The sequence below is a fragment of the Prunus dulcis genome, chromosome 8 (genome assembly GCF_902201215.1).
Source record: "Prunus dulcis chromosome 8, ALMONDv2, whole genome shotgun sequence".
Lineage (NCBI taxonomy): Eukaryota > Viridiplantae > Streptophyta > Magnoliopsida > Rosales > Rosaceae > Prunus > Prunus dulcis.
Window position 1 is genome coordinate 4620296 of NC_047657.1, and position 69304 is coordinate 4689599.

Consider the following 69304-nt stretch of genomic DNA (forward strand, 5'->3'; position numbering starts at 1 on the left):
TAGCGCCGGGGTCGGGGTTACTGGGGCGGCATTGGAGTAGGAGTTACTGTGGCGGTGATGGAAGGAAGAACCTTGATTTTTTCTGCCTTGAACATGTTGTTTGAGTGAAGTGTTATTATTTCTTTTTTAACTTTTAGTTTTTGGCTAAGTTAAATTAATATCTTATGTAGTAAAAGTAAACGTAAAATTTATTTTTAAAAAGATTTTTGTGAACCTTTAGATCTAATCTAAGAGTGGGTGACCACAAGTTCCTTGGACCATAGGGTCCAAGAAAACGGAACTCTAGATTGTATATACTTCATTGAGGTTAATTTTATCATTTGCATAAGTTTTTTTTCTTCAATGAAATCATTAATTTTTGGACAAACAATCAATGAAAAGGGATTTTGTGAAAACAAACTAAAACCTCAGGGAGTGTTCGTGTAATTTTTGAGACTTGAAGGGGTTTTGTGAAAACAGAAGAAACCACATGAGGCGGTGTTAGTGCAAATAACTCTTCAAATTTTTCATTGTCTTTATCATCTTGATATTATCGATATTTTGGCCAAATGTTGTTAAAGTGAAGAGAAATTATCAACGTCGATATTTTCCAATATTATTGTCGATATTATCGATACTTATATGATATGTGTATAATATGTTCCAAAATATCCTAGACCCAAAAAAATGATAATATCCTCGATATTTTGTCGATATTATTGATAATTTAGTCCTTGCATGTCACAACTTCTCATAGACAGCATTACAAAAACACTATAATAGGCTATAATAGCGTTATAGAAAGCGCCGTGTCAGCCGACACTAAGATAGCATTTGGTAGTGCTTAAATTTAAAAAAAAAAGCTGCTTTAATAAAAATTTTGCCAAACCATGGTGTTTGGTAAACATCAGAAATGAGCTTTAAAAAAAAATTGCAGTCAATCACCGCTGTTTTTTCAAAGCAGGCAAAACCCAGCTTTTAAAAGCTGCTTTAAAAAAAAATTAACCGGTGGTTTAATGAATGTTTTACTTTCCCATAATGCCCTCACTTATTTTTCAAATAGACAGTCCTTGTCCCTCCAATACAAATCGAGCGACGCAAACTCCTCGTCTTCTCCATTCTGGAAACTCCCATTTTCTTCTTCGTTCTGTTCATTCACAACCATCCCTTTTCCTATTCGTTCTACCTCACATCCCTTTTTCTATTCGTCGTCTGCAACAAACCCCACCCAAGCTCCAACCACAACCACAACCTCCGACCATGGGCTGTAGATGAGGACGATGACAGCGATGACAGAGGACTAAGACTCCACAGCTTGGACTGTAGACGACGATGATGACTGTGCAAGGAGGACGACTTCTCTGGGCAGAGGGAGAAAAATAGAACAAGGAGAAGGAGTAGAAGAGAACATTTTTTAAAAGAAAAAAAATTTGCAGAGAGAAAGGAGAAGAAGCAGGTGACAGGAGGAAGGAGAAGAAGAAGATGAAAAAGGAGCAGCAGAAAGGGATGTAGAGATCTGGACAAAAAAAAAAAGATTCAAAGAGACGAAAATGTTCTGACTCAAAAAAATTGTAAATTAAAAAAAGAAAAAAAATGTAGCGTAAAGGTTTTTTTTATTTTATATTTTAAATTTAAGTAGAAAAAGAAATAAGAAAACAACAAATAATTTCATCACGATTCATGTCCTTTTTTGTCATTATACACACTAAAAGCAATTTTGATAAAATTTTACCAAACACTTTGATTACTCACAACACTTTTTCAAATATAGTTTACCAAACGCCTAATTGAATTTTTTCACAGCTAATTATTCTCGCAGCACAGCAGAAGCAGTTTTTTTTAAAGCACAACAATGACAAACTAATCCTAAGAAAACTCAAGCTATATAATAGTGTTTTGGACGTACTTCCATAGCGGTTTCTAAACGCTACCATTTTCTATTTAATGGCTTTTCAAAAGTGCTGTCAAAGTTTTCATAGCTATGCATCAAAACGCTGTTATAGGGGACCGCAACATTTTTGGATTGCCACGAAACACTACTTTTTTTTTAATCGCACTTTTACCCCTGGGTTATCAGAATGATGAAAATGAAGGGGAGAGGAGATTGCATATTATATTGATGGCATCGTCTCCTCATTAACCGTTTTCTTTCCATCAGATTTGGAAGAACCGGTGGATATTGTGTCATGCATGATTGGAAAAAGGGTATTTCATATATGTTCATGTCGTTCAATTTCATATGACCAAAAGATATAATAAAATCTGTGTAATTATAATGTCAATTCAATCAAATTAGTCTTTCCTAATATAGCAACCAACGTACATTATTTAACATCAGCTAAGCCAATTCTATTTGCTTTTCTTAATCTATAATAAATGACAAAAACAAAGTATTTTTTTTTTTTTTCACTATCGTATTGTATATTAACACAATATAATTATGGGTCAAATTCTTAGCATGGTGGCATTTCTTGTGGTGCGGGCAGCAACTTTTCCTTCTTGTGTTTTCCGTTCTTTACAATGAAAACGGCGTTCATTCCCCATGTTAGGTGACGCTCCAAATGGCAGTGCAAGAACCATACTCCTGTACAATATTGGAAATTTTTTTTTTTTATCACAGTGCGTACCAATTAATAAAAACGAAATAATAACGATAGCTTGTATACACCAACTATTAAATTAATTAACTAGCTCTTATCATTTTCATCCTTTGATATAAATATATGCTGTACTTATCTAATATAAAAATTATGGAGCAAGGGGCTGGTAACTCATGATCAATCTTATATAATTTATTTAACAAATATTAATATTAATATAAATAGTCAATTACTAGTTGAAAGGAGCTTATAACTCAGCTGGTTAAGAGTATTTACCTGGATTGTTGGCTTTGAATCTGATGGCGGTCCAGCCATTTATAGGCACAATCACAGTGTTCCTGTGAGGAGGGTCAACGAGATTGTAATTTAAGGGGTCCTTGTCTTGGTCAAAATTCCCAAACCCTCTTCCAACAATATAAAAGCTAAACCCATGCAAATGCATTGGATGATCAATCCCAGCAACCAAGTTTGTGCCTTGAAAAACACATTCCACAATTGACCCATAATCAAAAACCTTCACCTTTGTCCCTCTCTTTGGTGTTTGTAAAATCAATGGCAGATCTTCACCTGTAAAATTATACACCAGTGGAGGAAAATCTGGGAAACCTTCTCTAAACACCCCATTAATATGATAATAATATGCTTCTAGGATGTCAATTGTTGTGGGGTGCACAAAACTTATGTTGTTCATGCTAGCAGCTAGGCGGGTCCCATTTGGTCCTTCGCAAGAACTATTTGGGCAGGGAAATGTGTTGACTGAAACTGTTGAGATTAATCTAGTGGTGATGTTTTTTGGGACGTCAATTGGGCGGTCTTCATTGGCTAGGCTTCTTAGGCTATCAAAGAAATTGAAGGCTGCATTTGTGTCATTGTAGTAAGGAAGGTAAGGTAATATTGGAGGGCTTGAAAATGGAGTGGAATTTCTATTGTTGTATTGTACTATTGCTGTGGTTGTGCTGTTGTCAAAAGCAACAGCAGGACTGCTTGAGTAAGCCCTAGCGGCCATGTAATATTGGCCAACTTGTTGGTTTGTGAGCAGCAAGGCATCTAGCGTTTGTCCCGGTGATATTGTGATGTAATCTCTTGTCACTGGCTTTGTGTAGCTCCCATCTGCTCCCACCACTGTGAGGTTATGGTTTGCGATTGAGAAGAAGAGAATGCTGTTCATTGCGGCGTTTATTATCCGGAGCAGATAGGCCTTGTTTTCATCCACGAAGAGTTTGAATGTTTCTGCAAAAGGATAATTTTGAATTAATGAAGTAGTGGATGGATGAAACTATTTTGAACAGTGAAAGGCTTGATTAAATTGTGGACCTGATTTTGAGCATGGATAGAGGTCACCAGGCTGACCATTGATGGTGTGAGCATCAGAAACATTTGGTTCTCCTCCGGTTCGAACGAATTCTTCAAATACCTCCATTATGTCCCTTTTCCACCACTGACCTGCGTTTTCAACAAGAGCTTAAGCTGTTGGTGAAGAGGCTCAATTATTGTAATCCGAAAAAGAAAGAAAAAGAAAAGAAGATGCTCAATTATTGCTTGTAATTAGGAAATGTCGAGCATAAAACTTAAGAACTAGAATTACCTAATATAATTGGCACTTCCTCATGAGGCTGGGGAAATGGATAGCTAGCTCCACGTTTTGGATAGACAATAATTGCTCCGTAAACTGTGGCTCGAGACCAGTCACTATGTGCATGCCACCAGATGGTTCCTTCTTCTTCAGAAAATATAATATTTTGCTTGAATTTATGCCCAGGCTGAATTGGACATTGTGTGATGTATTCAGGACCATCTGACCATGGATACCTCGGTTGCTTTACTCCATGCCTGTGTCAAAAAATAACAAAATTTAACTACTACTCAAAGCAAATTAATCAACCCATCAAACCATTTACATTTAGAGAAAAAAAAATTATTCAAGTTAAATTAAATTCATATATACCAGTGGATAGTGATGTTGTATCTGCCGTTGTTGTGGACATTGACATAGATTGTATCACCTTTATGAGCTTGTAAAACTGGTCCAGGAAATTTTCCATTTACTGTCAATATTTCCTTGGTGCTGCACATCCTTGTATATGTAGCTTCTTTCACCTATAATAACAAAGCATATGCACGGGCAAAATAGACATGTAATTAAGTGTGAGAATTTCAAGAATGAATTGACAATGAAGACTGACAAGGAGGGATAAGCAATATGATCTTTTATGCATCCATTGATGGAAAATTAGGGTTGTAAAAACATTACGTATACACGTAACAAATTAACGAAAACATGAACATTGATAGAATCCAATTACCACAAAATTATAATTATGGGATGACGCTTGGCAATGGAGAAACACAAGTAGAAGAGATAAAATCTGCAGGGCAGAGTTCCTCTTTCCAGACAACATCTTTTCGGACGTATGAACACAAGTATCAATTTCTTCTGCTCTTACTACTCTACTGAGTTAATTTTGAAAGCTTTGTAGCCTGTTGAATTTATAGAAAAAGATAATGACAGAATGAAGTCAAGCTTTGTAGTTTGATGGATGTGATAGGAATGATTCTTTAATTAAGTGGGTCACTTGACTAACAAGTAAAAGATTATGGAAAATAACAAGCAATTGAATTAAATGTTTACTGTTTTTAGTATCACGAACGTGACTTTTGCAGTTTCACAAATTTGGTTCGAATTGTTGAACCAATTGGGAAGGGATTGGTTTGGTTGAGTTGATGGTAGGAGGTAGAACTATATCATCCGACGAACTAGAAATCTTAATCGGGCAAAACTTTGGGACCATCTTGCGCAAAAACTTTGGGAAATTGTTTTGATGTTTAGACCATCAACTTTGGCCTCTTTCATTTTCAATGATAATAATGCAGACTCAGCTATGTTTGACATTTATGCCATCAACTAGCATTTTGAGTATGTCTAGTTGTCTACCATAGAAATTGATGGTAGCTAGCTATACTATTCTTTTTTACTACGTAAGACACCAAAAATAGGAATAATCCACTTTAAGCAGTTAAGTAGGCGGTATATGCTTGACTACAACTACAAAATTGTTAGCTATAGCTACTGTTTCCACTTATATATTGTTGATAAATCTGAAAGGGACATTGAAATTGAGCACCGGAAATGTACTAATCAGGTCTGGAGGTATTTGCAAGGGATCAAGATTGTATACGCTCATGTACATACATTTTGACATTCTGACATTCGGAAGTGGTTGGATATTCAGTTTCGGACTCTGTTGATGTGTAGACACAAGGAAGTCTACTTCAGGATACATCTTTCTTCTTTCTGGAGGGTGATGTATCCTGGAAAAGTACGTGGCATGCTATGAAGCTACAACATTATGGTTTAGAAATTTTATCACATGAGAAGATTGTTGATTCTTTAGCAATATTTTTACTAAAGGTTGTTGATTCTTTAAGGATTACTAAGTAGTCGCAAATTTTTTTAATTTTTAAAAGTTTACAAATTCGTGTATCTAGCATTATTCTTACACAATTCGTTCCATTATGTTACACAATTTTATTGTAGTTCGGTTATTCAGAATCATTAAACAATTTGTTTCGTAACTAATCGATTTTCTTCCATTACAATAAAAGCTATTTGTAGGAAATGCTATGATATCCAATTCTTTATTTTTTTTATTTTTTATTTTTAAAAGGGCAATGGCGAAGCCAATTTTGGACAAAGTCCTAATTAACAGGGTGGCATTCTTGGTGGCGGAGGCAGCAACCTTTCCTTCTTGTTTTTTCCGTCCTTTACAATGAAAACTGTGTTCATTCCCCAAGTTAGGTGATGCTCCAAATGGCAGTGCAAAAACCATACTCCTGTTTTATCAGGTAAATGAGAAAAATGATTACAAGTAAATAAATAAATAAAAATCATTGAAAATAAAATAAATAACAACTTGGATTAACTTGCAGTTAGGAGACATCGTTCATGTTTAGCCTTTTTCGTTTAGTTGTTTCTTTTTTATCAAAAATAGTCAAAATTTAACCCCCAAATTCATAAATGTCAGTTTTTTAAAATACTTTCAAATATAGCAAAAAACTCACTTAAATTGACCCAAATGCCCTCTAAATTATAACTCAATTACACCTAAAAGCTAAAACCCGAAATAGCATAAGCACGAAAACAAGATTGGCTTTGTTAACTTAATCATGCCTATGAATCCTATCATAAAAATGACAATGTAATTACCAAAAAGAAGAAGAAAAGGAACAGCCGATGTTTTCATAAATCCAAGCAATAAAAATCATCTCTGCGGCTATGGCTTGATTCGGTGGGTTTGGGAGTTTTTTACAATAAAAAAAGTTAAAGTCAGTTTCTTGACATAATAATTTTTAATTGAGAAAAAAAAAAAAAGTTGAACTTTCCTGCAAAATTCGTATCATAAATACTGCTAGTCTGCATATGATATCAGGGGCTAAACTTTCTTGCAAACCATCATATGTGTTGCTGCCTTACCTCAGCACAAGAGGTCAAGAAAAATTGCAAGGCCCTCGCTGTTCATAGACTATCTTCCCACAACACAAACTTGTCTATATTAACTTTGCTTTCCATTAAGGGTGATTGGCGAGGGGCAGTGTCCTTGTGTTTGAGGGTAGGCTGGGTGGAGGGTGAGGCTTGTGCTCAGTAGGTTACGGCTTGGAAGAGCATGCTTTTTGGTTAGGTTTTAGTTTAGAGGGCATTTGGGTCAATTTAAGTGAGTTTTTGGCTATATTTGAAAGTTTTTTTAAAAACTGACATTTATGAATTTTGGAGTTAAATTTTGGCTATTTTTGATAAAAACTCTATTTCTATCCATCTTAAGCGAAAAAGATTCCAAGTTCGAGAAAAAAAACCAACAACATATTTGGTAATCGATATAATTTTGCGATTTTTGTTTTTGGGAATCAATTACCTGACTAATCTAATGTTCTTAGGAAAAATAAAAACAACACACATATATTAGATAGCCATTAATAATTAATTTTAGGGCATATGCTATATACTTACCCGGATTGTTGGCATGGAATCTGATGGCGGCCCAGCCACTTATGGGCACAGCGACAGTGTTCCTAAGAGGAGGATCAATGAGATTATAGTTTAATGGGTCCTTATCTTTGTCAAAATTCCCAAACCCCCATCCAACAATGTAGAAGCTAAACCCATGCAAATGTATTGGATGATCTATTGGTGCACCCAAGTTTGTCCCTTGAAAAACAAGTTCCACAATTGACCCATATTTGAAAACCCTTACCTTTGTCCCTCTCTTTGGAACTCGTAAAAAGAGGGGTAGATTTTCCCCTGTAAAATTAAATACCAGAGGTGGAAAATCTGGGAAACCCTTTTTATATATCCCATGAATATGGTAATAATAGGCTTCTAGAATGTCTATTGTTTTAGGGCTTACGAAGCTTATATTGTTCATGCTAGCAGCGAGGCGGCTCCCGTTTGATTCTGCACATGAATTGTTTGAGCATGGGAATTTGTTGATTGAAACTGTGGAGACTAATCTATTGGTGATCTTTATTGGGACGTCAATTGGGTGGTGTTCATTAGCTAGGCTTTTAAGGTTATCATAGAAAGTGAAAGCTGCATTTGTGTCATTATAATAAGGAAGGTGAGGCAATGGAGGTGTTGAAGAAAATGGAGTAAAATTGTTCCCAATTTTTTTATATTCTACTATTGCTGTGGTTGTGGTGTTGTCGAAGGGAATAAGAAGAGTGCTTGAGTAAGCCCTAGCAGCCATGTAATATTGACCAACTTGCTGGTTGGTGATTAACACGGCATCTATGGTTTGTCCGGGTGAAATTGTCATGTAATCTGTTGTCACTGGCTTTGTGTAGCTTCCATCTACTCCCACCACTGTGAGGTTATGGTTTGCAATTGAGTAGAAGAAAATGGTGTTCATTGCGGCGTTTACTATACGTAGTAGATAGGTCTTGTTTTGATCCACAAGGAGCTTGAATGTCTCTGCAAAAAGAAGTGGATTTGATGAAGAGATTTGAAAAGTACAAGACTTGAATTCTAATGAGGATAATTTTATGGAGAGATAAGATCGATTTATATAAAATTGTGTATACCGGATTTTGAGCAAGGATAGAGGTCTCCCGGCTGACCATTGATCGTGTGAGCATCGGAAACATTCGGAGCTCCTCCAGTTCTAATGAATTCCTCCAATACCTCCCTTACATCTCTCCTCCACCACTGACCTGCGTTATCAACAAGCTTATTTGAACTTAGCTACTCAAAAAATTCTTGACTAATGCTCAACATTCTTCCTCATGTGTGAATCGATCATTTGTGGAATGATCTTAAAAGTGACCTTAAAATATTGATGCCTCTGATCATCGTGTTAAAGTTAATCTGGCACCGTATTAAAGATTAAATTGATCACTTGGACAAACGAGTTGATCCCTTCACAGAGAATCCAAGATTAATCACACATGTTGAGTATAAAACATGATTATCTTAATATAAATTCATGCATGTTACCTAATATTATTTGCACTTGTTCATGAGGCTTGGGAAAAGGATAGCTAGCTCCACGTTTTGGATACACAAAGATTGAGCCATGAACTGTGGCTCGAGCCCAGTCATTGTGTGCGTGCCACCAGATCGTTCCTTCCTCGTTAGAAAATATAATCGTTTGCTTGAATTGGTCCCCAGGTTGAATTGGACATTGCGTGATGTGTTCAGGACCATCTGACCATGGATTCCTGGGTTGCTTCACTCCATGCCTGGCAACAAAATTACAAAAACTAATCCCTCCAAATTAATGGACTCAACCCATTTATAGTATCCAATTAAGTCAAATTGGATTATATTATCAAAATTACATATTACCAGTGAATGGTGATGTTGTGGCTGCCTTTGTTATGGACATTGACGTAGATCGTATCACCTTTGTGAGCCTGTAAAACTGGTCCAGGAAATTTTCCATTTACTGTCAAGATTTTCTTGGTGCTGCAAAGCCTTGTGTATGTAGCTTCTTTCACCTTCTTAAAAAAAAAAAAAAAAAGGTTAAGTCAGTTTGGGTAATTAAGCAATCCTAAAGCAAAGCATTTTAACAAAAATATAATAATAATAACAACAAAAGAAAAAAAGGTTCTTGAAGAAAGCATGCACATACTACCCAATTATAATGGGTTGATGCTTGGCAGTGAATTAGGAAGACAAGTAGCAATGACAAAATCTGCAGGGCAGAGTTCGTCTTTCCGACCTCGATCATGTTTTTCTTCTGCTCTTGCTTAGTTACATCTGAAAACATGCTCTAGCTTGTTGAATTTATAGAAGTTATAATCGAAAGAAGTTAAATGAGAAATGAGTTTCTAAATGACAGATGAAGTTATCAATAAAGATTGTAGGTCTCTAATTCCTTAAGTGGAGTGAGTTTGCTAACAGGGAAAAGATGTTTATGGACAATGACATGCATTTGAATGAAGTGTTTTACCGTTATCTAATTTATTGAAGTTAATCTTAAGGGTGCTGTAATTTCCACCCACCATATAAATTTGAAAAAACACAATCCTATCTTTCCACCCACCATTATTCTTAAAATACCATTTAATTATTAATTCAAGCAAATTCTCTTTGATGTTAACTTGTGAGTGATTTACATTTTATCTAATGACTAAAAAGAGCAATTGTTTGATCTAATTGGAGAGATTTGACGACCAAAACATTCACCTATGACTTCTCCTCTATCTTCATTTCCTCCTTCAACATATCTTATAGATTTAATGACTTTTCCAATCCTATTCAATCCTAAATACCAAACAAGCCTTTAGAAAAATACCTTTTCCTTAATGAGCAGCAAAACCAGTATAAAATGTTAAAATATTTCTTAGGTTTGATCACATATATTTCTCTTCCCAATGTCGGATCCAAATTCAAATCTCCCATTCCCATTGATAAAGAAAATATAAATAGAAACGCAAATTACTTGCTTGGGATCCACATCTTAATTGCAAATTAATTACAATTAGGAAGGATGCTTAAAATTTCTGAGTGCATGTTAATGCTGCCTTTGATTGATCTTTGATTGTCCACACCTATGTACATTATATTCTAAGATGAATTAGGTTGGTTAGTAGGAGCTATAGGATCATTTTGTCTATTTGGAATTATTCGACCAAATAGAAATCTTAATTTGGGGAAACAAATGCGTGTTGAAGTAAAGTGAGAACCTCTGCAAATTTTGGAAATTGACATTAATGTTTTAGCGATCAACAATTTTGGCCTTTGTAGTTTTCAACTTGTATCGATCACCTAAAACTTTCAAAACTATGCTTACCTATTTGAGTACGTAAAACCCTATAAATGGGCAAAATCCCACTTTATGCATACCTATGGGTAAATTTTATACTTCAGAACACTTCCAGTTAGATATTGTAAGTAACTCTGGAAGGGAAGTTGAGAGGACCGGAACAAGTTTCCGAAGACTATTGGCAGTACCCTTACTTTGGTCATCGCCTGAGCTTTCCCAATCTTATCTCATGCTCATGGCTGGTAAGAAATATATAATTCATGAACTTTTATCTCCCCCCCATCACTTTCTCTTTGGTTTAGTATATATGTATACAATAGCGTACATTCAAAGCGCTAACCAATTAGTAAACATTTTCGGTTGGTATATACGTATCAAATACGCTCAAAGCATACTAGTAAGTAAATATACAAGTACATAAGGTATTAACTTTATAGTTGCAGTGACACTGAAACAAAATGATATCCATTTTGCTTCCTATTAAACTAGATCTCTCAACAATTAGCTTAAGGTGAAGGACGCTTTGTGTGACCTATGATATGAATCGTCTATTTTTTTAACTCTCAACTAATGAATTTTCCTTCTAAAATCGGAAACGAATTGATAGTTTGATTAGATGGTGACTATTTCAGCTAAATGAGGGGTGATTAAATGGATTGCCTTCAAGCCTTTAATGTTTTAATAAATGAAAATGAATAATTAAGGAACCGATAATTCAAGTTGTTTTTGACAGCTTGTTGAATAAGACAAACATATATAAGATCCTTCATTTAAAGCACTAATGTTGTACGCATACTTGGACGATGGAGTTTGAAGAGCTGGCAAACATTCCCGGATGAGAAAGACTTGTAGTTAATGATTTTGTAATCGTTAAGTCTTCCCATTTATATCTATCTCCCATCGATCTGGTAAAATTGATCGACAATTCACCGTAATGGATAAAGCATCCTTTTTCATCAATTTCTTGCTGTTTTTGAGAACTCATCTGATTATTTCATTGACGGAAGTATTGATGCCATGCGAGATTTTCCTTCTTCTTTTTTTGTTTTTTTGTATTTTTGTATTTTTATCAAAGAATGCTTTCATTAGATGAAGTTCAAAAATACGAACTAAGCACAAAACGGCATCAAAATGAACATGTTTATAGAAACAAAATTAAAGCGAACAAAAGCCACATCAACAACTACCACAGCCTACATCACTATATTAAGCATAATTCCCAGATAAAGCCCACAAAACCCAAAATAACAACCCTAAAGTAACCTAGGAGTCTAAATGAACCCTACTACGACCACCTCAAAAAGTGCCAACACGATCATACCCACCACCATAATCTTTAGGCAATAATACATGTGAGATCTTGGAAAAATGTGGCTTCCATCGACTTAACTGTGCATAAGAGAGAATAAATATGCCAAAAAACAACTATGGCAACGAACAATTGGGTGATTTGCAGCAAACTCCGTCAAATACCATGTAGAACTAAACTTAGAGAAGATGAGTAGTGCTAGAGATCAAGTTTCGGGAGAAAGCTTTACTTGAAGACATAGCCCCAAAGAAGTAATGGAGAACTTCGATCTGAGCATGGTTCAGAAGAAATCATCATAAGGGGCTTCTTATTCAAAATGCATTAGTGGACTTGTACAGTAACCCAAAAGAAAAAGGAAAGAAAAGATGAGGAGGAGGAAAGGCAGTGATGCTTCACCCTCCTCCCCCATTTTTGGAGTTTTTCTTTGGGACTCAAAGAGAAAGAGCGGCTAGTTGAAAGCTTTCTTCATGGAAGCCATTGATGAGCTCAAGCAAGCTTTGAGAAATAGAGGTATCAAGAGAGAAAGAAACAGAAAGATAGAAAAGGAGAAATATTGTGAAATTGATTTTCTCATTAGATGAAATACAGAACTTACAGTTCAAGACTTTTATATATTTTAGCTAACTAGCTAGCAAATTAAGTTAACAGAAACTAACAACCAGCTCATCCCTAACTAATAGACATGTGACAAAAGGTATTAAATCATGGGTTACAATCTGGTGGTTTGGGTTGTAGGCTAACATCCCCCCTCAAGATAATGCTTACGGGACTAAACATTAGATTGTTTCGAAGATAAGAAAATTGAGAAGTATGCAGGCCTTTAGTGAAGATAACAGCAAGTTGATTACTACTAGGGATATGAGAAACCAGCAAATCACCCCGAGTAACACGCTCATGGATGAAGTGGAAGTCGATCTTGATGTGCTCAGTGTGGCATGAAACACAGGATTGCTGGCAAGGGCTAGAGCTGAAATATTGTCACACCAAAGAACAGGTGGACGATCAAGAAAAATATGAAGATCACGGAGGAGTTGGCGTAGCCAGGACAACTCAGCTGTAGTGATAGCAAGAGCTCTATATTTTGCTTCTATGGAGGAATAAGAAACTGTACTCTACTTTTTTGCACACCAAGAGATAGGATTATTGCCAAGAAAGACAACATACCCGGTCGTGGAGCTTCAATCATTGACATCGCCTGTCTAGTTGGCATCGGAGTAGGCTTGCAAATGAAAATCACTAGAGGTGAAATGAATACCATGGGTCAGAGTACCAGCTAAGTAGCGCAACACATGTTTGATTGCAGCAAAATGTGTGTCCGTAGGTGTATGCATAAATTGGCAAAGAGTGTTCACTGCAAAGCCAATATCAGGCCTACTGAAGGTAAGGTATTGAAGACCACCTACTAAACTCTTATAGAGTGTAGGATCAGATAGAGGTTGGGCGTCAAACTTGAGTAACTTTGCTGTAAGTAGGTGTAGAACAAGGCTTGCATTGTGTCATACCAGCTTTAATAAGAAGATTAGTGGCATATTTTGATTGGTTAACATGAATACCTGTAGAAGTGTACTGAACTTGAAGTCCCAAAAAATAGGTTAACTGGCTAAGATCTTTCATATCAAATTCACAGCTTAGAGCTGTAATAGTGACAGGACCCGACCCAATTTCCACTTTGGAATTCGAGCCAAGTCCTGTGCGTGTCCGACACCTGGCGAGTGTCGGGCACAAATGACCTTTTTATCCTTCTTACTTCAATTTCTCTTTAAAATTCCCTTAGACTTCTGCCGAAAATTCGGCAGAGTCTCCCTTATATTTTTACCAATCCCAAAATTTTTCCACCTGTTAAGCAATCAGTAAAACCATCTCAACAGCCAGAACATCTCAAGTAACAGATCTCAGCTCCATTTTTCCACTAATACTAGATATCAGAGCATACTCTAAAGTTTTCAAGGTTTCAAGGATTTTCTACAAAACTCTACCTTGGTGCGGAAGCTATAATTGGCCCGGTGGTGGATCCCGCGTACTTCTACGGCATTCCATTTAAAGCCTACTAAACTCAAAGCATTCCATGTAAATCATAATCAAGCTCGATAAATTTTATTCAAAAGCACTGAAATCAAAGCTTGTATAAAACACTTAAATCAAACTTGTATAAAAGCACTGTACTCAAACCTTGTATAACTGAACAAAACTATATAAATGTATCAATGCCTGAAAAATCAGAGAAGATAGTATAAAATAGCTGAAAGTCATAACTGTATAAAAGAGCTTAAAATTCTTTAAAAATTACCACCTAATTGTACCCCTGTTTTATCCGTCAATTCCCTGGCAGGTCTCGGGCGTCACGCAGGCTACCCCAGCCGCAAACTGGTGAAATCAGGGAACTATGATCAGCCTGTCCCGCAGGCAGATTCCTCAATGACACCAAGTCAGTTCGAGTCGCTCTGGCAGGATGCAGGGGACCGTAGTCAGCCTGATCCGCAATCCTGGCAGGTCTCGGGGACACAGAGTCAGCCGAGCCGCAAATCCTGGCAAGTCTCGGGACACCAAGTCTGCCGAGCCGCAAATCCTGGCACTCACGGTCCGAGCGTCCCCGAAACTCGTGAGGCAAAGTCAAGTGCACTGACATAAATTGAAATCGGACTGGATGTCCGTAGACATCGGTCCAACTCTGGGTAATCACCAAAATAAATGGGTACGAGGTGGTTTTAAAATAAAATCCTTTAGAAAAATCTGAATAACAACTGAAATCTCAAGTTGTGCTGCTATTTCTTCTGTCATAAGCCTCAAAATCTGTTTTCTATAACTCTTAAGTATGTAAAAGTAAGCAGCACACAACTTATAGAACTATTTCTGTATTAATCATGCTCGGAAACACAATAAAGCTTACTCAAGATCAAATAAGGAATTTAATCAAATAAACTCGTTTATAAAACTCTTTTATATAAAATCAATATAAAATCACTTATAAAATCACTTATAAAATCTTATTTATGGAAAACCTCTATATAACTCATTCATATAAAATAATTCATGAAAGAAAGTCCACTCACAGATGGTCCGAGCTACTTTGACCCTTCGAAGGTCTCTTTTGCAATCCTGTCGGGCTCCTGGTGCCTGATTACCCATAAAGATTAAATTAATAGACTGCTGAATAAAAAGAATTTCAACTAAACCCCCTGCCCCCGGCTCCTAGAAATACATGCATCTCCTTCCAAGTTACTCTTATGCCCACGTTAGCCCTTTCAGACACTTGGACCAGTTTTGGGAAGGTCCGACGCTCAACTAAGTGATAAACTGCCTGATCGGCCGACCCGGGACCCCGTGGGTCCATGACCTCCGATGGCCAATCTGGGCTTCTCTGAAGGTTCCTTATAGAGAGGGAACCATGTTCTGCGAGTTTGGTCCAAAACGGGCGGTCGGATTGGCCAAACTCGCATTATCGCTTAAAATCCAAACCCTAGCCCCAGGGTTCGCGATTCCGGAGTATCCGGGACTCCGATTCACAATCCGTCGAATCCTACACGATCCTGACATCATGTAGACCGACATATCCGAAATTCAGAGCGATCCGATTATTTAACGACACTGCACCCACGGATCGCGCGATATAGAAAATCCGTTCGGGGCTCAAACGGACTCCGAATCGAGATCCGTGAAATCCCACACGCTCGTGACGACACGAGGGTCACAAAACTGCACAGAATTACAGAATTACATCACTACCCTCGCCCACGCGCTCCAGCACGCGCGGGCAGCTTTGGGGGTCCAAAGCGATTTCGGGTGGCTGAAAAATCTCGGAACCAAGACTCCAAACTCCTACCCTAGGTAAAACACCCCATTTGGAGTCACTTTTGTTCTTGGACAACCCCCAAAAAGTGACCAGAAATAGTATTTTCGAGCGGCCGAAGTTCTGGCCAGATTTCAAGTCGAAAATCGAACCCCTTAGAGCTAAAATCGATCGAAACCCATATACCCATCAGTTAGAACACGAAAAATAGTTGAGAAACCATACCTTACTCGATCGATTTGGGGGAGAAACGAAGGAGAATTTTGAGCTAGAAGTTCGGGTGGCTTCGAAGGAACCTCCGTCGGAAAACATGGTTTTCCGGCCAACTCAGGGCGGCCCCGGGGTGGAGGTCGGTCAGGTCTTGACGGCGAGACGGAGGCGGACCTGATGGTACCCACGGCGGAGATCGGCTCGGCCTGTGGTGGCCGGGCCGTCGCCTGGAAGTCGAACGGGCGCACGGCTGGGTGCGACGCGAGGGAGAGAGAAGGAAGAGAGAGAAAGTGACGGGGGAGAAGAGAGAGAGAGATAAAAAGTCTGACTTTTTGGCCAAATTACCATTTTGCCCTTCGCGATTTTTAGACCATATCTTCTTCGTTATGGCTCCGATTCGGGTCTACTCCGTGTCTACGAACTCGTTTCGACGCGCTCTACGCAATGGCGCAAGCGGCATTCCCAAATTCTTTCTCGATCAAAAAGTCAAATTTTCCCCCATTAAATAATGCGAGGGCAAAATTGTTTTTTTGCTAGAAGATATTTTCCTTACTTTTTAGATATTTTCTTTCTTTTTAGATATTTTGTTTTGGGTTCTTACAAATAGTCTGCTGAATCAAGACACCATTATTACCAGTCAAGATGATATCATCGACATACAATAGAAGAACAAGAAGATCACTCCCAGAAGCTTTAACAAACAAAGAGGTATCAGCCAAGGATTGAATAAAACCAAGAGTGAGCAAATGAGTAGTGAAACGCTCATTCCAAGCTTGAGGAGCTTGTTTCAACCCATACAAGGACTTCAACAAGCGACACACATGATGCGGTTTAGCTGAATCTTCAAAGCTTGGGGGCTGTTGCATAAATACTTCCTCATGAAGTACACCATGAAGAAAAGCATTCTTAACATCAAGTTGTATAATATACCAATGATACTGTGCAGCTAAAGCGAGGATCAATCGAACTGTAGAATGGTTGACAACAGGACTGAATGTTTCTTCATAATCAAGTCCAGCCTCTTGATGAAACTCTTTTGCAACCAATCCTTTTGTCGAGAAATGGAACCATTTACAACCAACAACATTCATGGATGGTTGATAAGGAACAAGATTCCAAGTATGCTGTTTTCCAAGAGCTTGAAACTCATCTACCATAGCTTGAGTCCATTCTGAAACCTTGGCAGCCTGTGAATAAGTTTGTGGTTCATGTAAAGGAGAAGGACCAGTTGTTGTTTTGGCAGCCAGGAAACCATGTCGAGATTGGATAATTCCATATTTGAAAAGAGTCTGCAAAGGATGTGAGTTAACTAGTGGAGCAGGAAGATCCACAATCAGATCCAGTGAAGAGGATTGGGAAGAAGATGCTTGTGACTAATCCAGAGCATGCTCAGGAGAAGAAGATGCTTGTGACTAATCCAGAGCATGCTCAGTAGAAGAAGATGATGAGGCATACTAAGAGGAAGGCTCTGCTTGTACCTGATTCTGTATAAGGTCTGGTGTGTGATCCTGTACACACTCAGTAGAGGAATTAATAACATCAACAGAAGATGAGATTTCCCTTGCACTAGGTACTAGGCTTGCTAATGAATTATTAGAAGAAGTAGCCTCTGGTAAACCATCAAGTCTATGAGTAACACACAAAGGTGAAGAGGGTAGATAAGGTCTATGAGAAAGGGAAAGTCTCTCTGGTATCAAATCGGGTGGTTTGGTATTGACTGGGGAAAGATAAGTATTCTTAAAAGGAAAAAACTCTCATAAAAAATAACATGCCGAGATATGTAAATGCGATCAGTTTTAGGGTCCAGACAAAGATAGCCTTTATAATCCAAAGTATATCCCAAAAATACACATTGTTCAGACCTAGGTTGCACCTTATATTGAGTATAGGGTCGTAATAGAGGATAACATGCACATGCACATGCAAACACCTTCAAAAGGGTAAGATTTGGTTCTTTGTGAAACAAGGTAAAGAATGGAGATTGCATACTTAAGAGCTTACAGGGCATTCTATTAATGAGATAATTGGTTGTGGATAAGGCATGAAAAAGGTATTTGGATGGAAGAATAGCTGTAGTGAGAAGTGTAACAGCAGTTTCCACAAGGTGTCTATGTTTCCTTTCAGCCCTTCCATTTTGCTCAGGGGTGTGAAGACAAGACTTATGATGCAAAATCCCTTGTGAACTAAGATAAGTCTAAAATTCTTTGCTAACATATTCACCCCCGCCATCAGTTTGGAAAGTTTTAATAGAAGCAGCAAACTGATTCTTAACATAGGCAAGAAACTGAATAAAAGTAGAGAAGCAATCTGATTTCTTTATAAAGGGAAACAACCAACAAAATTTGGTACACTCATCAAGGAAAATTACAAGTACTTATGACCATGCAAAGAGGAATAGGGAGTAGGACCCCAGCATCCGAGTGTATCACTTGAAAAGGTATTTGAGAGACAACATGTGAAGAAGGAAATGGTTGTTTACACATCTTGCCTTGTAAACAGAAGCTACACACATGTGGTAATCTAGGGGAAATGGGAATATGAGCTTTGGCTAACATAGAACTAGTGATATCATGAGATGGATGGCCTAATCTATAGTGTCACAAAGTATGACAAACTTTTTGACCATGAAAAGCAGCCAAGCTAGGTAAAATGGTGTTGGAATTTTAAAAAGGTTTTAAAAATTTAACCGTTTTATTTATTTAATTATTTTGGCTGTTTTATTTTATTTATTGTGGGGGTTATAAATATTTAATATTCAGGTTTTATTTATATATTGAATGCCTTAATTTTCTGGTTGGTGAACTTTTGTGGTTGGTGAAGGTTTCATGTTATTGGATGCCTATAAAAGGCCATTCCTCCTTCACATTTGAACAACCACAATACACCATCAGAATATCACATACCACAATCACCACCACAAACTAATTCTCTCCTTTTATACTTTAATATATATTGTCTACTTTATATTATTATTTTGGCAATGATTCTGTGACTTGGATACCTATATTCGTCTATGAACGTGCTTATAACGAATCTTGAGTTTGTGTACAAGGTAGAGTCTTGTAGACCGTCAGTACCTGCACGTAGGGGGGCTACAAAGGCTTTAGGATAGAGTCTTTGACGTGCTTCACCGTACCAAACTCACCTTCTTACTTATTATTTATTTTGTTGTTACTTACCTATTATTTTGTTTTCTTAAATTTCATTGTACCTTAAAACTTTCCAATTTGTTTATAAGTTATTTATAATATAAATGTTTTGTATTTGGCTTTACAGAAATGAAAAAATATATATATATTTTTTTTATAACAAATAGGAGGTGTCCTTGTTGGAAGTGGATTAAGACCATTACTGCACTTTCCTTGATACAGAATTCTCCCCTTCAGATCCTGAATTTGGAACCACAATGCATTATATAAAATCTGGCAATGATTATCAAGGCAGAATCGATGAACTGATAGTAGATTAGTGGCAAGATTAGGAACATGCAAAACCTCAAGTAGATTAAAGACTTGATGACCAGAGACAAGAGAAGAGCTACCAACATTAGCAATACTTAGTCTAGTACCATTACCTATAGTGACATTGTCAGTGGAGGTGGAAGAAGCAATGTTGGAGAGAAGCCTAAGATCTGAGTCATATGGTTTGTAGCACCACTGTTTGTTAACCATATGTTTGGATCCGAGAATTGACCAGTAGTAGTTGTTTGGGCCTAATTTGGTGTACCCAGTCCAAAATCAAAGAGCCCATGTCAAAAATTATGGACAGCCACCAAGAGTTTTTCTTAAGACTAGGCCAATTCTCAACACACCTAGCCCATTTCTTTTTCAGGAGAGGGCCATAAGACAAAACGTTTGGGCTTTTTATCCACTAAGAAAAAGAGACTAGCCTAGCTTTTTTTACCATTTAATCTCTACCCCAAAAAGATTGACAAAATCAGCAGAACTTTTCTAAACAAACCCATGTGACTACCTGACTTTAAAAAAGTCAAAATTATCAACTATTACAGAGAAGTTGATAGGAAGTTAATGAAGATAGGTCTTACAGAAAGACTTCTCTACTTTTTCAGCTAAAAGAAGAAGATCAGAATCCCTTTTTATATATGTATATAGAGAAGCTCTGCACCAAAACAGGTGGCCTTTCCAAGAGATAAGCAGACTACGTGTTCAGGAGATAAGTAGAGAATGAGGAAGCTGTTCAACAGGAAAAGCAAACTGACCATCATGGCAGATTGTGTTCTTTCTCTTTACAAGGAACAAACAGGGAACAAAAAAGAGTTGGTTTTTCTTTCAAAAAAGCAAGGAAAAGACCTACATGAAAACTGATTATTGACAACCCTTCCCTGTTAGAATAGTAGCTTCCTTCTCTTATGGCATTGAAAAAAGAAAAGATCTCTTAATAAAATCTGCCGCCCATTATTAAAAGATTAGAAATCTCACTCTATCATTTTTTCTATAAATATGAGAGGAGGTGAACAGATCACGACACAGCCAAAAAATCAATCAAAACAAAAACTCAAAATGATCACTTGATCTCAAAAGCCTTCAAAACACTGAAGCAACCAATTGAGCCACAAGAATCAAGTCAGCTATAATCCAGAATCTCTAACTTCAGTTTAGTTTCAAAGAAATACTCATTCAAAGCAAGATTTCTCTCATTACAAATTTGGTTCAGCATAAGCCAAATCAAGCAGAGTTCGGGTTTTACAAATATGAAAACCTCAACAAATTTATGGAGAGCCCTGATCAAGCAGAACATGTACTACAGTGCAGTTCCAGTTCAGTAATCATCAAATCCAGCCACTTCTGCCCCTGCCAGACTGAAAAAGTTCCAATTCTGCCCGTTCAAAAAGCCTTCTAGGGCTTGAAATAGATTAAGGCTCTGTGACACTCGAACGTTGGTATCGATTTATAGTTGAAACTTGACAGTTGAAGATGTTGATAGTCCAGTCCAGCACAGGTATACCCAGTCCAGCCCAAATCAGTAGCACTTATCCAGGCAGAAATTGAAGTCCAAAAGCTCTTTTTGTCTTTTTGGAGTTGATCTTCCTTTTTGAGCTTTGTAAAAGATAGTTCTGCCTGAAACCAGTTCACTTTTTTATCATTTATTCTGGCCAGAACTACCAGTTTTGTACTGTGAAAAATTGTGAAGTTCTGACTAGTCTGAGGCAAGAAAAGAACTTACTTAGGAGATATTCCTCACCAAAATTCATAATCGCTTGTTTAGAATCAGTAACTTAGGGCACAAGTTATCTATTTTTAAGAAGTCTGCTACGGTTTTTATTGACTAGCAGTGGCACGCTCACACAAAAAAGAAAGTTGATTTGTTGACTAATCAATGGTTTTCAAGACAATAGGGAACTTTACCCTACTATCACAGGAACAAATCTAAAATGGGTGAACAGCAGTTGCAATAAGTGCGTGAATGCTGGAGAGGGAAGCGTGCCTTGATATGAGAAATTGGTTCGTTGTGAGCAATTAGGAGTTGTGTGACCAAACTAGAGGCAGATTTGACATGTTTCATTAACTGGAGAAAATGCAGCAAATGAAACTGGTGGAGTCGTGGATAAAGATGACAAAACACCAGGGCTTGAGTTTGGAGTAACGAAATATTGAGGAGAAGGACCTTAATTACCCCCATGATGCCATGGACCACTATTATTATTCCATGAACTAGCATTGTTGTTCCATGGAGCAGAGCCTTGATTCCATTGACCATATGAACTCCTAGAATTACCACCATGATTCCACTAATTGTTAGGACCATTCCAATTGGTACCGTTATTGCCACCAACATTCCAAGAACCACATTATTCCAAGAACCGCCTCGACCACCACTATTCCATGATCTGCCTTGAGACCAAGAGCCACGACCACAATAATTCGGGCGTCAATTCCAGTTAGTTTGCCAATTTGGATTACCGCATCCACGATCAACGACAAATCCAGAGTGAAAATTATCACCATGAGCAATAGGTGGTGATGAAGAAATTGTGCTTTTCTGAGCAACCATAGCAGTCATGATCGGAGGATTAAAGGACTTGGTAGCAGCATCTAAATCACTATCTTCTTCCATCAGTAAATCACGCAGCTCTGGAAGAGTAACACGAACTGGTTGAGCACGTGTATGAGACTTAAAGTGATTGTATTTCACATGTAAACCTTTGAGAATTATCATAATCATGTCTTGATTTGAAATAGTATAACCAGCAGTAGACAATTGTTGTCGAGCTGCACGAACCTTCTTCCAATAGACATCCATAGAATCAGTCCCTTTTTGCATTCCATGCAAATTATTCTTAAGATGCATGATCTTGAGCTCAGAAATTAAAGAATAACGATATCGCAGTGTATTCCATGGCTCTGTAGCAGACTTACAATTCATCATTTCAGAAAAAGCATCATCTGAGAGACTTGCATCAATTAAGTTCAAAATTGCAGTGTCCAATGCTTCCCATTCTAGATAATCATCTGCATCAGGATCAGTAGGCACCATAACCGTGCCATCAAGAAAATCAGAAAGCCAATAAACTTTGAGAAATTTCTCAACCTGATAGCTCCATTGCATGTAATTAGTGTCATCCAATTTCAAAGTAATATAATTGGAAGCATTATGAAGCAAATCAATCGGTGTAACAGAGCTTTTCCCCATTTTCAATATAGGCTAGGGTTTAATCACACAATCAAAAATTCAGAAATTCAGATTGATTTCAGAGAGAGAAGAAGCAAGAGATTCGATCGCAAGACCAATTCGAACAGTGACCACAAGATACGAAGAGGCAGAGAGAATATACGAAGTTACTGAGAGATTGAGAAGAAAGCAGAACCTCACAATTACAGAGAGAAACGAACACTGAAGAATTGAGTAGCAAAAGAGAGAAATCGATCACGATATGCAGAGGCTATGCTGTTAACAGAAACTAACAACCAGCTCATCCCTAACTAACAGACACGTGACAGAAGGTATTGAATCATGAGTTACAATATGGTGGTTTAGGTTGTAGGTTAACACTAGTGTCATGTGGTTTTCTCCTATAACATTACACTCAAACCATTATGCGAGACTTCAAATTACTAGTCCAATTTTTTTATAAAAAAAAATCAAAAATTAAATTGTGGGAGAAATGCTTCAACCCTTCAAGGAAATAGAAGAGTTTGTCCTTCTTGAACATGTCCCATATGTCTAGCCAGATTCCTGAAAACTTCTTCACATAATCTCGAATAGTGATTGTTTGTTTTAGTTCTCTCAATTGTCTCATGCAACGTATACTCCACAATTTGAAGGAAGAATTGAGCATTAAGTTTCTTGCTGAGACCTTCCCTTGTATTGATTACGCACCTCCCACATTAAATATCATCATATTTTGTTCTCCACCAAAGCTTTGCGTCCCCCAAGAGATACATTGTCCTCATCGTCACCTTCATCTCCTCTAAGTCCACCTTCATTGCTCAAAAGTATTGTTCCATATATCGAGCAGGAAATTCTCGAGTTCTTTCGCATCATGTGCCCTTCCATAAGCTTGTGGCTAAGGAACTTTCACCTTCCTATAGTCCGCAGCTTGTATGGGAGGTTGATTACCCACGACTTTGATTGTAACATTGAGCTTGTTTTTCATCTCTCCAACCTTGAATTTAATTGCTTCAATAGCTCAAAAAATTTCTACAGCTCATTCACCGTCATTGACAGAGCTGGAATGACATTGTTCAAAGCCCTATTTGTGTTGGGAAAGATGGCGAAAAATCAAAGAGCCAATAAATAAATATGGCACTCCTGAGATCTGACTTCTCCCAGCCTTGTAAATAACATGGGCAAAATTAACACTCTATCTTCCACTAAGAAAAATAATGGCAATACAATAATAATCTCACCAAATACCGGTGACTAAACTCTCTCTTGGTTTTTCTCTCAAGAGGATTTTCTCTCTCACACAAGTGAGGCTTTCTTATCTCTCAAAACTGTCTAAGTTTTGGTTTTCTAAGGGATGCATTGAACTGAAAGAAGGCAACTGCTTTTATAGCCAACATTCCTAACTAATTGGTGGCCATGCATGAGGGAGAGTTTTTCTCATTTTCTCTTCCATTTGTTTTCTTTAAATTTTCCCTTCCTTTCTTTCATTTTATTTTAATATTTATTTTCCCTCCTCCACTAATGAGGGAAACCCATCAATCTCCCCCTCCCGACTTAGGTGGAGGACTCTAGCAATCCAGCTGCTCTTCTGCAAAAATTGTATTTTTCTTAGGTAAGGACTTGGTCATCATATCTGAACTATTGTCATCAGTATGGATTTTCTCAAGCTATAATTGCTTAGACTCCAACACATCACGTATCCAGTGATATCGCATATCAATGTGCTTCGACCTCGAGTGAAAACTCGGATTCTTGCTCAAGTGGATCGCACTCTGACTATCACAATGCAAAATGTATTTATGCTGCTCTTGCCCTAATTCTTGTAGGAATCACTTCATCCAGAGCATTTCTTTGCATGCTTCAGTAGCTGCAATAAACTATCCTCTATAGTTGATAGAACAACACATTTAACTTTGATTGCCATGAAACTGCTCCCTTTGAAAATATAGTCAGGTAGCCTGAAGTAGATTTTCTGGAATTAAGATCTCCTGCCATATCTGCATCTATGTAGCCAATGAATGCAGGTTTTCCACCTCCAAAGCACACACTAATTTTGGAAGTACCCCTAAGATATCTGAGAATCCACTTCACAGCATTCCAATGCTCTCTGCCTAGTTTAAACAAGAATCTACTTACAACACCGACTACTTGCGTTATGTCTGGCCTCGTGCAAATCATTGCATACAGTGGACTACCAACAGTTGAGGAATATGGCACCATAGCCATGTTTTCTTTTTCTTTCTCACATGTAGGACTTTGCTTTGAACTAAGCTTGAAGTGATTAGGAAATGGAGTAGAAATTGATTTTGCTTTATCCATGTTAAACCGCTTTAGTACCTTCTCGATATAAGTTTCTTGTGATAACCTCAACTTCCAATTTTTTCTATCACGGGATATACTCATACCCAGGATTCGTTTTCCGGGTCCTAAGTCTTTCATAGCAAAAGACTTGCTCAACTCTTTCTTCAGCTTACTAATCTTGTCACTTTTTTGTCCTACGAGCAACATGTCATCGACATAGAGAAGAAGTATGATAAATTCACCATCATCAAATCTTTTCACAAATACACAATGGTCTGAAGTAGTGTTCCGATATCTATGTTCAATCATGAAGGAATCAAACTTCTTGTACCATTGTCGAGGTGCCTGCTTGAGTCCATATAAGTTCTTTTTCAGCCGACATACCAAATCTTATTTTCCTTTGACTTTGAATCATTCTGGCTGCTCCACGTAGATTTCTTCTTCAAGATCTCCATGAAGAAAAGCTGTCTTCACATCTAGCTGTTCGATCTCGAGATTTAGGCTTGCAGCCAAATTGAGTACAACATATATGGATAACATCTTCACTACGGGTGAGAAAATATCTTCAAAGTCAATTCCTTTCTTCTGACTGAAACTTTTCACAACTAGCCTTGCCTTAAACCTAGGCTTAGAGTTGTTTTCTTCTGTCTTCAGTCGATACACCCATTTGTTCTTAAGTGCTCTTCTACCTTTTGGTAGGTTCACCAGATCATATGTGTGGTTCTCATGTAGAGATAGCATCTCTTCATGCATGGCTTTCAACCACTCATCTTGTTGATCATGAGTCAATGATTCTTTATAGCACTCTGGTTCTCCCCCGTCTGTTAGGAGAATGTAATCATCTGGAGAATACCTATCAGTTGTCTCCATACCCTGGTCGATCTTCTTGGTTGGAATTCCTCCGCTGGCTCTTCATGGGCTTGTGCTTTTAGCCCCTCATCAGCTACATCATCTACTATACTATCAGTTGTATGATCATCACTCATGTCATCATCAACTGGTTCATTTATAATAGGATCACTAGTTGGATCATCAGTATCATTGGATTCATCTTGCCTGTCATTATACTCCAATAGAGCAGGAACTGGATCCAAGTTAGCTGGATATTCTCAAGGATATCGGGTTTACCACCTCTTTGAATGTCTTCAATGTTCTGATCTTTAAAGAAGACAACATATTTACTTCTAATAATCTTTCTAGCTACAGGATCCCATAACCTATAACCGAATTCTCCATTCCCATATCCCACGAAGATACATTCTTTCGACTTCGTGTTGAGCTTGGATCTATCGTCTTTAGGAATATGAACAAAAGTTCTACAACCAAAAACTTTCAAATGATTGTAGGAAACATCTTTTCCCGACCAGAACTTGTCTGGGACATCACCATTCAAAGGTGCTGAAGGAGAAAGGTTGATTAGATCAACCGCAGTCATCTGGGCTTCACCCCAAAAACTTTTGGGCAGCTTAGCATGAGATAACATTATTCTTATTCTTTCAACAATTGTTCTGTTCATTCTCTCAGCTATGCCATTATGCTGAGGAGTCTTCGGAACAGATCGTTCATGCCTAATTCCATTACTTCTACAGTAGTTTCTAAACGTCCCAGTATATTCTCCTTCGTTATTGGTGCGAATACATTTCAAGCTTCTACCAGTCTCTCGTTCAACGCTAGCATGAAGCTGCTTGAAAACTTCATATACTTGATCTTTCGTTCTAAGTGCATAAGCCCATACCTTCCTAGAATGATCGTCAATGAAGGTAACAAAATATCTTGCACCACCAAGAACACTAGTGGTCATAGGACCACAAACATCAGAGTACACAACATCCAATACATTAGGTTTTCTTTGTGCATAACCATATTGAAACGAAGCTCTATGCTGCTGATAAGTTCACAATTGTATATCATTTTGTACCCTTCTTGCTTATGATTTGGTTATGTTATTGAGTCAAACGTGTGCTTTTAATCCCTTTTCTGTTTATCATTCAGTTCATTGGGCTCTAGGTAACAATGGTGTCTTTGGATAAGAAAAGATGCAAAATGGTGCAAAAACGAGCAGACTGGGTTAGCAACTCATTTCGGCCTTAACATCTTTCTCAGAACTTGGATTGGCCCAAATAATATGTAGTTAGAAAGATGAGAGTCTGAACTTCAAGATGGACTACTCACATGCATCAGATAATTAAGTTGAGCCCAATTCGTGAGCCCATATGCACACCAAGCTCAGGATTGCATTTTCCAGTTGTTGAGCCTTGGATACTTTCTTTGAGCCATTTGACTCACCACAGCTTTCCTTGACTTTAGACCTGACATGTTGAGCAATTAAGGGAGCAATTGAGGGAGCAATTAAGGGAGGTCTTTCCTTGACTTTAGACCTGACATGTTGAGCAATTAAGGGAGCAATTAAGTGAGGTGTGTCAGCTACTCAAGTGCAGAGGAGTCACTCCATTCACCAATAATTCACTCCAGCCATCCTATATCACTTCATTCAGCCCAAAATCAGAAGGAAGAACTCCAACAAGCCTTCCTTCCATTTCCTACGAATTTGTTCTTTCTCTGCCATCACCAACCACCCAAACTCATCCCAAATCACCTCTTTAGTTGCCATACTCTAGACATGAGAAAGTTCTTGGAGTAGCATTAGACTGGAGAAGCACCTGGAGAAGCCTTGGAAACCACAAGCAACTTCAGAATTGGGTTTCTCTACTCTTATTGCATTCAATATGTTTTCTCATTTTTGCTTAAGTTTCATTTCCATTATGAGTAGCTAAATTCATAACTAGGGCTATGATGTAACCTAACATGAATATTCTAGGTTTATAAGTTGAAGTTTTGAGTTTCAAGTTTGATTCATGATTCATATTCCTATTCTTTATGCTTATCAGTTAATATGCTTGTTTGAATGATTGATCACCATTAGAACTTGTATATTAGCTACCTTGGTTTGAATCAAGAGTAGACACCATGCTTCGATTTGAATTGAACTATGAATAAGAAAAGTATGTATGGACATTCGACAACAGGGATTAGATACATGCTTGGTTGTTTAAATTGTTCTTCTATGCTTAATGGGTTCCTAATGCTTAATTTAGATTAGACAACAAATGATCAAGTTAGGGAATTAGGAGCACAAGGTTCGGACCAGACACCATGGCCTAATCATACTTTAGCTAGAATCAATCTTTGAATCTGAATGAGACTTGTCACTTGACTCCTTATAACCCAGAATTGAATTGTTATGGTGAATCGAATGCCCTAGTCTCCCAATCTGTTTTCCAGCCTACAAAAGTACTCTTTGTTATATTTGTTCACCTTGCTTTTGTTTGAAATTTCGCTTTGCCTCATTTGTTCAACAATTACAACCACTCTTGCTTTAAATTCTGTTTTAGACTTAACCTCCTACTTTCTTGAATTTGGTAATCTAAGTACATAACTAATTTTAACTTCTCAGTCCTCGTGGGTAAGACCTCGTACTTGTCTTGCTATACTACTAATTGGCCCGTACAATTGCGAGTTAACATTTTAACAACAGCTGCTTTCTAGCCAAGCAATGCGTGCATGATTTTAGAGGCATTCCTTTCATCATCACAGTCAGTGCCACTCTTTTGGCTAGAATTGGCAGCCCTTTCTCGCTCATGTGACCGAGCCGTTTATGCCACAGCTCGATCAAGTCTTCTTCGAGAGCATTTATGTACCCATTACTGACTTTTGCATGTGTCATATATAGGGTGTTCTCCTTCTTCCTCATGCTAAGACAAGAGAGTTTTTGTTGAGTTTTCATTTCCCTTCAGCAAAGACATTGGAGATTAGATTGAGACGCATGTCTGGAACATGTCTCACATCCTTGAGGATCAAGTGACAACTTGTGTCGGTTTCAAGGGAAATATCTCCGCTTCCCACGATCTTGGACAATTTGTCATTTTCCATCCTCACATTACCAAAATCTCCATTGGTGTAAGATGTAAAGAAGTCCCTCCGTCAGGTGACATGAAATGATGCACCAAAATCCACTATCCAGCATGTATCTTGAGATGGAAAATTAACGCAGCCATCATCACATAGAATAATTACCTCATTTGCACCAGAGGTAGTTGCGGTCGTGTGCCTGGCATCACTCTTTTTGTTACCTCTATCTTGCTCTCGTTTAAACAGCCTGCACTCTCTCTTCATGTGGCCTATCCGGCCACAATGGTAAAATTCTAGGTCATTTCTTGTCTTGGACCTTCCTCTCGAGCCATCTCTTAACCTGCCCTTTGACTTGTCTCGCCTGTGGAATTTTCTATTGTTAGTTCTTCCACGATACTCTGAGACGAAGGCTTCTGACTTGGCTACTACACCTTGTTCTTTCCTCCTTGCTTCTTCATATGCTATCTTTAACTATGTCCAATGTAAGAACACTTTGAAGAGCTGAATTGCTTAAGGATACTATTAGTGTATCCCAGCTATCAGGCAAAGAGCTGAGTAACACTAGTGCTTGTAACTCATCATCAAGCACCATCTTCATATTCGTCAACAGGTTGATCAAATCTTGGAAGTCACTGAGATGCTCGGTAACACTTTGACCATATTTGTACTTAAGGTTTACCAACCGTCGGATAACCGATTCTTTATTTTGAGCGGTCTTCCGCTCGTACATAGACGACAATTTTGTTCATAATTTGTATGCATCCGTCTCTGGTGCCACATGTTGGAACACACTTTGATCCATTCATTGTCGGATTTGTCCGACAGCTTTCTATTTAGAATGCTCTATGCATCGTCTGACTTCCCTACTGGTTTTTGTCCTAGCAATTGAATGGGCTCATACAAATCCTTGCAGTAAAAGATGTCCTCCATTCTTGGCTTCCAAATGGAGTAATTAGATGCAGCCAATTTTAACATTGTTGCTGATGATGTTGACGATGACTCATCCATCTTAAATTACACAAGAATATAATTTTTGAGTCGAAGCTTTGATACCACGTGTAATAACCCAAAACAAAAAATCTTAAATTAACTATTAATTTATTATAGAAGAAAGACGATTTTGCCCTCACATTATTTAATTGGGAAAAAGTTGACTTTTTGACCGAGAAGGAATTTGACAATTTCACTTACGCTGTTGCGTAGAGAACGAAGAAACGAATCCGTAGACACGGAGTGGACTTGAATCGGAGTTGTAACGAAGAAAATACGATCAAATTACCGTGAAGGGCAAAATGGTAATTTGGACAAAAAGTCAGATTTTTATCTCTTCTCTCTCTCTTCCCCTTCAGTTTCTCTCTCCTTTCCGATCAGCCAACCACCGCCACAAGCCACCCCGACCTACGGCGCCGGTACTGACGGGACCGCCTCGCCCTCGCCGTCACGACCCGACCGGTCTCCTCCAACGAGCCGACCGGAGCTGACCGGAAAGCAGAGAAATCCGACTGTTTTTGCCCGATTTTCAAACCTCTCGTTCTCCTTCAATTCTCATCCAACTCTTTCGAGTAAGGTATGGATTCTCACCTATTTTTCGTGCTCTAGCTGATGGTTGGATATGTTTTCATCGATTTTAGCCGTAGATTGCCCAGTTTTGGATTTGAAATTCGGCCGAGTTTCGGCCTCCGTGATCGGCCGTTTTCGGCCACTTTTTGGGGTATGTCCAAGAACAAAAGTGGCTCCAAATGTGGTTTTATACCTAGGATAGGAGTTTGGAGCCGTGGTTTTGAGTTTTTCCGGCGAGACATTATCGCTTTGGACACCCACCGCTGCCGGCGCGTGTGGCAGTTCGTGGGTGAGGGTAGTGCAGTAACCCAGTGTATTTTTGCGATCCTCGTGTTGTCACAAGCGCGTAGAATTTCACGGATCTCAATTTGGATTTCGTTTGTGCCCCGAACGGATTTTTCATATTGTGCGATTCCCGGGTTCAGTACTGTCGAGCCGTTGGATCGCACTCAATTTCAGATATGTTGTTCTACATGATTTCAGGATCGTGTAGGATTCAACGGATTGCGAATCGGAGTCCTGGATACTCCGAAATCGCGAACCATGGGGCTATGGTTTGGAAATTAAGCGATTACGCGACTGTGGCCAATCCGACCGTCCAATTCGGGCCAAAATAGCAGGATATGGGTATGTCTCTGTGAGCAACCTTTAGGAAATCCCAGATCGGCCATTAGAGGTCGTGGACCCCACGGGGTTCCGGATCGACCGGTCTGATAGTTTATCGCTTCCTGAGGCCTCATGTCTTTTAAGACCGTTTTAAATGTCTGAAATGCTAAAGTGTGCATAGGATTTTCTTTAAGTGAGTGCACGCAATTCTAGGAGCCAGGGGTCAGGGTTTTTAATTTAATACTTTTATTAAGCAGTTTTATTAATTTAATATTTATGATTAATCAGGCATTCGGGGCCAGACCGACCCGCAGGAGGGACCTTCAAGAGGTCCAACTAGCTCGGACCAGAAGTGAGTGGACTTTTCTTTCATAAATGATTTTATAAATAAATTTCATTATTTGATCTTGAATAAGTTTTATTCATTGTGATTTTCCTAGCATGTCTGTGAAGTTAAATATCTCATTTATACCTTGCTTAGCTGATTATGCTAAAGTAATATAAAAAGTAGAATTTGAGACTTATATCAGAGGAAATAGCATCTTAGTTCAGATTTATCAAATTACAGTTAATTATCAGACTTTTCTAAAATAGTTTATTTTAAAACCACCATGTACCCAATTATGGTTATTACCCTCAGTTATACCTTTGTCTACGGACATCCAGTTTATTCTCAGTTTTGTCAGTGCACTTGACATTTGCCTCAAGAGTTTCGGGGACGCTCGGACCGTGAGTGCCAGGATTTGCAGCTCGGTTGGACTTGGTGTCGCCGAGGTCTGCCAGGATTTGCAGCTCGGTTTGACTTGGTGTCGCCGAGGTCTACCAAGATTTGCGGATCAGGCTGACTACGGTCCTCTGAATCCTGCCAGTGCTGCTCGAGTTGACTGTGTGTCACCGAGACCTGCCAGCGGATCAGGCTGACTGCGGTCCCCTGAATCCTGCCAGTTTGCGGCTCGGATAGACTGTGTCGCGCCGAGACCTGCCAGGGGAGTTGACGGATTTACAGGGGTACACCTAGGTGGTAGTTTTAAAGGGATTTCAGTACTTTGATGCAAATATTGATTTACAGTGATTTTATGCGAGTTTTCTCGACATTGAGCATGTTCTACATCTGCATATATATATATATATATATATGTATAAGAATGCTTTGATTTTCAGTATGAGTATAATGAATAGGAAAAAGTCTAGTTTCTTACATAACTGTTTTTACAGTGGGGGTTATTATGTTCATAAATTGTTTCGAGAACTTTATTTTTTGTCCACTCACAATTTCAAATGTTTTGCGCCCCCAGGCAGTAGACGTGCACAGGAATCCACCATCGGGCCTTCTCCTAGCTCCCGCGCCACCCACGAAACGTAGGATTTTGTTGTAAAATACTTAAATTCTTGAAAATTATTAGTAACTGCTCTGATATCTGGTTAGAGTGGAGAACCAGAACTGGTGGATGATTTATTTACTTATTCTGGCAGTTGGTGTGAATATATTTGCTTGTTTGACAAGTGAAAATTTTTGGGTTTGAGCAAATTACAGGGGAGACTCTGCCGAATTTTCGGTAGGAGTCCAAAGAAGTTTTAAATCGTAGTTGTAACTGGAAGGGTAAAAATGTCTTTTGTGCCCGACATCTGCCAGGTGTCGGACAAGCACAGGGTCCGACTCAAATTCCAAAGTGGAATTAGGATCGGGTCCTGTCACCACTTGTTGGGAAAGATGGCGAAAAATCAAAGAGCCAATAAATAAATATGGCACTCTCAGGATCTGACTTCTCCCAGCCTTATGTAAATAAAATGGGCAAAATTAACACTCTATCTTCCACTAAGAAAAATAATGGGAATACAATAATAATCTCACCAAACACTGGTGGCTAAACTCTCTCTTGGTTTTTCTCTCAAGAGGATTTTCTCTCTCACACAAGTGAGGCTTTCTTATCTCTTAAAACCGTCTAAGTTTTGGTTTCTAAGGGATGCATTGAACTGAAAGAAGGCAACTGCTTTTATAGCCAACATTCCTAACTAATTGGTGGCCATGCATGAGGAAGAGTTTTTCTCATTTTCTCTTATATTCGTTTTCTTCACATTTTCCCGTCCTTTCTTTCATTTTATTTTAATATTTATTTTCCTTCTTTTTCTCTCCTCCACTAACGAGGGAAACCCATCAATTTGCTCGTCATTAGGATTTGAGATGCCCGTGCTTCCAGTTTTCTTTCCTTTATTCTTGAGGGCTCCAACCCTGACCCGTAATTACAGGGAATCAATTAATTACTAATTACATAATTATCGTAACAAGTTCTCACATGTACACTAATCGCCTATCCTCTTCAAATTGTTGTGTTATTGTTATTTGTTTGTTTACTTTACATAGTGTGGTTGTTTTATTATTTTTTGCTGGTTGATTGTGCATGTTGATCACAGTCCATTAATAACAAGGTCTTAACTTGGTAGTAAAAAGTGCTGCTATTTCCACCCCTTATCATATTTCCCACCTACCTTATCTTCTCACCCACCATTTTAAATTTGAAAAAACATAATCCTAACTTTCCCCACCATTATTCTTAAAATGCCCTTTAATTATTTATTTAAGCAATATAATTTTTTGACAACTAAATTCATCACTTATTTTTATTTTAAAAATAATTAAAGAGATTAAAAAAAATTTAGAGAAAGAAAACAAAAAAACCCCGGAAACCACCTGGTTCGTCGACGAAAACACACTCTTGCACAATCATTCCACTTTCACAATCAATTAAAAAAAAAAAATTTGATTAATTCGAGTATTGATACATGTACCAAGATTCGATTCGTATTCACCTACCATAAAATTTGTGTTTGCTGTCGAAGATCTCAGTAGCCATATACCTTATAGGACTTTGGAAACTTGTAAGATTCCTCAAATCATTAGACTTCTTGACTTTCCTATGAAATTAAATGATTCCTTAAAGACCATAAAAAACCCAACAAATCTTGAATCTAAATTCTTGAACCCTAAACTCATAATAGAGAGGAATTTCCTTGAAACCTAAACCCAAATAGAGAGGAGGAGGAATGGAGAGGGAGAGAGATTAACAAAAAGAAAGGAACGGTGGGCAGCCATGGCAGAAAGTGGGGACGCGAGGGCTTTCTCCACGAGCTGAGAGAAGTGGTTGCTGGGGATCAGCTGACGTGTATTTTCTTTTAAGTCATACCCCATTATTCTTAAAACACTCTAAGTCATTTTACAAAGGAGTAAATTCGTCTTTAAAATTTTGAAGATATGGTGACTGAAAAAATAGGATAAAGGGGTAGAAATAGCAGCACTCGTTGTAAAACACTATCAACTTATCCTTGTGGCTTATATCAACTCATGATGCATTAATGTTTGTGAAAATAGATTATGCAGTCGTGCTGAACCAACGCTTACTAACAGATTTGTCTGAGAAATGAGAACCGCAGTTAGCTACATTCCGATCCATTATGCATTAATGTTTGCCAAAATAGAAACTAATTTGTATTAATTTGTAACATGTTACAAATAAGGAAAAATTTAGAACATCTGAATTTAGACTAACGTAGAAGCTCAGAATTGTAATGCATACAAAAATAACAAATGTCTTTTAAATCTTGGTATAAACTTTGATATCACTCTCCCATCTGCAACATCGACTGATCGGCACCAAACAGTGAATTTTTGCTACAAGCCGGCAAGTAATCTGGCGGAGGACGAATACTTGTTTCATTGGTCCCTCCATTCTTAACGATGAAAACAGTATCCATTCCCCAGCTCATATGTCGATCAAAATGACAGTGCATGAACCACACCCCTGCCAAAATTGTTCATAGTAATTAAAGTAAGATTATATTTGTCAGATTAACATTAATTCTTATAATTAATATTAATAATATATCGGTAAAGCATTATGCTGCCTGTCTGCATTAATTTCAGCGATTGACATAACTCGTCTATGTGTTATAGTATATACGGATATTTATTGATACTGTATCATAAAAATTGAAATTTTAACTCCGTAGTTTACCCATATTATAACATATGAACAAATTATACAACAGGATCGCATTGTAGTACCATACAATAATTTCTCTGTATATGTTATGTTTAGCATTTTTGGGATGTTATAATATTAATCATATATACATAAGATCAAATTAATGAGCGTACGTACCTGGATTGTTGGCTATGAATCTGATGGTGGCCCAACCGTCCTTAGGGACTGGGAAGGTATTAACTTCAGGTGGATCAACCAAGTTGTAAGTTAATGGATCGGTCACGTTGTTGAAATTTCCTAAACCAGATCCGATGACATAAAATCTGAATCCATGCAAATGAACTGGATGATTCTCTCCTGAATCCATGATATTAGTCCCTTGGAATATTATCTCCACTGTGGCATTATAATCCAACATCTTCACCCTCGTAGCCCGACTGGTTATGGTGTAATTGTCTGTTGTCAAGTCCTCTGCGGTGAAGTTGAATAGATTAGGTGGTTCGTCTGGAAAACTTGCGTCGTAATATCCACTTATGTTCCTGTCAAGAAAAACAAATTATGCAGGATCAAGCAACTATTGTCTTAATTTATAGCAGAGTTCCTCCAGACTTCAAATCTCCTACTCGGATACCATGATAAAGTTAGAGCATCCAACATGAAACTAATTGGCGAATGTAATACCTGTAGTATGCTTGCAACACATCAACAGCAGGGTCGGCAAAGCTGATGTTGTTTAAGCCAGAAGCAATCCTGTTTCCTTCAGGCCCAGCACATGAGTTGTTTGGACAGTGCAGCATGCCAATAGAAATGGTTATAAACATTCGGGTGGTGACATTTAGAGGAACGTCAACCGGATGCTCTGCAGATGCCAAACTCCTGAATTGTGTAACAAATTTTCTCGCAGAATCGATGTCGTAATAACCAGGAAGGTAGGTTGGATAGATGGGTGATGATGGAGGAGTGTAGTTTCCGTTGTATTGGAATATGGCACTGGCCATGCTTTTGTCAAAGTCATCAGCCTCTCCATCATAGTAAGGGCTTGCAAGCATATAGTAAAGGCCAAGGGATTGCTTTGCTGTGACTAAAACATCCATTGTTTGTCCTGGGGTGATCATTATGTAGGAGGTAACTATAGGTTTGACATAGGCACCATCCGCTCCTACAACTGTGAGATTGTGATCGGCAATGGCAAAGAACATGTCTACATTTTGTACCGAATTCACTATTCGGAGAAGATAGGTCTTTCCATAATCAACCGACATTCGATATGTTGTTTCTGCAATGTACATGAAGTCCCGTGTTTTATTATAAAATTCCCAATTTGCATGGCAAAACAAGGAAAAACATGGGCGTGATAATGATTAATTAGAAATTGTCTATTTATCGTTTAGTAAATTTTACCGTTGGAGCATAAATAAAAGTCTCCAGGTTCGCCGTTGATGGTATAAGAATCTGACGATGTTGTTAGTCCACCAGATTTGAGAGTCTCATCCAACAATGTCATTACATCCTCTTTATACCATGATGCTGCAGGAGAACAATAGAAGGGGTAAAAAGCTAAGCAAGACGCACAAGTGTTTTTTTTTTTTTAAATGAAAAAATGTTATGGGAAGATGCACATAAAGTGACCACTTTGCTATCCTACAAGAACAAACTAGATGCACATAAAGCTTAAAAGAAAAGTAAATTCGACTTGATTGGGTGTATATTATTTTTTATGGAAAGCAAAACTTTGAAAGACCAACCAGTCATATATTTTGCATTTAGCCAATGTCCTTATTCTAGTAGCCCATGGAAGATTGACTTGTTGTTGAGGTCCAAAATATAGTTTGAAAATTGGGACTCACTAAATATTTTGATAAATTATTATTGCTATAGTCTCGATTTCTTGGACTATAAGAGTCTAAGAGATTTGTGATCACTCACCGTTGAATGTAAATTCAACAAGATAATAAGGTTCAAATTAAACAAGAAATATTATGAGCTAAAAATTGCATGGAAGAGTTGCAGCTAATAAAACATTTTGCATACCAAATAAAATAACTTGTTCTCCATCTGGCTTTGGAAATGGATAACTGGTACCATTTGCTGGCAAGATGACAAAGGCTCCATGCACTGTAGCCCTACTCCAATCGCTGTGGGCATGCCAAAACAACGTACCTTCTTCTGAAGAAAGTAAAATTTGGTAGGTGAAGTTTGTTCCTGGTTGAATAGGGCATTGTGTAACATACTCAGGTCCATCGAACCACGGGTTTCTTGGTTGCTTTATTCCATGCCTATAAAAATAGCATGCATAAGTTACAAACGAAATTCAAATTTTGCCCTCTTTGTCCTAAAAGTATTTTAATTTCATATTTCTTACCAGTGTAGAGTGACACCATATCTTCCTTCATTGTAAACATTCACGTAGACCGTATCCCCTTTTTGAGCTCGGATGATCGGCCCTGGAAAGCTCTCATTCACAGTCAATGCACTCTTCGTGCTACATAACTTTGTGAAATTGGTGTCTTTAAGCTGCAATCAAGATAAACACAAAAGTAAATCTATGAACAACTTTGTTTTTTTTTTTTCACAACTATCATGCATGAGATTTTAAATGATGTACATTCTGCAATAGGCGGGGCTGAGCCAGGATTCTATGCATTACACAAAGCAAGTCGAGATTAAAATTACAAAAGAAGGTGAAAACCAAGCAATGAGTGTTGCTTACAATGAATTCATGGTAATGCACATTTCCTTGGACCAAGCCGAGAAGCACCTCAGTCTGTAAGAGAAAAATAGACATAAAAGCTAAGAAGCTCATTGTTTTGAAGCACTTCATTTTGAGAGTGCTCTCTCTGCTCTCCCAAAATGTGTCAGTGCTTGCTTCTTAATGCCTTGGATCGTCGGGTGGGGTTCTTATACTTTAAAATATGGTTACAGTGACTTCCTTGGACACAAGGCAAATTACTCACATGGAAACTTTAGGTGGATTTTTATTTTTTTATAACAATTTGTGGTCCCGACTCCCGACTATGCCGAGAACTTCATAATATTGATTCATTATTATAAGAAGAGCATTGTAGTAAACCAACAATATTGTTACATTAATTTTTTTTTTAAGGGCATTTTCTATTGAAAATGGTGATAACATATTAAATTTATACATAGTACACGGTGCTATGATTTCAACTCAAAATATTTTCTGAAGGAACATTTGTTCCGAACAACTACACTAGTGGGTTATTCGTTGTTATATTTTTTTTATTAATGTATTGATTTGGGAAAAAAAAAATTTATCTCAATACATTAAATTCTGAATTTTTATTATTATTTTAGGGAATGATTACGAAGATAGCTTTTGGTATTTCTGCATATTATAACCCTTATCTTTTTCTTTTCATTTTCACTTTCCTTATATTGCAATTTTGGTATCTTCCTTTTAACCTGCTTTTTTTGACCGCCAGAACGGTGGTTGTGAGAGATTTGCACTGTGTTGATAAAAAAAGAAAATGCCAGCAAAGTATATAAATAAAAGTTGAAAAGCAGGCAACCCAAAAACAACCTAATTTTTTTTTCAAAAAGAATATAATTTTGAGTGGGCGGAGGACTGGTTGCTTTCGGCGGATCTTCTGGCCATCAAATATTAAGACCGTAAAATTGAGCCCAATTTGTCTTTTGATTTTTGCACTTGAACAAATCTTCACAAACCCAAAAACAAAATTTACATATATGCATATGGTACTAAAAAGCCCAAAAGAATTTGGCCGAGAACAAAATCCCCAATAAAAAGAGTGCAGAACTGGCTTATATTGATTCTTTTCTATGTCTGACTTGTTAAGGACTTCCATATTCCACTTATGTGATAAAAAAAAAACTCAAAGAAACAAAATGCTGAAACTGTAATTTGTAATAGGAATGAAAGAACTTCTATTATTGAGTATGAAAAGGGATCTCAACACACGTTACAAGTTAAAAGGAATGAAGTAAGTCCGATTAGACAAAAATACAAGTAAAATAAGTGAGGTTGAACTAAAAGAAACTCCAATCCGATTGACTGAACTAAAAATAATGCAACGAAACTTAAGCAATCACAGTTGGGATTTGAAAATTAACTGGAAATCATACCAACCCAAAGAAGAAGGCAGAAAAATAAACACAAGATCTCTCAAGAGTTGCCGACTGGAAATCAAGAAGTGAAAGCAAGAAAATTATTGAGAAACTTGAGACCAAATTGATCAAGCTGAAGTCTAATTAGTCCCAATTTTATGAAAAGTTGCACCTTTGACGCTGTACATGACTTTTAAAGAGAATTCTTAGAGCGAATCTTGAATCCTAATAAGGTATTCAAGTAGTGTGCTTGGTCTCTCTCTTCTTGATTCTCTACTATGACTTTTACAATAAGTACAATAGTCTGCACCTCACCAAAACTCTTCACCAAGGATGGAAGAGATGGGAAAATAAGAACTTGGGAGAGAAGAGCGTGTTAGCTCTCACTCTTCCAAGTGGTCGGCCAAGGTGATTGGGAGAGAGAGGTTTACATTTCTCTCTTCCAATTTTCCAACTTGAAATCCTAAAATGAAATGGTGCCATAACTTTTATTTTATAGACCCATATATGTGACACATGTAGACTTACTTCCACATATGTGCTGCACCATACTCTTAGTGGCCTAATTTTGGGCCATCTTGGTCCTTCACATTTATTCTTTAATGTGTTACATGTGTCTAAAGTCCTATGGTCTAATTCTTTATCCCTTAAGTCATGTGGGACCCAATTAATTTTTATTTATTTTTTTAATTGATTCGAGGTATAATTAATTTTTATTTGTTCATTTAATTGATAATTTGATATTGATTTGTTTATTTAATTGATAAACTATAGTCAATTTTTCATAGTTACATATATGAAATCCTTATTTTGTTTTAATTATACAGTTATGGAATTGTACTTTCAAATAATCCAGGTAGTTCCAACCTTCCTTCAAATAATCCAGCTAATTCAAATCCTCCTTCAACTAAATATAATTATATTTAGTTGTCTATATATATATACAATCCTCTTCTATTGAGGAACGCCCTTTAGGGTACCCTACAATTCTTTTCCCAATAATCCAAACAATCTATTTTTTAGGTCTTCATTCATAGATTATTTTTACAAAAAATTCGACAAATCGGAAACCGTTTCGACATCCAATTGTGTCTTACAAAATCAATGAATAAAGTGCTTCAAGAGAGTACTAAAATTTCAATAACTCAATTGAGTGATCACATGATATTGAATTCAAGTGATTTTTTGTATAGATGATCTTTGAATGAGTATCTACAAAATAGACGATTTGGATTAGTGAAATACAATCCAGAGTCAGGCTTATAAGGGGTGTCCCTTCAAATATTGAAGGATCCCTCAATGAAGCTCTCTGTATGTACATTTATATATATATATATATATATATTTATTTATTTTTTTTTTTTTTTGAGCTTTTATCTTTTTAAAATTGCACCTCCTCCGAAAAATTTCTAACTCTGCCAGACAATGGAAGTAGATAGTAGGGCTGGTCATTTATATCGAAAACTAGACCGAATTGGCCAAATTGAACCTGTTTTGGAGGGTTGATTCGGTTTTTAAATTAAAATTGTTGAAATCGGCAGAAAAAGAAGCAGACCCGATGGTGAACCGGTATGAATTTTTTTAAACTGATGAAACTCAAACCGAACCGCTTCCATGTAAATGGCCTAAAAATTTAGAGTAAATGCGCTGATAGGGAATCAAACTCTATTCAACTTACAGATACAAGGCCCAAATACCACTGAACTGATGCGTCTTCTTGTGCAATGTGTGTATAATTGTAGTTTTTATTACAATCTAAAAGAATTAAAAAAATATTTAAAAAAAGTTAGGGTTTCCCCTGCCCCACAAAACCTCCTTTTCTTTTTCTTTTAGTTTCTCCCAGCCGTCATCCCTTCTTTCTTCTCTTCTCTCTCCATCTTTTTCTTCTTTCTTCTTCCTCCTGCCATTGCTGGCTGCATCTTCTTCTTCTTTCCTTCTTCTCTCCATCTTCTTCTTTCCTTTCTTTTCCTCGGCTTCTTCTTCTTCCTCCCCATACCCCCAACCACGAAGTGTTCCTCAAACCCTCAATCTCAGTTCTGCCATCGATGCTCGCGCGAACCAAACTGCACCGCACCGACTTCTCGGCGTGCCAATTGTAGTCCGTCTTGCATCTCCTCGGCGCGGCGGGGGTCTCCAAAATAGGTATGCCAATGACCTCCGGTTCGGTGGTCTGCAACTCTTCCAAACCACGGTTTAGTAATATTTATTAAATTTGGCTGGAACTGCGGGAAATGAATACCCCTGACTGTTGCTTGAGACCCATATGTATCTCCGTTTCAAGATTTTAAAGTTGGGCTTGGGCTCATTTGAACTGTAAATTGAGATGCTTGTTTTCATTTGGGATGGACTTAATTTCCCGAATTGTTTCTTAAATTGGACTTGAACTTTTCTTTTTATTTTTTCATAAGCAAATTGGACTTTAAATTTGAGTTGAATGAAACAATAATTTTTCTAACTTTAACTTTGGGGAGTATACTTGACAAAACTCTGCCATAACGAAAATGATTTATTATTCACTCAAGAAAGATAATCTAACATAAAAATTACTTGGATGTCACAATTATTCTCACAAATCATATAAACATTTAAAATAAATTGAGATCGATGGAAGAAAAAGAAAGGAAATTTCTAAATCTAAGACTTGGAACAAGGAGGCATATAAGCAGGTGGTGGGCGAATCGTGCTTTCAGTAGTGTTTCCATTCCTCACAATGAGCACAGTGTCCATTCCCCAGCTGGAATGCCTTTCCAAATGGCAGTGCATGAACCATACTCCTAAAAATATTATCAAATAATTTCTTTAATTAATTTGCCTTTAAATCAAGCAAGTGACATGATGTGCATCTTATTAAGACTTACCAGGATTGTCAGCTACAAATCTGATGGCAGTCCATCCATTCTTTGGAACTCCAATAGTGTTTACTTCTGGTGGATCATCCAAATTGTAGGTCTTAGGCGACGTCGTACTGTTGAAGTTCCCATAGCCAGTTCCAACCACATAGAAGCTGAAACCATGGAGATGCATTGGATGGTTCTCAGGGGCAATGATGTTGGTCCCTTGGAAGACTATCTCAACTCCTTCACCATATTTGATCATCCTCACTCTCGTCCCAAAGTTCGGGTATAGTGTGTTGTTACCGACGTCTCCGGTGAAGTTGAAATAATAAGGTGGCTTATTCGGGAAACTAGTTCTATAAACTCCATTGTTATTTCCCCTGTAAAGTAGGCAATTAGGTCATATTAACTCTGTCTACTTTGTAGATCATTCTTGCAAAAAATTAAACTCTTCATCGAGCGAAATCTAAATGTAAGCATTGACAGAGAAATATGATACGTACCCATAGTATGCTTGCAATATGTCAATAGATGGGAGCTCGAAACTGATGTTGTTTAAACTTGCAGAAATCGCATTGTTATTCGGGCCACTACAATTAGAGTTGGGACAAATTCTCTCATTTATGGCAATAGAGATAATGATCTTTGAATGGATTTCTAATGGGACACTAATAGGGTGTTCTTTGCTTGCCAATGCCCTTATTTGGTTAGTGAAGTTGTCAGCGGCCGTTTGGTTGTCGTAATCGGGAAGAGTCGGAAAGGAAGGGGTGGATGGGGCGCTGTAGTTGCCGTTGTATTGAACAATGGCAGTGGTGGTGCTGTTGTTGAATGGAACGACCCCATCAACAAAAGCCTTAGAAGCAATGTAATAGTGGCTGAGAGGCTGGTTTGCAGTGACCAAAATGTCCATGGTTTGGCCTGGAGTTATCATGATGTAAGAGGTGGTTATAGGTTTTATGTAGGCAGCATCTTGAGCTACCACTGTGAGGGTGTGGTTGGCAATGGCAAAGAATTGTTCTTCGTTCATCACGGCATTGATGACTCGGAGAAGATAGGTCTTTCCATAATCAACCAACAAACGATATGTTGTTTCTGCAACATTAAAAATAAATAACTTTTAGAACATATCAAATATTTATGTAAAAATAATATAGTCATTACCAGGGGCAAAGCAAAAGCTAGTTTTGAAGTCTCCTTAGCCTCCTAACCCGTTTTACAACCGCCTCCACCACATGGAAAACTTCATAAGCTTCGTTTATTTTCTTATTGAAGATGGTACATGCATTATGTTTTTATACAAGTAATATTTTACTTTAATCTAATCTAAACTACGAGGACAGACATTCGAACTCGGTTGCAGAATGGAAATTTTCATTTATATAAGTGAAATTTGAATAGTGATTTTCAATCCCTTTCTTCCAATTTTATATATTTTTTGATTACTACGTTTTGCTAACTCAGAAAAGCTTTAAATAATCCGTTTGCATGTTATTATATTCCATAGACACCTAAAAGTCTTCGTCATCAAAGTGTAGTACTGTTATTATGTCAAATCCAGTTATTATAAATAAAAAAAACCCTTTGCTTCTTTTCTAACTTATGCATAAATAATGCAGAGGACCCATATTATACTAGTGCAGTGATATATATTATTTATTTATTTAAATAAGATTTTGAGTTCGAATCTTAATGTTAGTGTAGTATGTGTAAGTTTAGTATACTATCGTCCTTCTAAATAGGAAATGTCTTTAAAAAAAAAAACTTATATGTAAATAATTAACAACAGTATTAAAGTAGATTAAGTTTGGATCTCTGATTATAATTACCATTGGAACAATCATACAAATCTCCGGGCTGGCCATTGATTAGGAAGGCATCTGAGATGTTTGGATCGCCACCTGATGCGAGAGCCTCTTCAATTATTTCCATCACATCTCCCTTGAACCAGGAGGCTGCAAGCAACCCACATATGAAATATATATAATTATTAAGTTCTATATACAATTTAATAATCTGTGTTCTCCAGCATAAATCCAAGGGTACAACTGTACCATGCAACATCTTTTTTGTCTCATAATTATTTTTATTGGTTTTTTGCATGTTTAAAATTACATCCCCTTTTGTCTTTGTACTTCTCAATGTACATACAAATTACGTACGTTGAATTCGAAGTTGAAAACAAAATTAGAAGTATCAGATTCTTTTATTCAGTATATCTAACATAACACCAAAAATAACTCTAATCAAAGACAAAATTTCGTTTCCGAATTCGGATTGCCGTTGCAACGCAAGAAAATAAATACAAATAATGACTTTTGGATGTTCTTAATTACAAATGATTTCACTTATGAACGGTGTTCTAATAACAAAACATTTCAGCAAATGATGAATATATAATATTAAAAAATTGAGAGTATATATTTAGAATGTTCTATACGTTAAGCAGCGTCATAGAAAATAAAACAAATTCGTGTATTCTACGTCACATGCTAAACACTAGACCCATAATTAAATTCCAAATCCTGATTATGTCATCTTAATTTTTTCTTCTTTTAATAAGAGAGAGGTAGTAGGCATGATGACCATATAGCACCATCATTCCATCCGATAATATATAAATAACGTGGAGGTTAGAATATAAATTAGGTATAGTCTTTTTATATTCATTAATAGTATTAAAATAGGCGATGATAGAGGGGATTTGAAATTAATAGTAATTAATTTTTTTTTAAAAAAGATATAAATTATATGTGAATAATAAAAGTACCTAGAACAAGTGTTTCTTGTGCATCTGGTGTTGCAAATGGATAGGTCGTGTTGAGCGCTGGTAGAATAACGATGGCACCATAGACGGTGGCACGTGTCCAATCACTGTGAGCATGCCACCATAAAGTTCCTTCTTCATTGGAGAAGATAACTTCGTATGTAAAGTTTGTTCCTGCTGGAATAGGGCACTGAGTTACGTTCTCAGGTCCATCTGACCATGGATTTCTTGGTTGCTTCACTCCATGCCTGTAAATATATTAAACAAAAGGGTCAGTATGAGTGTTTTTTCCCATAGTTAGGGATGAGAACGAGGTTTTTTTTACATACACTATCGTGGGTATTCAAATTTAAAACCAATCAAAACCCTTTTTTATAGGATATACCCATTGAAAAAGATGTTTTTTTTTCTTTTCTTTTCATGTTGAACTTTTTCAAGCCGCCAAAATAAAATGGAAGGTTCTATTTTTGTGTTTATTGAAAAAAAAAAAAAAAAAAAAACTAAAGCCGGTGGAAAGTGTTCCATTGAGGATGCCCACAACTTCCCTCCTCCTCCCTATCTGTTTGTTTTTTTCGACAGAAATTATTCACACTTTCACTTTCTCATCACCTCTTTTTTTTCGACATATGTGTTCACATCTTCACTTTGTTATCATCATGCATTCTAAATTTAGTATTTTATCCTTTTAGAACCCTTGGAGAAGAAATACCCCATGAAAACATGATCTCTCTCTCTCTCTCTCTCTCTCTCTCTCTCTCTCTCTCTCTCTCTCTCTGTAATAGAAAAACAATCACTGGCTACTCAATGGTAATGAGTCTCTTCCTAGAAGTAAGCTTATCGAATTCGGCAGGAGAGCCCCATCATGAGATAGGAAAATGAAGGATATTGTAAGAGGAAAGGCTCTTTTCAATCCACCCAAACGCACCTACTAGGACCTGGCTATCAACGATCCATACTTTTTTCACCAAGCTTATAATTTTTTTTTTGGGTAAGTATCTACGAAGCTTATGTTGAAACCGCACGTACTTATCTATCCATGACAATGAGTCTTGGACTCTTGGTCAATGTGAAAAAAAACACACGCAGATCTAGCTATAGGCTAATGGGATTTACCAATGAATTGTGAGACCATATAATCCCTGGTTGTGGACATTGACAAAAGCAGTGTCTCCTTTCCGAACAGTGATCGTCGGCCCCGGCAAACTGCCATTTACAGTTAAGATGCTCTTTGTGCTGCAAAGCCTTGTAAAATTTGTTTCTTTCAGCTGCAAAATATCACAAAACAAACCCCAACATTTTATTACACAACTCTAGTGAAACACCTATAAAGAAAAGCAACGATATGGTATTAGTTTAATGTAGCAAGCACTTACAACAAAATCATAATGATGAATAGCTCCATTGGCGTTGGAAATCCCACCCAAGAACATAAACCCTAAAAAAGCCAAGACCCAACTCATTTTGTTATAGAACCCCATTTTCCTTGTGTGTTCTTCAGGTTACCCTCGAGAGCTTGTGTGGTTTTGGTCTCTGCTCGAGAGCTGTATATATAGAAGACGACTTCATAGCAAGTTGGTTTGATTAGTAGATACGTTTCCCAGCCCCCACTTGATTGAACATTTCAAATTATCGTACCTAACTAAAAAAATTTTAAAAACTAAGTGCATATCGCTAAGGCACCGAAGTAAAACATGTGGTATTAGTTTTCTGCACTTTGCTTTGTTGGTCTGAATTTTGGATACTAGTATTATATTTCTTATGAACCTTACTAATATGACATACTAAGAAGGCTAAGAAATAGTTATGCCAAACTCTAATATTCCACCAACAAATTAATGTCAGAATATTTGTTGCCTTTCTTTGTCCTTTTATGTATATATATATATATATATAATAATAATATTATCCTTGTAAACAATAAGTTTGTTAATGGTGCACAAGTGATGTTTTTCTCTTTATTTATGGATTTTCCGTTGTTATATATATATATATATATATATAAAATCTAATTGTGTCCTACAAAATCAATGAACACGGTGCTTTAAGAAAGTAATAAAATTTCAATAGTTTAATTGAGTAGTCAAATGATATTGGATTCAAGTGATTTTTTTGCAAAACTGATCTTTGAATGGATATCTAGAAAATAGATGGGTTGGATTAGTGAAATACACTGAATGGTGGGCTCTACAAGGGTGTCCCTCAAATAAACTTATTTAAGGGATCCCTCCACCGAAGCTCACTGTGTATATATATATATATAGCCTTCTATTGAGGGATATCCTTTAGGGTCTCATAAGAATTTTTTTTCAATGATTCAAACAAACTATTGTTTAAGTCTATATTCATAGATCATCCTGCAAAAAATTAGTCAAATCGGAAACCGTTTCGATGTCCGATTTTGTTCGATAAAATCAATAAACACGGTGCTTCAAGAAAGTACTAAAATTTCAATAACTCAATTGAGTTGTCAACTAATATCGAATTCAAGTGATTTTTTGTAGAGATGATCTTTGCATGAGTATCTACAAAATAAACGGTTTGAATTAGTGAAATACAATATAAAGTGGGCCCTTACAATACAAGGGTGTCTCTCAAATAAGTTTGTTTGAGGGATCCCTCAACTGAAGCTCCATATATATGTATATATATATATATATATATATGTTGGCACTATGGTTTTGACACAAATTTATAACCTTTGGATGCAAGCACTTTCAATGGTTAAGATTACATGTGATTTCAGTATTTAATTTACAAATTAATGAATAATAAAATATTAAACTCCCCTTTTCTATTTTATTTATTTTTGTCAAATCTCCACTTTTCTAGGTAACTTTAATGTGCCAATAAAAATCACTCTCTGTCCGCAATAAAATTCGCAATAAACAATAATTAATCTCATTCTTCTCAGAAACAATTCAACTTAATTCAATCAAAAAAACAAGAACATAAAAGAAAACTCAGATCTATCTATCACATGGAAAGTCTTGGAGCATCGACGGTGGGTTTATAAGCTTTGTCATGTTTTCTGTTCTTAATTGCTTGAGAACAAGCAATATAAAGTCTAAAGACATATGCTTTATATTGGCGGCCATGAATGGGTGTATGCGGTTCCCTTTTTCTTCAGCTTTTTCCTTCGATTTCTTTGGCTGGGGCTCTAATATTTTATTCAATTATCCTTAGTTTAGACTGGTATAAAAATAATAATAATCATCTTAATTTTTTTTGGTTTTGCTATGATTTCCTCTTTATGTTGTATCTATTCGCCAAAATCTCATCTCCAATCACAATGATCTCTAATGGGAAACTTATAATATAAGATGTACAGATTAAAAAGATTCACATAGCATTTTAGTTTTGTAAAAGTGGGCTTCTCTTAATCATTTCTCTAAGAAAAATTATATGAACCATTAGAACCTTCACGAACACTCTTCCTTATCAAAACTTTGTCCTGCTTTCCTTATGTTTCAAGTTTGAGTATTTTTTGGTGGATAGTTTCAACTTTGGGTTGCAGATGAAAGAGGAGGATAAGGAGAATGGGGAAAGGAAAAAATTTCCCCGTAAAGGCACAGTGGGAGATATAAATGAAGAGAGAGAAAATAGAATGGTGAATTTAATTAAAATTCATTTAAGTTTATAATAATTTTATAAAAAAATAGTTTAAATTTAATATCATCTATTGATAGTGGGTTAATCTAAAGGTATGAAATTTGTTTCAAAACTAATTGTGTCAAAAAAATAGTGTCACGGATCCGCCCCCTATATACATATAGTCCTGATCTCTTAGACTACAAAGGTCCAAGAGATTTGTGGCCACTCACCGTTAGATGTAAATTCAACAGTTCACTCACTCTTGCACTCATTTTAAAAAACTTTTTTAAACCATTGGATTAATATCCAACGATGGGTGACCACAATCTCTTGAATTCCTGTGGTTCAAAAAATGAACTATATATATATATATAACGTGACTGTAGAGCAATATTAAAAGTCAGTTAACCTGCTCCTGTTGGCTGTAGGGCTGAATCCAAAAAAACATCTTTCACAGATTTTACCTACTCCAAGTTATTCAATATATTATATATACATTAATGACATAACAGAATAAAGATAAGCCGGTTTTCTGTAATGACATGTTACATGACAACCAGTGTAAATATTATCAAAAGACCTGCCTAAGATTAAACTACAAAAGTTAGACGGCTGTATAGTTCCAGCTGAACTTATAATATCATGGACCGACAACCGACAGTCTGGAAAAAACATCCATTTTTGTGATTCCCTATGAAACCAAAAAACTCATGAAGTCAACACGGGCATATGAAGTTAAATTATTTAACTTTCGTTCATGTAAACGTATGTTGATTGGTCCTACATTTTAAAATTAGAAAATATCAACTTTATCTTCCATTTATATTATAACACTCATATTATAACACGTAAACAATTTATTTCACGTAATCCGCTATATATATATATCCCGGTGTTAAGAATGACTGAATTTCAGATGTTGTAATGTGTCTGCACTAATTGGATTGAATTGAATTTGACAGCTAGGATCCGTCGACTGGATTGGAAGCTTTGAAATATTCCATGCTTGGTTCTAGGCCAAAGCACTGGCAGCCACCGCTCGGCCAATTTTTCTTGCCCAATTGCGATATTATTCTGGGTCTGCCAAATGGAGTGCACGCATTAATAAATCATGATGGAACAATACCTTTACATTCTTCATTACCATCTGTTTTTCAAGTTGACTATGGGAATCACACGTTGACACGTCACCGTTCAAATAAAATTCGAATATTTAATTTAATTTAATTTATTTTTAAAGCCTCCTTCACAATGGATTGAATTGAACTATTTAGGAGATTTTGTTATGCGAGCACAAAGAGGCGTGTGGGTCTTTCAACTTTTGACACACGTCAAATTGCTTCGTGGCTTTAGTTATTAAAGCCTGAGTTTGCCATCCAAGTGCATTTGCCATAATAACAGATTTTGATGTGCTAATGGTTCCACTACTAATTCTGGCTAGCTTGCGTATGATTCTTTGCTACTTCTAAGTTTACTCTGTCTGGGTTCTACTAAGAAAAAGGTGGATTCTATGCTATACGATGGATAGAATTAGTGCAAAGACTCCTAGAATTTGGTACGTAGTCACTAGGGTATGTTGTGCGACATTTTTTCTGACTTGTGAGTGATCAACTAGACCAATTTGCTGTAGGGATAGAGGATATATACAATGAATTGGTTTCAGTTGCACCTGCTTGTTTGCAGTACGCGTTTTTTTTATAGGGTTTATTTGTTTGGAGTCCGGCTTTTAAGTGCTAGAGGGATCTCTCAAATAACTTTATTTAAGGGAAATCTTTGTTGAGTCTATTCCGCATTCAATGATTCAAAGATCCTCTCTACAAAGAATCACTTGTATTTGAAACCATTTGACCATTAAATTAAATGGCTGTTATTTTAATATTCTTTTCTTAACAGTTTTCAATTTGTCTATTTATTGAGAAGGATAATCTTTGAACGAATTATTAAAAATTAGATGGTTCGGATTGTGGAAATAAAATTCCTAGGAAATCTCACAAAATATCCCTCAAATAAGATTATTCAAGATATCTAACAATAAGAAGAGACTGAATATATACATATTTAAATTGGTTCATTACCATCGGCAGTTTCCTAGAAAGAAAAAAAAACCATGTGTAATGTATTAGATATAATCCACTATATTCTGTTTGTGATATCGCAAAACAGCAAGAGTACAAATTTATTTTTGTCTTCTCCAAGTTATATATGGGCAAATTAAGCATGTGTTATATATGCATGCACTTATATATTCGTATGTATAGTAGCAGTAAAGGGTAGTTTTCTTTTCTTTTTTTTTAATCAAAAGTGCAGTCGTATAGCGATTGGGACTTTGACTCAAATAATAAGGCGCACATTTTGTGCATGTAAAAATCAACTGGTGGATAAGTAATGTATATATGGGTTTCTGATCAATGTGATGTAACAATCATTAACAATTGTATACATCTAAACCCTAGTTACACTAGCGAGCATGCAGTATTGAAATCATTGGGATAGATTTCCTGTTTTTATATATAAAAGCTGTTCATTAGTTGTATTAAATGCAATAAATTCTTGTTTTGTACCATTTGTCAAGTTATATGGACCCCTAAGCTGTACATTTTCATAATTGGGAGCTATAGATGCCATTTATGTCAAGATAGACACACTAGTTCTATGTTAGGTGCTTACGTTTAGTTTGTTTGTTTTTAGCTTCGTTTGACAACTTCATAATTACATTATGTAATCAATCAAGCTCAAGTAATATTAGACTAGGTTAATCAATGACCAAAGTTGGTTATTGTGGTTGAGAAAAATTGTGGCTCAATATAGATCAAGTTCAAAGGTAACTCAATGCATTCGGATGTATCACCATATGTAACACCCCGACTCCAAATTTAATTGTTTATTTTAATCGATGTAATTAAATTTACGAATTTACCCTTGGGGTAGGGGTAAATTGGTCACTTTCTTATCCGGAAGGATTTTTGGACCGTGGATGGTATTTTTGGGTAGGTGGTACCGAGACGAATTCGTAGACAGGCGGTAGGCTTGAATCGGAGTTGTAACGAAAAAGTTACGGGCAAAACACTTCCAGTGGCAAACTTGTAATTATTTCAAAAAGTTTGGTAAAAATCAGATTTTCACCTCAGCTTTCTCTCTCTCTCGCGCGACACTCTCTCTCTCCTCAGTCTCTCTCTCTCCCCGACGTCAACTCTCTCTCTCCTCGGTTCGCGCAGCTCCGGCCACGGCAGGACCCGAGACCGGTCCCGATCGATCCGCCTCGACGTCCCGATCAAGCCTAGGCCGTTTTCCCCGTCGGAAACCACGAACTCCGGCCGCGAGCTCGACTGGTTCGAACCGGAGGCTTGCTCGCCGTCGCGCCGCCGCCTCCGCCGCCCAAACTCGGTGATTGAGGTATGGTTTCTCCTCCTTTTTACGAGTTCTAGCTGATGTTGGTATAGGTTTGGATCGATTGTGAGTGTAGAAAAACCGATTAGAAAACCTAGGGTTTGGGCCGAATTTCAAACTGAAATTCCGGCCAGTTGCCGCCTGAATTGGGCCTCCCCGTAGTTGAAGAAAGTGATCCTGACCTCGAGTAGAAGCTAGGGTAGGAAGGGTGAGCTCGGGTGTGGAGTTTTTCCGTCGCCGGAAATTACTCTACACACCCACGCGCTGCCGGCGCGTGTGGCGGCGCGTGGGCAAGTCTGGTGAGGCTGCTAATTAACCCGATGAGATCCTTAGGTTGTCACGAGCGTGTAGGAATTCGCGGATCTCAATTCGGATGTCGTTTGACTATCGAACGGATTTTCGCATATTGTGCGTTATCCGGGTTCGATAGGTTTCGACCGTTAGATCTTTCTCGAAGTAAAATATGTTGTTCTAGGAATTCCTAGGACCGTATGGGACTTCACGGATCATGAATCGGAACCCCGGATGTTCCGATTCAAAAATGCAAAGTTTGCGGGTTAGCGATAACCGTAAAAATTGTGAACGATTCCTAAACCTGTAATCGGACCTTAGGATACCTCCTTCACTGTGCACGTATGGGGAATTTGGGGATTTAATCCTTTAATTTGTGATTTCCGTTTAGACGTGATTTTTATACCAATTAACGGTTCGTATCTCGAAATAGGTGTTTCGACTGCACGTACTCAGCAGGCAGGACCCTCACGTGGTCAGGCAGCGGGGGATTATCTGTGAGTGGACTTTGTTTTAATCATATGCATGGTTTTAATTGATGAAAGTTTCTGCATAATGTTTTAATGGTTTATGGAATTTATATATTATATTCATGAAATGATTTTGATGGTCGTATAGTATTTGGCATTACATTGTGAGTTTGGTATTTTGGGTTTTTTGAGAGTGCATTTATATGGAGAGTGGGGAGGTATAATTATATATTCGCTATAGATGAGATATTGGGGTAGTTGGAGGTTGATGTGGAAGAATGTGGTTGTGGAGAGAAATTGTGTGATTACACTACGTAAGTACCTTCCCCAGTTACTAGTCTCACTCGCGGCGTTGGATGTTCCGGCGAGTGAGACACTTTCCATATGCGGCGTTGGATGTTCCGGCGTATGGAAAGACCTTGTATAGAGTTTAGGGTCATCACCATGGCGTTGGATGTTCCGGTGTGTGATGACCCAGTCTGCGCGCGTAGGACATAGTTTGGAAGCTACACATGGCGTTGGATGTTCCGGTGTGGGAGCTTTGGAGTTTCGTCCCCCGGTTGGACCGCTCATCCCTAGACGCAGGATAGCACCTAGAAATCCTGCGGACTAGTTAAACGATCCCCCAGTTGGATTGTTTTCCCGGTACCTAGGTGGTGTGCTGAGTATATCGTATAGCTATTTATATATATATATATATAGGTATATTTATGTAGTATGTAGGGTTGAGTGTGTAAGGATTTAGTAGCTTGAATGAAGTGGTAAAATGGAGAGAATGGGGTTTCTTTTGAAAGAGTAACTTGTGTTTTTGAAAAGTTTTATTTGAATTAAGTTTTGAGTAATTAATCATGGAATTGTGAACTTGCATGACTTGAGCATTATTTTTACATGGTGGGGTTACAATGTTGTTTTTAATTGCAATCTGGTTTTTGTCCACTCACATATTTTCTGTTTTGCGCCCCCCAGCCAGTAGTCGCTCCAGGAAGCGTGCAAGTGGTGTACGAAGCTCAATTTGTGCATCTTTCTAGTTAGGAACTGAGTAATTTCTTCTACTCAACTGTACTTGTAATCTAAATTCAGTAGATGCTCTGTATCGCCCTGATAGATTTTACTTGTGAGGCCGGAGACCACTTTAGTGACTTGTAAAATTGTGAAAGCATGCTGTTGGTTGGGATTTTTAATTACTGTGTGTTGCAGGTGAAGTAAATTTTGTTGGGATTGCTTAGTTTACAGGGGAGACTCTGCCAAATTTTTGGTAGAAAGTCTCGAGTTTTAATTTAGTGGGCCCGGCATCGGGATGATGTCGGAACAAAGACGGGGTCCGCTCCGGTTTCCGGGAAATTCCGGGGCGGGTCCTGTCAGCTTGGTATCAGAGCATTAGGTTCATTTTCCTTCGACTATTGCACTTTTGCTGCATTGTTGATCTAATGATTTCATGATTTCCTTGTGTAGAATCATGTCAGCTCGCAGAGCTAGAACAAGAGGCCGCGGTCAGAGATGGGGGCCGAATCCTCCACCTCCATCTCCGTCACCCCCTCCTTCACCACCGGTACCTTCACCTCCACCATCCCCACCTGCTGGAGATAATGCTTTGGATATGAGGCATGTGCTCAGCCAGTTCACTCGCACAATGGCTACAGCCTTACGGGGAAGGCGTGGTACAGAAAGTTCTGAAATTAAGAGAGTTAAAGAACTTGGGGCAAAGGAATTTGTGGGCAGTACTGACCCAGCAGAAGCAGAATTATGGATTACTGATGTGGAAAGAATTTTTGAGGTTTTGGAATGTCCAACTGAGGATAGAGTCCGCTTGGCTACCTTTCTACTCAAGGGCAATGCTTATCATTGGTGGAAGGCAGTAAAAAGGGGTTATGAAAATCCGGCTGCCATAAATTGGGAAGAATTTCAGCGAATCTTTTCAGAGCAGTTTTACCCACCTTCTTATAGACATGCAAAGAAGTCAGAGTTTCTGTATCTGAAACAGGGGTCTATGTCAGTAATGGAGTATGAACACAAGTTTAATGAGTTGTCCAGATTTTCTCCAGAGTTGGTTGCCACAGAGGAGGACAGATGTAGACGATTTGAGGAAGGTTTGTGGTGGGACATTCAGGCAGTGGTTACTGCTAATACTTATCCAAATATGAGGGCGTTGGCTCAGGCAGCTGAAAGGGTGTCAAGGAAACTTGGTGGAAATGTGGGTAGGCGCCGTAGGGATACACCAGGAGTTGGTGGGCCCAGTCAGGGTCCATCAAAGAGGGGAGGATCTAGTTCCAGTTCTGCTAGCGGTGGATGGTCAGGAGGACGGGGATCTAGTTCTAGTAGTGGGAGATCTGGTTCTCGTCCGGCTTGGACTCAGTATTCAGGACCACAGTCTACAGCTAGTACTGCCAGGACTCCTTCCAAGCACACTGGGGTGACATGTTTTAATTGTGGACAAGTTGGGCATATTGCAAAGGATTGTACCAGCTATACTCAGGGAGGTGGACCGAGTCAGAGTAGTAGCCTGACATGCTACTTTTGTGGACAAGTGGGGCATACTAAGAGAAGCTGCCCAATTATACTCCAGACTAACACAGCGATTCAAGGAACTGGAGCCCAGCAGGGGCAAGGTAGTATGGGTCAGAATCAGAATCAAGGTGGTGTCTCTTCCTCTGCAGCAGGGTCATCCAGTAGCAGGGCACCGTCATCCTCTAGAGGCAGAAGTGGTGGGCAGGCAAGGGGTCAACCTGGGCGTTCCACTACTCAGGCCCGAGTGTTCTCTATGACTCAGCAAGAAGCTTATGCTACTCCAGACGTGATTACTGGTATGATTCCAATTTTTGGTTATCTTGCACGTGTTCTAATTGACCCGGGGGCCACACACTCCTTTGTAGCACGTAATTTCATACCGTATATCAGTAATAGACCCATACCTATAACAGGAAGATTTAGTATTTCCCTACCTACAGGAGAAGTCTTGTTTGCAGATCGGGTATTCAGAAATTGTTTTGTCCAAGTAGATGATGCATGGTTGGAAGCGGATTTAATTCCTTTAGACTTGGTGGATTTGGATATTATATTGGGGATGGATTGGCTAGAGAAGCATCATGCATCAGTGGATTGTTTCCGGAAGGAAGTAACGCTTCGGAGTCCAGGGCAACCTAAAGTTATCTTCCGTGGGGAGCGTAGAGTTCTCCCTACTTGTCTTATTTCTGCCATCACAGCCAAGAAGTTGCTCAAGAAGGGATGTGAGGGGTATTTGGCACATATTATTGATACTCGAGAGATCCCTTTAAATCTGGAAGATATTCCTGTTGTGTGTGATTTCCCTGATATCTTTCCAGATGATCTCCCTGGTTTACCCCCTGAAAGGGAAATCGAGTTCACTATTGAACTTCTTCCGGGCACCAACCCTATTTATCAAACCCCCTATAGAATGGCGCCAGCTGAACTTCGGGAGTTGAAGATTCAATTACAGGAGTTGGTAGATCTTGGGTTCATCAGACCCAGTGTCTCACCGTGGGGTGCACCTGTGTTATTTGTAAGGAAGAAAGATGGGACCATGAGGTTATGTATTGATTACCGGCAGTTGAATAAGGTGACAATACGTAACCGGTATCCTTTGCCGCGGATTGATGATCTATTTGATCAGTTGAAGGGTGCTAAGTATTTTTCTAAGATCGATCTGAGATCAGGATACCACCAGTTGAGGATCAGGGAAGAGGATATTCCTAAGACCGCGTTCAGAACACGGTATGGACATTATGAATTTCTGGTGATGCCGTTTGGACTGACGAATGCTCCAGCAGCGTTTATGGATCTCATGAACAGAGTGTTCCGACCATACTTGGATCACTTTGTGATTGTGTTCATAGACGATATCTTGGTTTATTCCCAGACTTTGGAAGGGCATAAGAAGCATCTGAGGTTAGTATTGAGAACTTTGAGAAGGAAGCAGCTTTATGCTAAATTTAGTAAGTGTCAGTTCTGGCTGGACAGAGTGATATTTCTAGGACATGTAATTTCAGCTGAAGGGATTTATGTGGATCCACAGAAAGTTGAAGCTATTGTGAATTGGGTACAACCCACAAGTGTGACAGAGATACGGAGTTTTCTGGGTTTGGCAGGCTACTATCGTCGATTTGTGGAAGGGTTCGCTTCGATAGCAGCACCTCTCACACGGTTGACAAGGAAGGATGTTGCATTTGAGTGGACAGAAGAATGTGAACAGAGTTTTCAGGAATTAAAGAAGCGATTAACCACCGCACCTGTTTTGGCTCTTCCGGATAATGCAGGAAACTTTGTGATCTATAGTGATGCATCTTTGCAAGGTTTGGGATGTGTTCTGATGCAACATGATCGGGTGATTGCTTATGCCTCGAGGCAACTCAAGAAACATGAGCAGAATTATCCGGTTCATGATTTAGAACTTGCCGCAGTAGTGTTCGCTCTCAAGATATGGCGACATTATTTGTATGGTGAGACGTGTCAGATTTTCACTGATCATAAAAGCCTCAAGTACTTTTTCACTCAAAGGGAGCTTAATATGAGACAACGGCGTTGGTTGGAATTGATAAAGGATTACGACTGCACGATTGAGTATCATCCAGGCCGAGCTAATGTGGTTGCAGATGCATTAAGTAGGAAGACTACTGGAAGTTTGACTCATTTGAGAACAGCATATCTTCCGTTATTGGTGGAACTGCGGAAGGATGGTGTGGAGTTGGAAATGACACAACAGGGTGGACTACTTGCTAGTTTGCATGTGAGACCTATTTTGGTGGAGCGAATAATTGTAGCCCAGTTAGAAGACCCAACACTTTGTAGAATAAGGGGAGAAGTAGAAAATGGTTCACGGAAAGATTATGCAATAAGGGGAGATGGGGCGTTGGTAACAGGAACTCGCATCTGTGTACCTAAGAATGATTATCTGAAAAGAGAAATCCTGGAGGAAGCTCACTGTTCCACTTACACTATGCATCCCGGAAGTACCAAGATGTATCGAACCCTACGGGAATATTACTCATGGCCGCATATGAAGGGAGACATTGCCAAGTATGTAAGTAGATGTTTGATTTGTCAACAAGTGAAAGCTGAACGACAGAAACCTTCAGGGCTTATGCAACCACTTCCAATTCCTGAATGGAAGTGGGAACGCATTACCATGGATTTTGTTTTCAAGCTTCCACGTACTTCTAAGGGACATGATGGAATTTGGGTGATAGTGGATAGACTCACCAAGTCAGCCCATTTCTTACCCATCAAGGAAACTTATTCTTTAACGAGGTTGGCAAAACTTTTTGTGGATGAGATTGTGAGGTTACATGGAGCACCTGTGTCCATTGTATCGGACAGGGATGCCCGATTCACTTCCCGATTCTGGAAGTGTCTGCAGGAAGCCATGGGTACTAGGTTGCAGTTCAGCACAGCTTTTCACCCACAAACTGATGGACAATAAGAAAGAACTATTCAGACTTTGGAGGATATGTTGAGGTCATGTGTGCTGCAAATGAAAGATTCATGGGATACTCACCTTGCCTTGGTAGAATTTGCGTACAACAACAGTTATCAGGCGAGTATAAAGATGGCTCCTTATGAGGCATTATATGGGAGACAATGTAGGACTCCTATTTGTTGGAGTGAAGTGGGAGATAAGAAGTTGGAAAAAGTGGACAGTATCCGAGCAACAACCGAAAAGGTGAAGATGATCAAAGAGAAGTTGAAGATCGCACAAGACCGATAGAAGAGCTATGCAGATAATAGGTCCAAAGATCTTGAGTTTGAAGTTGGGGATTGGGTGTTTCTGAAGTTATCTCCTTGGAAGGGTGTGATGAGATTCGAAAAACGTGGGAAGTTAAGCCCTCGTTATATTGGACCCTATGAGATTATTGAACGCATCGGACCGGTTGCTTATAGACTTGCATTACCTGCAGAACTCTCTCGAGTGCATTATGTATTTCATGTATCTATGCTTCGGAAGTATATGTCCGACCCTTCTCATATTTTGGAACATCAACCTGTGGAGTTAGAAGAAGATTTGTCATATGAAGAGCAGCTTGTGCAAATCCTGGATAGGAAAGAGCAAATGTTGCGCTCTAGATCCATTCCAGTAGTGAAGGTTCTGTGGAGAAGTCAAACAGTGGAAGAAGCTACATGGGAACCGGAGGCACAAATGAGGGCCAAGTACCCTTACCTTTTCCGTTAACAGGTACGTGAATTTCGGGGACGAAATTTTTATAAGGGGGGTAGATTGTAACACCCCGACTCCAAATTTAATTGTTTATTTTAATCGATTTAATTAAAATTACGAATTTACCCTTGGGGTAGGGGTAAATTGGTCACTTTCTTATCCGGAAGGATTTTGGGACCATGAATGGTATTTCTGGGTAGGTGGTACCGAGACGAATTCGTAGACAGGCGGTAGGCTTGAATCGGAGTTGTAACGAAAAAGTTACGGGCAAAACACTTCCAGTGGCAAACTTGTAATTATTTCAAAAAGTTTGGTAAAAATCAGATTTTCACTTCAGCTCTCTCTCTCTCTCTCGCGCGACACTCTCTCTCCTCAGTCTCTCTCTCTCCCCGACGTCAACTCTCTATCTCCTCGGTTCGCACAGCTCGGGCCACGGCAGGACCCGAGACCGGTCCCGTTCGACTCGCCTCGACGCCCCGACCAAGACCTGCCCGTTTTCCCCGTCGAAACCACGAACTCCGGCCGCGAGCTCGACTGGTTCGAACCGGAGCTTGCTCGCCGTCGCGCCGCCGCCTCCGCCGCCCAAACTCGGTGATTGAGGTATGGTTTCTCCTCCTTTTTACGAGTTCTAGCTGATGTTGGTATAGGTTTGGATCGATTGTGAGTGTGGAAAACCGATTAGAAAACCTAGGGTTTGGGCCGAATTTCAAACTGAAATTCCGGCCAGTTGCCGCCGGAATTGGGCCTCCCCGTAGTTGAAGAAAGTGCTCCTGACCTCGAGGAGAAGCTAGGGTAGGAAGGATGACCTCGGGTGTGGAGTTTTTCCGTCGCCGGAAATTACTCTGCACACCCACGCGCTGCCGGCGCGTGTGGCGGCGCGTGGGCGAGTCCGGTGAGGCTGCATTGTAACCCGATGAGATCCTTAGGTTGTCACGAGCGCGTAGGAATTCGCGGATCTCAATTCGGACGTCGTTTGACTATCGAACGGATTTTCGCATATTGTGCGTTATCCGGGTTCGATAGGTTTCGACCGTTAGATCTTTCTCGAAGTAAAATATGTTGTTCTAGGAATTCCTAGGACCGTATGGGACTTCACGGATTATGAATCGGAACCCCGGATGTTCCGATTCAAAAATGCAAAGTTTGCGGGTTAGCGATAACCGTAAAAATTGTGAACGATTCCTAAACCTGTAATCGGACCTTAGGATACCTCCTTTACTGTGCACGAATGGGGAATTTGGGGATTTAATCCTTTAATTTGTGATTTCCGCTTAGACGTGATTTTTATACCAATTAACGGTTCGTATCTCGAAATAGGAGTTTCGACTGCACGTACTCAGCAGGCAGGACCCTCACGTGGTCAGGCAGCGTGGGACTATCTGTGAGTGGACTTTGTTTTAATCATATGCATGGTTTTAATTGATGGAAGTTTCTGCATAATGTTTTAATGGTTTATGGAATATATGTATTATATTCTTGAAATGATTTTTGTTGGTCGGGTAGTTTCTGAATATATATATATATATATATATATATCGAGTTTGGCATTCTTGGGTTTTGAGAGTGTCTTTGTGTGGATATTGGGGAGGTATATTTATATATTCACTATAGATGAGATATTGGGGTAGTTGGAGGTTGTTGTGGAAGAGTGTGGTTTTAGAGAGAAGTTGGGTGATTACACTACGTAAGTACCTTCCCTAGTTACTAGTCTCACTCGCGGCGTTGGATGTTCCGGCGTGTGAGACACTTTCCATATGCGGCGTTGGATGTTCCGGCATGTGGAAAGACTTATTATAGAGTTTAGGGTCATCACCATGGCGTTGGATGTTCCGGTGTGTGATGATCCCAGTCTGCGCGCGTAGGACATAGTTTGGAAGCTACACATGGCGTTGGATGTTCCGGTGTGGGAGCTTTGGAGTTTCGTCCCCCGGTTGGACCGCTCATCCCTAGACGCAGGATAGCACCTAGAAATCCTGCGGACTAGTTAAACGATCCCCCAGTTGGATTGTTTTCCCGGTACCTAGGTGGTGTGCTGAGTATATCGTATAGCTATTTATATATATATATATATATTTATACAAGTATCTTTATACGGGTATGTATGGTTGAGTGGGTAAGGAAGTTAGTGGCTTGAAAGGAGTGGTAAGTTTGAGAGAGTGGGGATTCTTTTTAAAGGAGGTAACTGGTATTTTCTGAAATGTTTTTAATGAATTAAGTTTTGGGTAATTATTTATTGAATTGTGAACCTGCATGTCTTGAGCATTATTTTTACATGGTGGGGTTATTATATTGTTTTAACTGCAATTTGGTTTTTGTCCACTCACATATTTTCTGTTTTGCGCCCCCCAGCCAGTAGTCGCTCCAGGAAGCGTGCAAGTGGTGTACGAAGTTCAATTGTGCATCTTTCTAGTTAGGAACTGAGTAATTTCTTCTACTCAACTGTACTTGTAATCTAAATTCAGTAGTTGCTCTGTATCGCCCCTGATAGATTTTACTTGTGAGGCCGGAGGCCACTTTAGTGACTTGTAAAATTGTGGAAGCATGCTGTTGGTTGGGATTATTATTACTGTGTGTTGCAGGTGAAGTAAATTTTGTTGGGATTGCTTAGTTTACAGGGGAGACTCTGCCAAATTTTTGGTAGAAAGTCTCGAGTTCTAGATTAGAGGGCCCGGCATCGGGAGGATGTCGGAACACGACGGGGTCCGCTGCGGTTTCCGGGAAATTCCGGGGCGGGTCCTGTCACCATACACCTAGTCAATATGATGGCTAATCATCTGTTGAAATACATGTGTATATTGTCACCTCATTTATTTTTTCACGTAAAATACACGCCTTGCTAGCTGTAGGTTTTCTTTCATAACGAATTTATTGTCTTATTATGGCTCCAATGATTGGCTCTGCATTGGTTTTAGGGCTCACACTTTTGGTAAAACGTGAGCTAAAGTCAAAGGAGCCATCACTTGATTCATTGCTTTTTGAGAGGTTTCTTATGCTCTGCATTTTGCATCTAGGAGAATCATGCACATTATCATTTAGATCTAGGTCAGATTCTTGGATCAATTAATTGAAGAATGGTTTGGAAGAAATTGATCTCTTTTTTCATTGAATCTATATTTCATTAAACTGTTTGAATCTGTCTTGTGCCATGAAGTGAAGGAGAGTTGAGGAGAAGCTGCCATGTCTATGAAGAACTAGCTACTAGCTTGACTAAGGTGGAGAAGAAGGTTGAATAGGAATGCATTGCTTATTTTCGACATTGCTTATTTTCTAAAGGCTTATTTATGTACATGCTCTTTGTGCTTTCAAACTCGTCTCAGATTACCACATGGGTTTTGAAACATCTCAAAATACTCCCCACACTTTTAAAAACAGTCTCACGTTACCCATTCTGCCAGTATTATAGACGTTCTGTTACGTGCTTTGGGCCCCACTTCGTTTTAATTCTTAACATTGGAGAATAAGGGTTTTTTCAGCTTCAGAAAAGGAGAAAGGGGGTATTTGGGTAAGAAGAGGAAATTTGGAGAAAAAGGCTAGGGCTTATCAAAATTTGAGGTGGGGTTCGAATTTTGGGAGAATCTGGAGAAGAAATCACTGTTTGGGCTGGGTTGCTGTTGTTGTTGCTTGTAATCTATACCCAATTCCTAATCCTTCGCCTTGAAGATACAAACTACAAAGAACAATGATATATTTATGTATCCCATTTGACGATCAAATGAACCTCGGAACTATAAAAATATTAATCTTTTATTACAAGCCACCCTTTTCCATCGGAATATTAATTAAGAACATTGTTGATGACAAAGCTACTAAGGACTTACCAACACGTTCCCCTTTATATATGTTTTGTCAAATAATTTAAAACCCCTACTTGTTTTGTCAAATAATTTTTGTGCCTCTTTGTTTAGCATCGTATCCCCGTTCTTAAGCACAGATAATGAGATTTTATTCCTTATAGTCGAATACTTTCTTGACATGCCAGCATGGTGTGATTCTGTCGATTTCCTTTTATTTTTTTTTAATACTTTGTGCCTTATCATGATATAAGGGAAAGCGTAAAAACATGTCCAAAGTAAATTTTAGTTTGTTCTATCAAAGAAACATTTAACATTAAATATACGAAATTTTTTAAAGGGTTTATGTTGACGTTAGCAGCATCTATAGCCTGCATACAGTCTTTAAAAAAAAAAAAAAAAGACTCACCCTATCCTGTGCAAAACAAGTTGGTGTCACTCTGCCGATGATGCCAATTATTTCAATACAAAATCTACGAAACTTCCTGTTCTTCCTAAAACCATAAGTTTTGCTTGGAATTGGCAATTGGGGGGATTCTCAAATCACATGAATGATCTTATTTGGTATTATTTTGAAACATTTGTTAATATATATATATATATATATGTGATTTTTCCCTAAATAGACCACTAAAACATGTGTTAATTAAAATCCGGCCCATAAAATTCGAACCTAAAACTTATTCCAACGAAACAGAGACTACACTACGAGTGTACGACATACGGAAGGTATTGAAATTATGTCCTTGTCATTTGAACATGAAATCTATTCGAAAGAAGGGGGTAGACTAATGACATTACACTGTACCAAATGATGATTGAAATTTGACCTGTTCTTGCTCATTAGGAAATAAAGACTTGAATGAAAACTCCAAACATATCACATAACTGATCATGCCAAAACGTGCTATGATATGCAAACTTTAAAGTAAACTCTTCAAAATGCTAAACATATTTTTTATATTATCAAAATCTGCAGTAAGCAATATTAAAAGCGGTTATCTCCTATCTGGTTGTCCGCAAGTTATTATCTTGCAGATGACATTATAAACAAACAGAAAAGACCAAGATGTTATTTTCTGTATTTATTTATCGAAAAAGACCACGAATTTGCATGGACATCATTAAACTAGATAGAGAAACATCCAAGACCTCATTTAATTCCGAAAAATAAACTGCAAGTAATGACGAGATAACTACTCATGTACTTTAAAACAATAGGGCATTAATTAATTTCATGACGAGATAACTACATGTATATAAAAAGTGGTTTTAAATGGCCAAAAACACACATGCTATTTGTTATTGAAAGCAGCTTAGGGTTACGTGGCAGATTAATAACCAGACAAACCAAGTGGTCCTTCTTTCTTTCTTTGAATGAACAGAAGCATGATGTTTACACCTATTTGGTCATCTTTAAAAAGAAGTTAATTCTTGTTGCGCATAAAATCTCTACACGCAATCCTTATCAGCCTAAAAGTTAATCTTTCTCTTATAGATTAATTCATATTTCTATATACATTGACCATATTCGCCAAGTCAACCACGTGGTCGAAGATTTTAATATTGTGAACCGTGATTTGAATGTTCTAACCACCTCCATAGCTAGTTACATAAAATGCTAAAACATATCCGATTACGATTTAATTAAGTAGACATGTGTACTAAGACATGGGATATCATATTAGCAAGTGGCCTTTTTGCCTTCAATTAACCGAAAATAAGGTGGTGGTCTCTCTCTCTCTCTCTCTCTCTCTCTCTCTCTCTCTCTCTCTCATTTTATGTTTTCTTCTTTTTGTTTTGTTGGTTGACATTAATCTTTTTCTAGAATGATTGTGTCATTCCTCATTGTTAATTACAAGAAGCAATGTTATTGTATTAAGTTAGCATTTGTCATATGGCAAAGTCATGTTGCGCAAAACCCTAATAAACTAAGCATCCACCGAATATAAAGTTTTAGGTAATCTCCATATCCTTATGTTTACGCGTTAACTAACTTGCTGAGAAAGTTTGTTGTGCCCTAAATTCTAATATTCTATTAGCCATGAACTGTATGCAGAGACGCACAGAGAGAGAGAGAGAGAGAGAGAGGTTGATCTCTTCTTTACAACACAGCTGGGAATGAGACCATTTGTCCCCTACTGCTTTCGGTGATAAGTACATTTAGTATTCTTGTAAAACATTTATTTACCCATATATCACCATCTAGTCTACATCAATTTTAATAGAAGTAATATTTATCTGTTGCGAGTGTGACTTTTATTAGAATCAATAATAAATTAAGTGATTATATAGTTGAAATGATACAAATAATGCTGTTTAATATTATTATTTGTACGATGAGTAAATTTGAGCTACATCATTTTTAATAGAAGTAAGATTTATCTTTTGTGAGTTTCACTGTTGTTAGAAACAATAATATATTAAGTGATCAATTGAAATGATACAAATAACGCTACTATTCTAATAATTTATAAGAATAGTAAATTTGAGATGACATAACACATGAACATGGCAGTAGATTCAAACATGTTAAATCGTCAACTACAAATCTATCTGTATTCTGAACTTGAGAAAATATAAATTAGGCACCAGATTTTACCAGTTCACGGCAATGCAGTATATATTTTACCCTGGGTAAAATCAATATCTGGAGTCACTGATCCGGAAGAAGAGAGAGAGAGAGAGAGAGAGAATCTCTGATCCGGAGTCAAAGAAAATGGAGAAAATAAGAGATGTTTTTGAGTATCAGAAGCTTGAGGATGGAAAAATGCGAGGATTGATTTTATAGCAGACCATGTTTATGCAGTACACGATACATGAAGTACAAAAAATGTACTTCATTAGTTAAGCACTTAACCGCTAAACTATTTATTTGTCCAGCAGTTGGCCAGAAAATCTAAAATTCCCATAAAACAATACATAAAATATTTAATTCAAGCTTCTTTGTTTATTATTTAACATATCTCTACGATGATTAATATATATTTTTTTAATTCTTCTTCTTTTTGTGAGAAAATTTTCAAATGTATTTTGAGAAGGTATGACTGCAAGCAGTTTTCCTTCTGAATACATAACAGATTTTTATTTTTGTTGAAACTAATTAGTCCAATAAGATAAATAATTAGTCCAATAATATTACTTGTTACTCCTACAGCCCCACATAATTCAATTAAGCCCACCATACACCATCAGCCCAAATCAACAAACACAAAACGGCGTTTTGTACTGCAAAAAGAACGAAAAAAGAAGTCGGGGATGAGAATAGACGACCAACTCTCTAAAAAAACCGTCGTTAAAAAGGAAAAATATGACACATATTAACAGAACAAGGCCGCAAGATAGACATACAACGACGAAACTTAAAAGAAGACGCCGTTAAATATAATTTTCACGACAACAAAAAAATGACGTCTTTAAGAACATTAGAAGGCGACGTTATTGATTCCTACTACGTCGACTATATAAAAACAGCCGTCGTATAATACATTTTCCACTTCGATTTTTCTATAAAAGATGACGTGGAAATAGTTGTCAGTGTCATTATTTACGACGTATGTATTTATAGACTAGACGTTGAAATAACAAACAACGTCGGTTAATAATATATGAGAGTCGTATTACAAAATTTTTACGTCCTATTTTCAGAAACAAACAACGACGATAAATATTAGACGTTGTTAAATAAAACAACGTCGAAAAAAAATAAAAACAGACGTGTTTAGTCTTCATAAGTTTTAAAAAATAGTCGAGGATGAGAATAGGCGACCAACAAAAACAAATCACCGTCGTTAAAAAGGAAAAATATGACACATATTAGAAGAACAAGGCCGCAATATAGACATACAACGACGATAACTAAAACAATACGCCGTTAAATATAATTTTCACGACAAAAAAAAATATGACATCTTTAAATACATGAGAAGACGACGTTAATGAAAAATACTACGTCTCTTATTTACAAAAGACCGTCGTGAAATAAGTTTTCCACTTCGATTTTTCTAAAAAAGATGGCGTGGATATAGTTGTCAGTGTCATTATTTACGACGTATGTATTTATGTAGTTGACGTTGAAATGCGAAACAACGTCGGTGTAATTTATATAGTCGACGTTGTATTTATATGTATTCATTACTCACGACGTACTTATTAATGTAGGCGACGTTGAACTTCTAAACAACGTCATTATTTACGACGCATTTATTAAACCACGTCGGTTCCAAATTAATGTTCAGATAATTTATCTCATTTTTTAGACGTCGGTATTATGGGATTGGAGTCGTGTTATTTTGGATTACATGGCGGTTCTTAATCCTTCCCCGACGTGATATCTGGATAATTGCTTCACAATAGCGTCGTGGTTCTTCATTGTTACGTTGCTTTAAGACGTCGGTAAATATGCTGAATAAATGGTTAAACATAACGTCGTGTTTTATTTGAACAGACGTCGTTTTTTATGCAGAATATAATGATGTAATCTGGATCCAGTATTTTTTGCATTGATTGTTTTGTGGCCAAAACCTGTATAATGAAAGTGAAGAAATCACATTACAATATATTATAAAATGAATGTCATACACTGCCAATTACATAAGCATCATTCAATCCATATATCTTCACACCCATCTCGAATATTTTGACCACCTAACTCACCCACCAGTTCATCAAATGTGTCAACATTTGGCATCCCTCTAGTAAATGGCTCACACTCAATTATCACATCACCTAAGACTTCATCACCAATAACATCATTATATTCTCTATTAGGCATTGATAAAACTACCGACCAACCACGATGCATCGGGTCGTCAACAAAAAAATATTTGTTTGACTTGAGAAGCCAAAACAAATTGGTCATTCCTATGTCCAATTTTACTCAAATCTACAAGGGTAAATCCAAGTTCGTCGACTACAAGACCAGAACTATCTATCCAATCACACCTAAAGGCTGGGATTGTAAACTTTTGGTAGTCAAGGTCCCAAATTTCTTGAATGACACCATAGAAACCCATATTTGAGAGAATTGGGTTTTTATCCTTGGCACTAACAACTTGCATGGTTTGTGCAAGTAAATAAACTCCACTATTTTGAGTTGTCCGCACATCATCTTGTGCCTTGATATTGAATTTAATACCTTTAATAAGATAGCTCCTATATAATGGCACTGCCATGTTTGGACCAACTGCTAGCCACCTTAAATTTTCTGATACGCCATGATTGTCTTCCTCAAGTTCACTTTGAACCTGCAAATTAATCAAATCTTAATTCAATCTAACATAGAAATAAGAAGAAAATTAAAAAAGAAATATGTTATTCAACAACATATACCTTGAAGCGTAGCCATTGAATGAAAGTGCTATTGTGCTTATCCTGCTGCCACTTTGTTCTCTTTCTAAATTTTGGATAAGCAGTCTTGATGTGGATCATATGTTGCCTACATGACACGAAAAATTCAAGCATTACGGTCCCAAATATATAAGATAAACATAAGAAATAATTTAAAATGGAAACTTAAAGAATAAAACTCATACGTACTCGATATAAGGTAGGACTTCCTCCGTATTCTCCAAGACATATAGATGTGCTTGATTCAACAGGTCTGATCAACTACGCTCACTGTGCAACCTGATAATGGCTTTGAAACTCCCATCTTTTGGCTTGAAGGCACTCCAACTGTACTAACATCGGATAAATGCTGAGTACAAAACTCTACCGCTTCTTCAGCTATATACCGCTCAGCAATGCAACCTTCGGGACGAGTACGATTCTGAACATACCCCTTCAGCACTTTCATATATCTTTCAAGCGGATACATCCACCTAAAATATACTGGCCCACATAGACGAACTTCTCTGACAAGATGTACTACTAGATGAACCATGATATCAAAGAATGAAGGGGGAAAGTACTTCTCAAGCAAACACAGAGTAACTACTACATCTTCTTCCAACTTATCTAGCTTGGAAACATCAACAGTCTTTGCACATATAGCATTGAAGAAGAAGCACAAGCGAGTTATTGCATACCTTGCAGGCTTCTCCAAAACAGAACGAATTGCCACAGGGAGCAATTGTTGCATTAAGGTATGACAATCATGTGATTTAAGGCCAAAGAAGTCTTGAATCTTGTAAAGATACAAGATTTTTAATATTTGAAGAATAACCTTCAGGGACCTTCATACCATAGAAAAAATTGCAAACCTCTCTCTTCTCTGCTCTTGACAAATTCCAAGGCCCAGGAGGCAAACGAGTACGTCTTTCTCCATACTGGGGTTGCAAATCAGTTTTGACCCCCATGTTCAATAAATCTAATCGAGCAGCAATCCCATCTTTATTTTTTCCAGGGATCTCCAGCAATGTACCAATGATACTATCGCAAACATTCTTCTCAATGTGCATAACATCTAGGGCATGCCTCACAGGAAGGTATTTCCAATACTCGAGATCAAAGAATATTGATTTCTTCTTCCAACAAACTCTGTCACCATTTTCAACCATATGCAGCACTTCTTCTCCGGTTAATGGCTCGGGAGGTATGCCATATTCAGGTTTCCCATTAAAAGCTGCACGTTGCCTCCTATATGGATGATTGATTGGTAACCATTTTCTATGCCCAATGTAACAAATTTTGTGGCCATTTTTCAACCTGTGACTAGGTGTATCATCGCCGCATATTGGACAAGCTTTATATCCTTTAACAACACAACCAGATAAGTTTCCATAGGCGGGGAAATCATTAATTGTCCACATTAATGCAGCTCTGCAGCTCTGAGTGTAAAGTATTCTCCATTAT

General features: G+C 37.9%; 3 protein-coding genes across 3 annotated transcripts; all 3 read right to left on the reverse strand.

Annotated features, from left to right (window-relative positions):
* Window positions 1-2378: 2378 nt before the first annotated feature.
* Window positions 2379-5078, reverse strand: LOC117637695 (laccase-15-like). The gene is made up of 6 exons (XM_034372671.1): window positions 4883-5078; window positions 4525-4676; window positions 4165-4409; window positions 3894-4022; window positions 2856-3809; window positions 2379-2563 (listed from the first exon to the last, which is right to left on the reverse strand). The coding sequence occupies exons 1-6, from the start codon at window positions 4976-4978 to the stop codon at window positions 2433-2435; spliced, it is 1707 nt and encodes a 568-aa protein (XP_034228562.1). The 5' UTR covers window positions 4979-5078; the 3' UTR covers window positions 2379-2432.
* Window positions 5079-6279: 1201 nt separating this feature from the next.
* Window positions 6280-9908, reverse strand: LOC117637694 (laccase-15-like). Its single transcript, XM_034372670.1, has 6 exons — window positions 9704-9908; window positions 9415-9569; window positions 9064-9308; window positions 8652-8780; window positions 7582-8541; window positions 6280-6410 (listed from the first exon to the last, which is right to left on the reverse strand). Exons 1-6 carry the CDS (start codon window positions 9836-9838, stop codon window positions 6280-6282), a joined length of 1755 nt encoding a protein of 584 aa, XP_034228561.1. The 5' UTR covers window positions 9839-9908.
* Window positions 9909-34761: 24853 nt separating this feature from the next.
* LOC117638309 (laccase-21-like) lies at window positions 34762-46314 on the reverse strand. The gene is made up of 14 exons (XM_034373445.1): window positions 46187-46314; window positions 45927-46078; window positions 44817-45061; window positions 43876-44001; window positions 42553-43141; window positions 42074-42429; window positions 41880-41989; window positions 41086-41128; window positions 37489-37639; window positions 37158-37402; window positions 36528-36653; window positions 35808-36402; window positions 35304-35665; window positions 34762-34943 (listed from the first exon to the last, which is right to left on the reverse strand). The coding sequence occupies exons 1-14, from the start codon at window positions 46289-46291 to the stop codon at window positions 34762-34764; spliced, it is 3387 nt and encodes a 1128-aa protein (XP_034229336.1). The 5' UTR covers window positions 46292-46314.
* Between the last annotated feature and the right edge of the window lie 22990 nt (window positions 46315-69304).

What these genes read in the sequence shown, in the direction of transcription:
- LOC117637694 (XM_034372670.1), bottom strand. Translation starts at nt 9,838, where the DNA reads ATGTTTTCAGATGTAACTAAGCAAGAGCAGAAGAAAAACATGATCGAG. An exon ending in ACAAGTGCAAATAATATTAG is followed by an intron (nt 8,781 to 9,063) that starts GTAACATGCATG and finishes TTGATAACGCAG; the next exon opens with GTCAGTGGTGGAGGAGAGAT. An exon ending in CTATCCTTGCTCAAAATCCG is followed by an intron (nt 8,542 to 8,651) that starts GTATACACAATT and finishes TTCTTTTTGCAG; the next exon opens with AGACATTCAAGCTCCTTGTG.
- LOC117637695 (XM_034372671.1), bottom strand. Translation starts at nt 4,978, where the DNA reads ATGTTGTCTGGAAAGAGGAACTCTGCCCTGCAGATTTTATCTCTTCTA. An exon ending in CCCATAATTATAATTTTGTG is followed by an intron (nt 4,677 to 4,882) that starts GTAATTGGATTC and finishes TTGTTATTATAG; the next exon opens with GTGAAAGAAGCTACATATAC. An exon ending in TACAACATCACTATCCACTG is followed by an intron (nt 4,410 to 4,524) that starts GTATATATGAAT and finishes TTTTTGACACAG; the next exon opens with GCATGGAGTAAAGCAACCGA.
- LOC117638309 (XM_034373445.1), bottom strand. Translation starts at nt 46,291, where the DNA reads ATGGGGTTCTATAACAAAATGAGTTGGGTCTTGGCTTTTTTAGGGTTT. An exon ending in TATGGTCTCACAATTCATTG is followed by an intron (nt 45,062 to 45,926) that starts GTAAATCCCATT and finishes ATATATTTACAG; the next exon opens with GCATGGAGTGAAGCAACCAA. An exon ending in AAAGAAGAAAAAGATGGAGA is followed by an intron (nt 37,640 to 41,085) that starts GAGAAGAGAAGA and finishes CTTGATTGCAGC; the next exon opens with TTAAAGACACCAATTTCACA.